The sequence below is a fragment of the Stegastes partitus genome, unplaced genomic scaffold (assembly GCF_000690725.1).
Source record: "Stegastes partitus isolate 25-593 unplaced genomic scaffold, Stegastes_partitus-1.0.2 Scaffold1194, whole genome shotgun sequence".
NCBI classification, from domain to species: domain Eukaryota; kingdom Metazoa; phylum Chordata; class Actinopteri; family Pomacentridae; genus Stegastes; species Stegastes partitus.
The window spans coordinates 74,696-135,643 of record NW_007578925.1 but is presented as its reverse complement, the minus strand read 5'-3'; the positions used below and the strand labels follow the sequence as shown (position 1 = coordinate 135,643).

At 42.0% G+C, this 60,948-nt stretch overlaps 1 protein-coding gene across 2 annotated transcripts; it reads left to right on the top strand.

The window, feature by feature from the left end:
- The first annotated feature begins 1,865 nt into the window (after positions 1–1,865).
- Positions 1,866–39,753, top strand: traf4a (tnf receptor-associated factor 4a). 2 transcript variants are annotated; one of them, XM_008297144.1, is made up of 7 exons: positions 1,866–2,073; positions 29,491–29,542; positions 33,030–33,134; positions 33,250–33,363; positions 34,353–34,514; positions 35,541–35,696; positions 36,781–39,753. In XM_008297144.1, the coding sequence occupies exons 1-7, from the start codon at positions 1,931–1,933 to the stop codon at positions 37,411–37,413; spliced, it is 1,365 nt and encodes a 454-aa protein (XP_008295366.1). In that variant the 5' UTR covers positions 1,866–1,930; the 3' UTR covers positions 37,414–39,753. The 2 variants fall into 2 exon arrangements, with proteins under 2 accessions (XP_008295366.1, XP_008295365.1); XM_008297143.1 differs by having other exon boundaries at positions 33,250–33,411.
- Positions 39,754–60,948: the final 21,195 nt, after the last annotated feature.

Below are 60,948 nucleotides of genomic sequence, written 5' to 3'. Positions count from 1 at the left end.
TTCTAAAAAAATTAAAGATGTATAGAAACAAAACATATATGCTACGCTCAAAGAGATTAAAAAAACATAAAGCATACAGTTTATGAATAATTTGTTACAAGTGAAAAGGCTGCGATCAGTTTTTTCTGAGGCAAAATATGTACAAAATGTATAAAGTATCTGTAACGACGGATGATTAATCCTGAATTAAGTACTGCAGAGTGGGGCTAGTTGAAGTACACACACACACACACACACACATATGCTGCTTGGTAGCATAATCTTTATTAATCTTTTGCAATATATTGACAGATCATCATTTATTAACTGACTATATCCTGTAATAATAATGTCAATGTGTAAACTTGTGACTTTAAAATAGTCTGTTCCTCTATGCGTTGTGCACATGTGCCTTTTTATATTTGAATTTTGCTTCTAATTACTTTTTTTTCTTCTGGGATTAAAAACATACATTTTTTACTTTTACTAAAGATTAAGCGTGACAGGTGCAATGAAGTACTGGTGAGCAGAAAAACATGCAGAAACCTTGACATCAGTTTGGCTGTATGGGTCAATAAGAGAGAATCTGTTACCTGCAAAACACATATTTATGCTGAATAATGTTTCTGATCTTTGCCATGACTGGGAACTAGTAATGCATCTCAGAGTAATGATCTTAAAATGATTAAGTGCCCCTCTCAGTGTCGCCTCCACAGCCCCATTTTCATCCTCACATGATCCTGCATTTCACTCTGTAACAGCATCTGATTAATTAGCAGCTGGAGCCATTATTGTAATTATTAGCACAGATTAAGTCAGTTAAAAAGAAAAAAAAAATCCCTCCCTGAGTGAAAAAGGGGGTCTTGTTGATTCCAGACACCTTTTTTTTTTTTTTTTTGAGGACAGGGCTCAGCTGCCATTGTTGTCCTGTGTGATGATGTAATGGTGATGTAATCCGGTGGCAATACAAGCAGGTGAAAAATGATCCTGATGTGAGGATGCTCGCTTTATCGCGACTGTTTGAAATGATGTGCTCACGTTTGTATGTCATGATTGTGATAATGCAAGCCAGGTGTTGTTGTTTTTTTCAATGTGTTTATAAAAGATTTAACAACAAAAAAACCCCAAAAACAGAGAATAATGTAGATTTTGTGTGTTGCTCCACCACCAGGGGGCGTCTGTCACCTCTGACTGCACTGGATCCTCATTCAGTTCTATTTATGTGATTTAAACCTTCACAGCAGAACCCCTTCTCATGTGTGTTTTTACTAAATGGGGGGTGTAAAAGTGTATTTTTATTTATTTACTTTATGTTTAAATCCACCTGTATATTTCTGTCATTCATTTTAAAGGACTTTTTTGTGGACATCTAAAAATCAAACGTGGACATGCAGAGAGGTGGATCTCATTAGAGGCCACTGCAGCCGGACAAAAGCCTAATTAAAGATCCATAAAGGGGAGATCAGAGGATAAAATGGTGTGAACGGAGCGTTTCAGCTCCTTGACTCCTCCTGCATGGAGGAGGAGGAGGAAGAGGAGGAGGAGGAGGGGGCGGGACTCGGTTGCACCTAAACAGACGGAGGCTTTTTTACATTGTGCTCAGTGTGTCAGTCCTGCATCACCAGAGGAGCCTCACGGTGCAGCTCTGCCGGCCACAATACAGGGGTGGGAAAAAAAGCAGAGCCTTTATTGCAGGAGGGAAGGATCGATTCCTGCAGGATCCGAGCCGTCTTCTTTGTTGGCATCAAGGAGGAGGAAGAAGAAGAAGCCCGATCTGTCGGCGGCGGAAGGGACGTGATATGAGCTCCTCATCGGCTTAGACGGCAGCGCAACAGCCCCGGGTTTTTGTGTTGTTTTTTCCTTGCAAAAGGGGGTGGGGGGGTGGGCTTGCACCGAGGAGGACATTTGTACCTTTAACCTGCAGCTCGAAGGCCCGACAGCAGCAGCAAACATGCCCGGGTTTGATTACAAGTTTCTGGAGAAGCCAAAGAGACGCTTCCAGTGTCCGCTCTGCAGCAAGGCGATGCGGGAGCCGGTCCAAGTGTCCACCTGTGGACACCGCTTCTGTGACACCTGTCTGCAAGAATTTCTAAGGTAAGATCTGTGTGTGTTTGTTTGTGTGTGTGTGTGTGTGCTGCTGCAGAGATCCACCTCTCTCTCTGTCTGCAGCCGATACCGGACACTACAGCTCCGTCTAGTTTCGGTCGAGCAGCAGTAAATAAAGGCTGTGTAGGTGTGTCCTGCTCACCTTTCCTCTGCGGGGCTTTACATTAATTTGTCTTTTGTGGTGCTGCTGCTGCTGCACACAGCAACAACACAATGTGAGGCCTGGTAAACAGCGCCTGATTGGAGACCCCCCTCCCCTCCTCTCTCTCTCTGTCCTCATGGCTTCAGGTGTGTTTGCTCCCTCTGGATGCAAAAAAAAATAAAAATCCCCTCAGATCATTCAGGTTTCCTTCTAACAATGCAATCTTTATGCCTGATTCATTGAACATCCTTGATGCTGTGGTGCTTGTGTCCTGCAGAGGGCCCCTGCCTCCTCATCCTGTCTGTGTTTGTGCCCCAGGCTGCCTCAGTCTGCATGGTGTGTATATCCATGTGTTGTGTTGTGGAGGCAGATCTGAGTCCAGGATTAGACACCCAGGTTCAGAGGTGGCACCGGTGGGGGGGCCACTCGGGGACCTTTTCACTCAGGGGTCAGCAAGTATGACGGCCCTCCTCACCTCCTAATCTGCTCGACACTGAAATCAGTGTCAAGACTGGCACAAAGACAGTCTTTGTTTCATTGTTTTAAAGATGACACCGTCACTAATGGTCACGCTGCACTTTAAGGAGACTCAGGATGCATTAAGTCTCGTTCTACGACTCACCTGCAGGTTTTTTACCTGCCTTTTATTCCCCAGGCTGATCCGCTGCAGTGTTAAACTTCTGCACGTGACTCTTGATTTATGTCTTTATGTGATGTTTAAGGGCAGTAAATCATCTCTGGGGGCAACGGAGCTCCAGTCAGTCTCTGAAGAGGTGGACGCACTAATACTTTGTTGTTACGCTTTTATTGAAGTTGTAAGAAGATCTCCTTCATCTAGAAGCCAGATTGAGTAAATCAGATGTAATAGTGATGATTTACATTATCGATAATCCAAACGAAGTAATAGTCTTGCCTGTAAAATGATCCATCACAATGATATAAAAGACACAAGCAAACAGAATTCCTACTTGAAAAAATCAACTGATAATAATTCATTGAGAATTAAAATAACTGTTGATTAATTTTCTGCTGACTGATTGTTTCAGCTCCATAACAAACTGTGATGATTTATTAGTTACATTACCGATGACCAAGAACTGAAAAGGTGGTTCATAAAGCTCCCCCGATTACTTGATTAATCAATTAAAAAAAAAAATCTGCCACTGTTTTCATATTCAACTAATTGTACAAGTATTTTTTAAGCCTGTTTTTCCTTGATTTTTCATAATTTATTTAACTTTTTAACTGTTATTCGGACAAATTAGACATTATAAAATGTCAGCTGAGGCTTTAAAAGGCATCTCACAGCTATTTTGACGAAGAATAATCAATAAATTCAACCAATAGTCGATATATTACAGCTGCTTTTCATTCAATTTGTCTCTCAAAAGCCTGTTAAATGTGCATTCATCTTGATTTCTTCAGAACAGTTAATGTTTCTGTCACTGATTTGTGACAGTCTGAAGACATGATTGTGGGAGTTTAGTTTGTTGTCATTGTTTTTATTTACTTATTGTTTGAAAATCATCCCGGAGCTCTTTGGATCAGACTCACAGTGTTTTGAAAGTAAAGCTGATTAATTGATTCGTTCGATTGCCAGAAGATGAATAATTTACAGTTATGTTTCAAGGAAAAATGCCAAACGTTTGATGCCTTTCAGATTTGAGGGTTTGCTGCGTTTCTGTGTCACATGACAGAGAACAAAATATATTTAGCTCTGAAAAGAGAAAAAACAAATGCAATTTACAGATGACACTTTAAGCTGGAAGAAACTGTTTGTTGTTTGCTGATGTGTTACAGGCCAAGTTCTTCAGTGAAAAAATCATTAGCTGCAGCTTGTGCTGACTTGATGGAGATTGATGTAGAAATAAAAACTCCCATTCATTGACTCATAAGTTGTGAATGAAAGTGGATCTTCTGTATTCACACACAAAACAAGTGTATTCTTGTTTTTTCTGTAGTGAAGTCTAGATGACATACTGTACAGTGGGACACCAGACATCAGCCGTGTTGATTCAACGCTGAGCTTCAGTGATTCTATGGAAAGATAAATGGAGAACAACAAAACACAAACTTGCTTTTGTTGCAAACAAAGAAGCAGACTGTCTGCAGTTTCCGAAGCCTGAGAGCTGCTGAATGTAGTTAAATGTCACATTTTAATTGTTAGAATTCAGTTTTATGAGTCATATAAATGTGGCAGCTTCATGGGTTGTTGTTGCTTCTATAGAGAAATGTCTCAGTCTGACTGATGTGCAGCCACAAAACTGGTCCTGCTGCTATTTAACTGTAACCAGTGCTGAAAATGATCTTAAAATGTCTTCAGGTTTCCTCGATGAAACATACAGACAAACTGAGGGAGCACATATGCTGTTACCTTCTTTTAAAACTCCACTTGTTTTCAGGAAGGAGCACTACCTTATTTAGTGATTATTCCCTCGACCTTCCTGCCTGAGCTTGACAGCAGGTGGACTGATGCTGTGAATACATTAACGGGTTTGTCGTGAGTTCCTGCTTTGCAGAGTTTTGAGTCATCCAGAAGCCTCCTCTGTTTTACTAAACAGCAGCAAATTGCATCTGGTTTGAAAAGCAGAAAACTGCGATGAACAAAGAGAGCGAGGGAGGAACAGCGTTCCCTGCTGATCAATGAGTTTGGCCCGACGCTTTGTCTGCCTCATCCCGCCCGCCTCCGTCTTCGTCCTCCAGTTTATGCTCTTTAAAAAAAGAGAAAACTCCCACAGACTGACTGAATTTAAGTAAAGTTTCACAACTTATCTAAGTTTTTAGCTGAGTAACTTTGGGCGTCTGTGGTCGGGATGATCAGACGTGACTTATTGACCCAAAGACACGTCAATCATGAAGGAACAGTCCTGCAGGATGTGAGTCCTCCTGCTCTCTCACTGCTTCTGAGCTGTGACTAGTGGCTTTATCATTTACTAATGCTTCACAGGTCAGTTGGAGGACAGTATTAGGAAGAACGTTTGGTGTGACTTGCTGTAAAAAACACTCATTGCATCATTTGACAACTTATTAACTCTTAAAAGTCATTTGTAGCTGCAGCCCAGATGATTGCAAATCTTTATCAATGACTTGTTAATGTTAATAGCTACAACATAGACAACTGAAACTCTTTATCAATGACTTCATAACATCTATACCTGCAGAGTAGGTGATTAAAACTCTATAATAGGGACTTTCTTGGCATTTTGTTACTGCAGAGTTGATGACTGAAGTTTGTTATCAGTGCCTTGTTAACATCTATACCTGCAGACTAAATGATTGGAACACTTTAATATTGATTTCTAACACATGAAAGCAGACGTGAACTTTTAATAATAGATTCTAACTTTTAAAACTACAACACTACTGAATACAAAAAGATAATTTTCTGACCTCGTCAACCCTAAGAGTTGAGTTAAACTTCTTAGAGTGACTCACAACTGATGTTAGAAGCATCATGGAGTGATTAATTAACCACTAATAAGCCCATTAGTTACATTTAATGCCTCCTTACTGAAGACTCGCATATTACAAGGTGGGATCTGAGATTTTAAACCAGCGTTCAAATTAGTATTGTAATCAGGAGCCACCTCGCAGATTCAATAAAGTGTAAATAAACATTTACATGAGCGGTAGATTGAGTTTTTGCAGGCCTCCCGCCCTCACCGGCACTGACAGGCCGACACAGCGGACAGGCTCCATTCTCACCTCTTTAATTAACCAAGTGTGCCAGTCGAGGCCATCGAGCGTGTGCATCTTTTGTGAGCGGAGTTCAAGTTTATTGAGGCTGACAGACGGTAGTTAGCTAATGCTTCGCCCATTGTGCAACTAGGTTGATCCTTTCCCCTGTAATTATTGAGGGCTGTGTCACATCCAGTCCGGACTTGCCAGCCTGGTCTGCCCACTTTCACATGGACGCCTCTGGTGGCGTCTCCGGAGCCCTTTGCTCTGTCGCAACAAGCCGCACGGGAAGGTCTACAGTGGCGGCATTGCTGCGGTGTTACTCATTGTTTCTTAAGAAGTAGCTGTCACTAAACCGCAGTGGTCGCAATTTGCTTTAACTCCCATTATTTAGCATTTATAGGCAGCATTTAAACCTTTTAAATAGTTTGCATTGAAGTAAAATACATCAACATTTTACATTTAAATGCCAACAACTTCCATAAAAAGAAGTTTTCCATTTATTGGTGCATGAATATGCTTATATCAGCTCGTAACTACAATATATTTTGTTATAAATCCTTTGTTAGAGTGTATTTGCTGGATATAAAAACGAAATCGTGGCAGTTAAAGTCTCTTGAAAAGCTTAATCCAGTGTTTTCTCTTCAAAGGGCGACACTATAAAGTGAAACGCCCAGAGAGGCACTCGAGGAAACGCATGAATTGTTCTTGCTTTACCATGTCCGAGTGCCTCTGTTAGCATGTGATGCTAATGGGCTGTGTTTCCGCCCCAGGAGGAATGTGTAAATACAGCAGCAGCAGCAGTCCTGGAGGCTGCCCTCGCTCCCAGGGAGAGTCATGGGGTAAAAGCAGCACTGCCCTGCAGCCTCAACACTCCCCGCAATCAAATAAGAGTCACATGCTTCAGCAGTTCGGTGTGTGCTGACCAGAGCAGGCCTTTGTCTTGGCTGCAGTGCCTCGCTAATAAAGCAGAATCAACACTTAATAGCGGGGCTTACGGCCGCGCCACACATGCCGGGCCTCGTGGCTCGTCGGTGCCGGGTCTCCTGAGCCACCTTGCGATGTGACAGCGGAGCCTCTGTGGGGATGATGCAGTGCCGTGCCACGGCTTTGACAGGGGTGTAATTGGTTTGTTCGGCTCGGGAGCCTCTTCCTGCAGGCCTCCACGCACTCGCACAGTGCAACTGCTGACTTACCCGGAGTCACGAGGAGCTCCAAAGTGGGCTAATGTGGGAATTTTTCACAGCTCGATTATTCACTGTCCGAAAGCCAAGGGAGTGTTTTTTTGGAACGAGCCGTGATTCATTTTAACTTGGACACATCCTCTGTGTGTAGCGCAGCTTTTTCTCTCCTCATTGATGTAGGTGATACTCGCTTCTTCTGCTGCAGCTCTCCCACGCTTCTACAGTGTGAATGCCCCGATGCACCGTCACCGGCGTTATAGGTACCACAGCTCAACGCCTCGTCCCACTTTTTCTCTTCTTCCAACAGCATCTGTCTGTTTTATTTAATATGTGGGCAGTTTAGTGGAAGGAATCTGATAAGTAACCTCTTATGAAGCATTTGTACGGAGTTTATGGATGGTTTCCAAATAGATCGGTTAACTCTTTAGTACATAATGTTTTCTAAATTAAACTCCCACAAAAAAACCCAAAATCACCTCATCAAATGTCTAGCTTTACCAAAAAAACCAAAGATATCACAAGTATAAAGATTTAAAGCAGACAAAAGCAAAAAATGCTCACCTGAGAGAGCCGAGATCGAGCATTTTAGCTTGATGAATAGGTAACAATTAATCAGTTAGCAGCATTGATGTCAGTCGATCGACCAACGGATTATTCAATGAAGTGTTTCGGCTCCGAACCAACAGATCTTTGACCACTTTGTAATAAACCACTTTTGGGTTGTGAAGTTGTGTAAAATCCATCTTTTGTGATCCTCTGCAGCTTTTTCTGGGACTCAAGTGTCTCATTCTAAGGTTTTTTTCTGGTGCATTAAAAGAGCAGTTTGATGCTCTGTTGGAAATACCCTCATTCACCTCTCTGTGTACAGTAAACATAAAACCACAACCAGCAGGCAATTTGTTGAGTTTAACATAAAGACTGGAAGCCTCCTACCAGCACCTCGAAAGCTTAGTGTTGTGTCTGTAAATGTAGAATGTTAAAACAACGGTTTGTGGTTTGAAGAGAAGTTGTTTGTCGGACGATATCTTGAGCTGGTTGTCTGGAAACCTCACGGTGACGACGTGACACAAAACAATGCGTTGATTGGAGCGCTTTGGACTGAGCTAACCTAAACTAACCGGCTGCTAGCAATAATTCAAATTCACATATTTGAAGTGATGCTGACGTTTTCAGTTGTCTGCGAAAAAACTAGTCTTCTAACATGTCAAACAATTCCTTTCAAGAACCGAAAGGAAACATGTCCTGCTAAGGGATTCAAAAGTTGTTTTAATTGTTGCCCTCTTCCTGATCTCGACGGGCTTTAGTTACCACTAAAGCATTGCTAAATTCATTAGAATTAATTGCAAATTGCAAAGTGTTATCAAAACACTGACCAACAGATGTGATCTGAGATGTGTTTGGTTGGTTTAGCGCGCGATAATCCACATTAGTCCCCTTTAAATATGTGACGGATTCACTTCTGTCCATTGTGCATGCAGCTGTGCAGAGGGACGTATAGAGAGGCTCTCTGGACGCTGTGACAGGGCGTTTCTTAAAGGCCTAAATGGAGCTGTGTTGCATTAGTGCTCAATGTTGTGTATAAGTCTGCCACTTGAGGCAGCTGGGGCTTTGTGTCTCAGTGGGTATCTGTATCTGAATGGGAGCGAAGCCACGGATGGCTGATGAATGACTGCGCCTTCATTGCCATTCCCGTCCCTCGGTCCCATCACAGAGACATTCACAGTCCCCCGCAGGTGTCCGAAAGTGCTGCGAAGGCATCCAGGGTCCGGATCCGGAGAGTTCTGGGGGCCACTTCAGTGCCTCCGTCCTCCTCTGACGACAACGGTGGTCAGTGAGCTGCACACAGAGAGATGTTGTGTTTAGCTGAGTGAAAGCCCTCAGGCCTCCGCTCTGCACTTTGGGCTCTGTGAAGGCCTCTCAGAGCCGAGGCCGCTGTCAGCCGATGTACTCGGGGTGACGGAGCTGGAAACGGCCCAGTAAATTTTAACACATCAATGCATAGAAGGAGCTGCTCATCCGGAGAAGTAAAAGACACGTGGAGGGGAAATAAATGCTGCGGGATACAGCGGCACTTGTCTGGGAGAAGAACAGTCTGTGCTCTGTGTACGCCGCATGAATGTACCTGTAAAGTAAAGACAAAACACCAGCTACTGTGAAGCTGAGCCGCCCACACTCTTCTCTTATTCTAGCAGCAGGGAAGCCAGTTAGTCACTAAATGTTCCTGAACTTTGTACGTCATCACTCGACTGCGCTGGACTTTGATACTAATGATCAAATGGGAAGTCACTGATCTCTAAAGATCTTTTTTTTTTCCTGATACACAGAAACCAGCAGCAGCGAGAACACGGACAAAAATAAAAAATATGGACTTATGTAGTTGGGGCTTTATGAACAAGAACTGCAGCTGCCTTTATGTACTACGATGTCAGAAAATAGTGAGGACTGACCGTTCTACTTTCTTTTTCTGTTAGTTTAATTAAAATTTTCAGTTTATAGCGAGAGAAAATCACCACATTCGCACATTTTCTGTTGCCACACTTATCGTTTCAGCTCCCCCTGTAACCAGCGTTGTCTCAACTCGCAAAAGCTGAAAATCTAAGTGCGAGAACGTATTCCAAGCAAACACAGGAAACAACCTCAAATCACAGAGTTTTATGGGTGTAAGGAAATGGATGTTGACATCTCATGACAAGCAATTATCCATGTTTAGACAGGAGAAGGTAAAAAAAAACTATCCAAAACTGCAATTCTCACCACCAACCTGTTTTAAAATTAGGTGTGTTTTCACTCGTTATAAACAGAAGACCGAGTGGGTTACTACAGGCGGGCGAGTAATTTAGTCTTTCTGACTAACTCCACCGCAGCCTACATGTGACTTTTGTTTACATGCCCTACTTCTCTTGTCAACAAACTTTTCCCAGCATGGCTCCAAGTAAAGAAAACGAACAAAGCAAAGCAAGAACGAGGATTGTTTTTTTTTCTATCAAAGAACAAAAAGACATTTGTAGAAGTAAACTTGCTCTTCTTAATACACTTCCCCTTGTTCTCCGGGCAACGTCCGTCGCCCCAGAGACTGACAGATTGATGTTAGCCGGTCCTGTTTCAGGATAAGACGCTCGCCTCCTGGGAGGAAGCTGAGAGGCTTTAGAGATGCAGCTGTGATGATGACATCGCTGAGAGAAAAGCGCCCTGACCATTTCACACAGCTGCAGAGGCCCTCCCGACACACAGAAGATGTCATTAGGAGACTCGTATTGTGACAGCTGTTTGGATGTAAAGAAACGAGGAAGGGGGCACTCAGAAACTCAGAAGATGGAGGGCCCTCTTCAGACTCTTAGGTGGATTTGTTCATCGAGGTGTTTAGCCTCTCGTTGCGACGGGGCGGCTCTCTCGACGCGTCGCTTTCGGGTCGTCTGCCGGCTCGGAGAGTTTATTAGAGGAAGTCGGCTCGGGCAGAACTGCTCGCTTCTGATTTTATTTGATTCAGAAGCAGAGCAGCCGTGATGCATCCTGAATTACCTCTGAGTGCTTATAAAGAGCTCTAAGTTGACTTCTACGTGAACTGTGACTGTCTGACCGCACATAGGGTTGTCTCACTGCAGTTTGTGGTATGCGAACACTGATGAAGGTAATTTGTGGTTTAGAGAAAGTGACTCAGCTTCCACACACCTGAACGACTTGTGATGGTTTGACTTTATGCTACATGACGAGCTGCCAGGTTGTGATGTAATGTATGTTTGTGCAACTAATTGTGGCGTTTTGAACCAATAAATGAGTTTAGATTCAGGCCTTGCACCAGTTGATTCTTTTCAAAATTGGACTTTGGTTATCATAAAACATCACTAACAACTATTTAAAGGTAATGTAAGGCTAGAAATGAAAATCAACAGATTAGTTGGTCAACCGCTACAAGGTAATTCTTACAACAGAAGAAGCAAGATTGTATAGAACTAATTCATTTTGGTCATCTTTAAAGAAAAAATGACAAAAACGTATTTCTCAAATGTTGATATTTACTGTTTTTCTTAACCTTAATGTCAGTAAATTAAATATCTTTTAGGTATAAACTGATTGTCAGATAAAACTGGCGATCAAGATGCGCGATGTTGTTGGTCAAAGCTGAGTCAAGATGATATCAGTGTGGAAAACACTTCACCTTTGTTCAGCCAACTTGGAGATTTGTTTGATACCCGTATGATTGTCAGATAACTTTCTTCTTGTCACTGCCGCACATGACGCTGGTGACAGTGATGTTATGGCGAATTCATGGTGACGAACACGTTGTCATACGTCTGCGGGTGTCAGTCCGAAACCCAGACTTTCTGACCACGTGGCCCTCGTTTAGCTCAGCGTTTAGTGCACCGTCTGTAGATCCTCCACATCCTCAGTCCTGCTCTTGTTATGTTTTTTTTTATAGTGTCCAGCCAAACACAATAAACAAAGCAGCTCTTCTCCTTGTTGCTGTCGGGACACAGAAACCATGAATCGGCCTTTAGCGTAACCCACAGAACGGATGACTGAAGCCGTGAACACAGGATGTTTGAGTGTATATAAGTTCAAGTGCTGCCGCCTCTAAATTAATATCCTTAAACCACAGCAATAATAGAACAGAAGCGTTCACGCAGCCCGTTACAGACATGTCTCGACTTGCCCTCTTCTATACCAGCTCCTTTAAAATGAATCCTGCAGCCTTTTGGGGCCAAACAAAGACGGAAAACATTCCAGCTATGCAGCGAAGCACCTTGCCCCTCACACAGCGAGCATGCTGGGACCGAGCCGCTCAGCCCAGCCCTGCTGCTGGACCGCTGCCAGCTGGCCCAGATCTGAACAGCATGGCTAGTGTGTACACGTGCCTGGGTATGCATGCTATGCGAGGCAGCCCAGATAAAGGTATGTTTATAATAGTGCATACATGCTGGCTGGCCTGTTCCCTCTGCGAGCAGGGGCTTGTGATGACGGCTTGTAGTTGTGGTGCTAATCGCTGATTTTAAGGTTCAGCAGCAGATATTTTCAGGTTTGAGTTTTCACTGCTCGCTCGGCTTACATCTGCTCCCTATTGTACTAATTGACTCAACCCCCCTCCCCTCCCTGCACTTCATCCAGCGTGTTTGTCTCGTGCACAGGTCACTGAACCGACAGACCATGTTTGCATGCTGCAGCACACATGTTCAAACTCCCACGTGAATTATTCCAGCAGGACGCTTTCTTTTTTTTTTTTTTTTTTCTAAATTATTGTCATTATTTTTAAAACTTTGGATAAATCATTCATGCAGGCACCATCAAGCGATTAAAGGGGTTCTCAAGCAACTCTACTGAGCAGAATTATGATGTTTTCTTGCTTCTCTTGTGTCACAGGACAGTTTTGAACTCTTTTCTGACCAAATTTGTGAGAGCTGCAATAAATCAGCTGCTCCATCAATAGCTAAAGTAATAATCAAACAACAAAGCAACACTTTTTTTTTAGCTTCTCAAATGTGATAAATTTCCACTTTTTTGACGGTATCTCGGTTTTACACTGTGGATGAGACACAACAAGCTTTTTGAAGATGCTTTAGTAAATCGTGATAGATGCCATTATTTACTATTTAATAGCGCAAATGATAAATTGGTTAAACAAGAAAACTATTGGCAGATGAATTACATTAATAAAACCATCAAAATAACTGTTAGCTGCAGCCTCACGCCTACGTAAAGTTTCTCAGTTTTGGAACTGCAAGTAGAAACAGTTCTGAGAAATGATTTTGATGATGCAGCAGGTTCTTGAGTTCGCTTCACTTGAGTCTGAGTCAAACCGATGATTGTAATGGAAGTGATGTCTTGTTGTTATTCGTGTAGGAGGTGAAGCTTACACATACTTTCAGGGAACTTGCCATCAAGCGCCGAGCGAGAAAAGTGCTCTAATGCGGCTTCAGAAACCTCATTAACTCCCATCACTCTTTAGCACCTATGTGGAGTTAATGCTCCCGGTTTGTATCGGGGGGCTGCCGCGGTTTCTGAGCTGACAGGAAGGCATGCGAGGAATCCGAGGTCTGAAAGCAGAGCAGCTGGGAGCAGAGAGCGCCGGGAAGCAGGCCGAGGCACCTGTCCTCAGTGAAAGGCTCCTCTGTAGAGCCGAACAGGTGTCAGCAGAGCAGTTAAGTCCTTCACTTGAAGCGAACACGCTCTGAATTATAGTCATTTATCAGCAGGGCCCTCCGACAATGTTAAGGTCATTGCCCAGTTGCCCTCCTTTTTTTTTTTCTTCAGCTACGAGGGCTTCCTTCCTGCCAAGACTCTTCCGTCTTCCTCTCATCAGCTGGTCTGTTTACTGTGGCGGTCCTTTAACCAAACAGCTCAATGACTCCCTTGTGTCGCGCCTCAGGATCTCGCTCGCAGCTCATTTTCAGATACGTCAACACAGCGTTAATGCTGCGACCCTCCTCCTTCCTCCCTCTGAACAGGCCGCCTATAGATCCCATGAAAGGGCCTCGCAGGAAGTCGCCCCGTCAGGTGCGCCTCCAGATGGATCAGTCACCTCGTTCGGGATGAAGGAGCGTTTGTTTTCTAGCCTTTCCCAGTTCACCAGGCGTGGAAATGAGACTGGATCAGCTGGTTGTGGAAGTACATTAACCAATGCAAATGATTTTCTTTCTTAATCAATTCATCGCTGAGAGAAAATCCCTCATTTGTTTTGCCTGAAGAGCTGTCAAAATCCAAAAGATTGTGAGTTTACTATGATAGGAGACTAAGAACACCTGCAACTGCAAAGGTGGAAATATTGAATTTTGGCCATTTTTCCTAAAAGAGAATCAAACTTATTGCACAGCATCACCTGGCCAATCACAGCAGCTCTTCAGGAACACCTCTGCTTTTAACCAACTTGTTGCAGAAAGTGCTGCAAAGACACACAATGTATTAGTCGCCCTGCTGCAGCTGAAGCAGTGCAGCTCATAATTTATCTGACAGACAACAAGAGCATTTATCATCATGAGAAACGGGCGTCATCTCTATTCGTTGCTAATTCCTCTATTTGTTTTTTCTTCTTTTCTTTTTTGTGGGCTCCCCCTGCTCTTTTATGAGCTGTTTGAAAAATCTTGTCATTTATCTCATTGTTGCTCCCGGCAACAGGGGCAGGTTGAAGAATTCACGCTAGACGAACAATGCAGCTGAGGCGTTTTTGAAACAAAGGAGGCAATTTGACGTCAGCACCTCGCCTCGCTGAACAAAGAAACTGCATCCACAAAGCAGAGAAGTGGACAACTGCAGGAGGCGCCGCTCGCAGTCAGCCACCGGAGGCTGGAACACGCTCCACGCTTTGTTTTGGACTTCATCTACATGCAGTCTGCACAGATCGAGACCGATAAGGAAAAACCAGGAGCCACAACACGTCTGAGGTGTGATTACAGCGGCTGATAATAGGAGCAGTGAGCAGGGATCGTTTCCTTTTTGTGAATTAGTGCATGCCTCTGTGTGTGCTCGCCTGTCAGCTACACACACCTAAAAAACCCTCAACTCCCCCCCAGTTACCATGGACACAAAAGCACAGGACCTAAAATTGTCACTGCCAGTGATGTGCACACCTCACAGGCCCGAATCAGCTTACTGACAAATCAGGAAAAGGAGCTTTTCTGCTCACATTTCAATGCAAATTCAAATGAGCCGGAAACAGAGAATCACGTTATGTAACGCTATTTTTCTTCTCGATATCCGAGAGGAAAAAAAGCGACGCATCGGTTTCTGAAGGTGAGCGGCGTGGAGGTAGAAAGTTAAGATGAGGCGGAGGGTTTTTCCATTTTTATGGCTGGAGTGACTCACGACACGTCGTGCTGCGATAACGGTGAATCACGGCGAGGCAGGTCACGGACTCTGACAAGGGAAAGTCCAAATCCCTGCCCTGTCTGTAGTCTGCGCCGTCTTCTGCTCGTCCTGAACTCAGACACCAGCATGTGATCCCGACAACAAACGTGCTTATCAGTTTGACAGTGAGTCATTGTGTCGAAACACATAAAAAGTGCTTTATGTCTTAATGATCCTGCAGGGTTGGACTCCTCCGCCCTCGGGCTCATTAATGCATGTGTCACACAGGGAATTGCACATTTCTCCCCAAAGGTGTTCTTGTGGGATCGGACTGAAAATAACTCCCAACAAAGCTGATAATGGTTTACCCACACCTGTTATCTCAATCACACATAGCAGGTCAGCTCGAGAGATGTGTGTGTGTGTGTGTGTGTGAGGAGTACTTATCTATGAAGGACAGGAAAGAAAAGACAGCTTGTTAATGACGACTCAGCTGCTCTTTCTGCAGTTGAAAGCAACTTCATAGAGTTTAACATTTACCTGCTGAGAGGAAACAAAGGTGGATGCTCATTTTATTTACACAAGTGAGTTTTCTGCTTCACATTTAGTGTAAATGATAATGCAGGTGATGCTGCTAATTCCTTAATAAGTTGCTGCAGAAGAGGAGAGAAATGCGCCATTTTTTTTTTAATGCATGATTTGTAAATGTGGCTAAGAACAGGTGGATGGAAACCTTGTTAAACGGCAGTATTGTAGAGGTGATTACAGGTTGTTTCATTTCCTTTTCCGGTGCGCAGGGTGAACAGGTGCAGGTTAATTAACTGATCTGTTGTCCATAAGTTGTTACTCGTCGGCGGGATTATCTGCTGCCCACCTGCTGCGTTCGCTCGCAGGAGACATGATACAGAAATTAGGTGACATAATCTGCCCGTCAGTCACTTTGCTTTTGGACCTGCGACAGAAGTTTCTGAGGTCTGGCTGCAGACAAAGTGTTGTTTTTTTTCTCCCCCCTCCTCCTCTCAGCTTGTTTACAGCTTACGTTGCTCTACATATTTTCAAAGGAGTGTCAGTCAGTCTGCAGTAAAAGAAGAGTTTTTAATTGAAGAGTGATGAGAGCTGTTTCTCTGAGGCTCTTTCTTTCCCCCGAGGCCATACAGCAGATCTGCACGCATTAAAAACAAGTCGTCTTTGTCTGCTGCGGGCTTTGGCATCGAGAGTCGACTCCATAAATGAGCGAGTCGAAGTGCTCTTCTTACGAATCGCTATAAAACGTGATTGAGAGCACGCAAAGCAGCAGCAGCAGCAGCTCGCCGTCCCTTCCTGTCCTGCCATGAGCTCCTGTGTCTATAGGCGCTAAACAGTGAAACTTTAGCTCTAAGTGGCCTCTGATTGATGCCGAGCCTCTGGTGGCCAAGCCCGGAGTAAATTCCCTTTAAAGTTAAACTGTCCCTCTTGGCTTCTGGTCTGGGTGAAACCGATCTTGCTGGTTTTTAAAGTCATAAAACAAACCCCGCAGAGAGCTAAAGCAGGTCGTTATGCAGGAATAATGTGCTGTGAGGACCAGCTAACAAATCACCGCCATATTCCTCTTCGGTCTCCCACAGGAGTTCCGATTTTCAGGACTAAAATGGCATTTTGATGCTGAAATCCACTCTGCTTAATTTAGAGGAAAAGTATCTGACCTCATAGGCTTAATTGCTTAAAGAAGCATTAAACCTCTGTATGTGAAATCCCTTTTTTTCTTTTTTTAAAAAATTAATAGCTTTTAAACACCTTGTGGGACTTTTTTTTTTTTTATCTTTGCTGCTGTGAGGGGGGATCACAGAGACGCTCCATTAAAGCTCGATCCAGTCACAGGGTTTCTTATTTCACCGCCCGTCTCGATGCTTGAGCAGGAACTGTCCCGGCATTTAAATCTTGAGTTAATCCACTATTTATGTGAAGGACCGCTTTCACGTCTGGTATCCTAACTAATCAGAGAAAGTGTGTTCAAAGTGAAGTGCTTTATCGTACAGAATATGCTTATCTCTGGATTTACTTGGCATTAACCTCCTAACCTCCCTGTCAAGCATCTGCCAGATGTTCTGACCATCAACAATGTGTAAGCTCGGGCTGACGTCTGTAAGAAGATTTTAAATAGCTGCTGGAACTTAAAGAAATAATGGCAGAGTTAGACAAGCAGACTTGATAGCATTTTAGGTAAATACGAAGCTAAGATTATAGCTAGTAGCTTAGTTTACTGAATGGGGACATAAATTGCTAGCTTGGTTTGGTTTTTAAAAAAACAAGATATAAAGTAGTTAAAGTGGACTTTAGATGTGTTTGTAAGCAGATTTTGAACATTTAATAGACAAATATGTGTGTGCTCCCCAAAATATTTAACTGTTTCTTTGAATATGAAACTAGTGGTTGGTTATGCTAATTAGCATGAAGACTGGAAATAGGGAAAAATTGCTAACCTAGCATTGCCCAAACAACAATCTCCACCTACTGGCACATCTACATCACTGACAAAATAAAGTCGTTGCTTGTATCCTTAATCCGTACAGAAACCTTCGGACAGAAGCAGGTCGGCTGCTTCCTCGGTCTCCAGTCTTGGTGCTAAATTATGCTAAGCTAAGCTAGCTGCCAGCTGATTGTAGCTTCATATTTAGTGCACAGGCCCAACTGTTAAGCTACTGTTTGGAAATTGCGTAAATCCAAGCTGAGAAATGACCTCAAACCAGCCACCTGCACATGAACAAGTTTCTCTTTTCTGAGCGCGACACCTTATTATCGCAGACTTTGCGCGCTGATTGGAAATGCATAGCATCCCTTCGCTCTTATTTTGACAGACAGCTTGTACAATAGCTCGAAGCGCGCTGCTGCTTCCACACTTAATCTGCATTAGTGCTGCGATTTCATGCTGTGCTTCTCCATGATTGTGACTCCAATAGCTGATTCATTAATGCTGTTTGAGGGGGGGGGAAAGACTGAGGCGACTGTGTCTGTTGCTGCTCGTCCGACGCCATATGCATACAGTTGGCAGGGAGCTGTCCCTTCAATAGGCCGGGCAATGCCTTGGCAGTTTCAGAGCCCCTCCGTCCGGTGCAGCCGTTTTACCAGATTAGTGTGGCAGCGCCGCAGCTCCTCGAAGCCAGTCGCTGCAGATCGCTCTTTTGAGGAGAAATCTGCCCTCTGAAGCTGAGCTAAAATTAGACCATCCATCTGTGATTATAACAGCTAAAATTCACACGCGTCTGGAGAAATTTAGAGTAACTGCTTCCATTTGTTGCAGAATAACAGTTGATGACTCTCTCGCAGCGCTCGAGTCTTCACCAACGTGTGACGGCGGCTAGTAAAATGGAGAGTGGGGTGTTTCGCACCTATTGCAACCTTGACAGCAGCTTTTAGCGCTTCTTCACAGACCAGTAGGTCCTTCTCACATGTGCGACATGTTAAAGCTCAGGACTTTCATTGATCTCCAGATGCAGTCCTCCACCCACCCCGCCTCCAAAAAAACCGCCCTTCAACCAGATCAAACGTGAAGCATCTCCTTTCAAGCTCTCCTTTCCTTTCATGTATGCTGTGCAGGCCCTCGTTGGTGTGGGTACGCCTCCGTTATGGTGGTCTTTCTCTCTCCGTTTTTTTTTTTTTTTTTTTTTTGCTGTGTGCTGCGTGGGTGAGGGTGACTGCACTCATGCATGCATGAGCTCAGCTCCCGCTACAATTGATGGGACTTCTGTCTCCACCCCCCCTCCACCCTGCTCCCAGATCAGCAGCAGTTAATGAAAGTGGATTGATTTTCCTGTACCTCCTGCATTCAGCGTATAATCTGGGGGATGAAATTGAGCAGGAAAACAAAAGATCCTACAGCATGCTATTACATTTGCCGATTTATTTATTTGATTGCCTGCCAAGCACAGTAGAAACGGTCTGTGTAGATATGAAACTGCATAACTGAGACTGAAATTCATATGATTTGGGGAAATAAGCTTATTGGCTTTAAAGTCCAGAATTAGATCAGAAGATTGATACTATAGCCCGACTGATCCTGGATTTGGGACCAATACTGATTTTAGGAGTTAAGAAATTCTGATGTTGATAATCAGCTGAGATATATATGTAATTTTCGAATTATATTGAAAGAGGAGTATTGTTATTGTTTACTAAACCTGCATACCATATACTTCAGGTAGTGCTGAGTCTATTGAAACCAATGAGGTTGGAGTCGCTCTGCTATGTGATGACTCCATTTTTAAATTAGCCTTGGGATCTCATTCTGTATTATGTTCTGTAAAAGGACGTTTTCATAACGATGCACACATGTCACCGTCAAATATTGACCAACTGATGTATCTACTGCACTAATTTTATGATTAATACACATTAGCACCTGCTTAGCTTAGCTTTGCACAGCACACGCTGCAGAGGGAAATAACAAGTCCAGCTTTATTTGAATCAAACAAATCAACTGTTTGGTTTAGTCTGTCCAACAGCTTAGGTGTAAAAACAAAGGGTTTTGTGACCAAAAATATTTTTTAAAACAAAAAATATTTGTTTTACCTTTTGGACTGGCAGGCTATCAGTGTTTTTGCTAAGCTAACCAGACACTACAGGCATTACAATGGTGTTAATATTTTCAATTAGTCTCTTGTCAAGAAAGCAAATAATTGAGCAACAGATCTTTTCCCCTCAACATACAATGTCAAAGTTTTGATCTAAAGCCCTGAAAATATGAGGCGATAACCTGTCGCCAAGCTTAGCACAAAGGCTAGTAACGGGGCGGGAATGGCTTTGATGGCTTTGCCTTCAGCTAGCAAAACACCTCTAAGCCTTACTGATTAGAAATGTAATGTCTGTTTTGTTTAATTTGTTCAAGAATGTAGGTGTATAACAAAGTTTTAAAAAAAAAGACGTGGTGGTAGGTAAATTTTGTTACCTTTTCAAACAGGGAAGCTAGCTTAATCTCCCTGTCTTAAGCTAAGCTAAGCTACTACAGACATGAGAGTGGTATTAATCTTCACATCTAGCAAGAAAGCTAATAAGCACGTCTCCCAAAACTTTTCCTCTAAACTTGTAATATCACAGATGTGAGTGACAAGAAAATCCTAAAATTCCTAAATACGAAGCTACAACCTGTAGCCAGTTAGCTTAGCACAGTGACTGCACACAGGGGATCCATGCTAGCCTGGCTGTGTTTAAAGTTCAACTATCACTAAAGTTCAACTATCATGCAGCTAGTTTCATTTTTACCACACAGACGGGGGAGTACCAGTCTTTCTGTCTAACTCCCACATTTCCCATATTGTTTAACAACCTATGATTTTATATCCCAGGTGTGAGTCTGGAGTTTATGATGACTGTAAATTCATAACGTCAGCGGAAACAAGCTGGAGAAGCTGGATTTGCATTTCGTGTTATAGCCCTGTCCTCTCTGATAAAGACTCCCTGTCAGAGCCCGATCACTCTGATGGAAGGAGACAGTGCGAGGGGATTATAACTACTTGTAGGCGCTGCCTCCCCTCCTCACACACTTAAAGATGGATTATGGCATCTCACAGGCTGCCTTCAGCCTGCAGATGGCTGCTCCTCCTCCTCCTCCTCTGACCCTCCATATCCATCCATCCATCCCTCCCTCCTTCCTCTCCTCTTGCTGGATTTTTGGGTTTTCAGCTTGTCCTCTGGCAGGTGGCTTTCTCCCGTACAGTTCGTTATCGAGGCTGTGCGTCAAAGCTGCACCTCTGGCAATATGATGAGTCATCGGCGTCTAATTGCTCACAAATTTAAAACCGACTGTCTGATTTCACCTCTCGAGCTTCCCAGTGCTACTTGTGTAATCACATGAGCGAGTATTTCTGTCCAGGAAATGTAGGTTTGTTTTCAGTAAACAAGTGTGATAAAAACATGAAGGGAAGTAACTGTGTTTGGCCAAGCCTTTAATCGTTAATCATCAATGGAAGAGTGTGATGTCAACAGGATTATCACCCTGCTACCTGTAAATTATGTAAACCAAAAGTTAATTTATTGATCATTTCAGTTGTGTGCTTGGCTATTTTTTTTAATGGATAATTCAAAATGTACATTATTTTAGCCTCATTCTGTTACATACATCCTGTGCCAGAAGATCATCCAGGATTTTTCCAATTTAAATGAGCAATATTTTTGCCCTGATGAAGAAATTTAAAGGACAAGCCTAGAAAATGTTGGGGGTTATCGTTGGGTCAGAATTTAAATAAGTTCACTGGGAGTCCTGAAGTATAGAGTACACAGTAATATTCATGTTTATCTGCTGCCAGTGCTACTGCAAAGCTGACATTTAAGGAAAACAAACAGAGATTTTGTTAACCTTTGGATGCTTTCTAGCTGCGTGAACTCGCTCACAGATGGCTCGTGCTCACAAATGTCAGCTTGATGAGGTGAACTGCATGGAGAAAGGAATATCATTACATAAGCGATGACGCCATGAGCAGGGATGGCCCCAGGTGTCCTGATCCACACTGTTTGTGTGGTCAGAAAATTATCTCTGCGTAGGCACGAAACCAAAATCCCACTGGCATCAAAATCCACTTTCGGGTTTTGTAGGTGGTGTCGGTGTAGCTCATAGTAAAACCTTCTTTTAGTGGTTCGTCTATCTTGGTCCACATTTGGTCTCAGTGAGTGTGTTGCATGGGGTGCAGGAGATGAAGCCAGGGAAAGAGGCCAGACATCCACCCACACACACACTCTCTCTCCTGTAGTAGTGCCTTTCTTCCACTTGCATCATTTTTTTTTTGCCCTGCTTTGGCAAAGCAACACAACAAAAATAGTCCTTTTCTCGACAAGGAAGCATAAAACGGGGAGCTTACACTGCAACAAAAGTTTAATGTACATGAATCTATGCTGTGAACCGTTGGAAATGGTTTAATTTTCCGCCTGTCTTTTTAGCGTTGTCTGACACCGAGTCAGATGTAATTTATTTCTGTCTTGCTGATGACCATGACCTGCACACTGTCAGCCATTGTTACTTCATATGAAACAGCTGCCAGTGGCTGTTAGTGACCAGCAGAGGAAGTCAGATAGGATTTTACAGGTGTCATATTCTGCACCGACGCGCACTTCAGGCTCCTGCTAAACCCAACAAAAAGGATCCGTCAAAAGCAGTGCTGTAAAAAATATTTTTAAGAATCTATTCCACCTCTTCTGTGCTTTTTAGGGCATTCGTATAATAAAGAAACTCTGCTTCACTAAAATTCACTGTCTGATGACTCTTTAGCCAAAGTACTAAATTTCACAGGACTAATATTCATCAGATGACCCCCATGTTTGGTGAAATATGATCTGCAATAATGATCAAATTGGTACTTTAAAGTAATGACAGAGCAGATGGGGACATGATTAAATGCACATACCATGTCGATAAAAATTAAACGAGATCAGGAGGCCATACCAGTCTCATAAAACTGGAAGGAAGATGCTCCCACTAAGAATTAAAGTATCAGCCACTTAACTGGCTGAAAGGCTTTGCTAGGTGTTGGAAGGACAATAATAAGCCAAACAGCAAGAAGTCTGTTATCCTGCAAGACAACTAGCTCGATGGGGACGGTTGCAAAAGTTACCTCGCATGGTTAATAGGAAACCTTTTCTAGTATTTGTGTATCATGTTAGAATAGTTTTTCTGCCAAACATATTCAGTCTAGGGCAGCATTTGATGATTGTTTCCGATCTTCAACATAAGTTTTTATCATCACTCAACCTATGTAACATAAAAAAAAACCAAGAAAACATCATCAGATGGCAGTAAATCATTAAAAAATCTATTTACTACAATGTACAGAGAAGAAATTGGTATTTTTTCCCACTTTCACTGATCAAAGAATCGTCTCAGCTCTTCTCTTTAGACAGCAGCTGCCTAACGTTACCAAACATACTTTCCTCTCCAGCATTATCATGTGCAAGTTATCTGCACCAACATTTTAACAGGTCTAAAGTTAGCTACTCTCAGAGATGACCAACTGACCTAGTTCAGTGTCAAACAAACACTTGTAATCTTAAGTCCATTGTTTAATGTGGCTGAGCTTGCACGTAGATATCAGCCCTTCCCTCCTGCTACAGGTGGCACCACAAAGACTTTACAGAGAATATAGTCTCCAGCAAACCACAGGTATGGACAGCTTATCTTGTAGGTATTAAATCCCACACAAGGAGCTGTCACGGCACCATTCAGTGGACGTCCCACACAGAAAGCCTGTAACGGAGCCGTCGGTCGGCCTGTGGGCGGGCGTGTCATCAACTCTGTGAAAGTAGGAGCTGCGCCTCCTTTTTTCAGACAGATGAGAGGGCTGCAAAAGCCAAATAAGCCGTGGGCAAAGTCTATCAGGTTCCACAGGTGGAAACACCACCCAGCTTCACCGCCGTCACTCCAGCTTATTCCAGCTAATCCCGAGGGTCTGCAGGTCGACTGTCCTACTGACAGGGCATTGTTTCTAGGAAGGAGGGTTAGTCAGATAGACAGTCTATAGAGGCCATTAGCAAAGTTTTACATAATAATTTGGAGTTTTGCGTCTGTGGCGTGCAGTAGAAGCTTTAAATATGTCAGTAAAGGCTTTAAATATGGTTGATTTTGAACCGTGCTCTTGATCTTATTGTCCCAAAATGCTGCGTTCAGCAGAAATGCTGCCTGTAAGTAGCTCCTTTACTTTCATTTGGAAGAAATTAAAACAAATTGTGGTTTTGTGGCCAGACAGCTTCAGAGACAGCTCCAACGACATAAAAATAAACTGTTTGGAAAAACATTTAGCTTTCTCTTTGTGAAGTTTCCATAATTAAAGTGTTTTGTCGCTGTCCAAAGTCACACATCATGTTCAAGTCACACTGGCTTGTTTTATACCTAAACTTTCAAAACATCTGTTAAGAGATTCAATTTAAACATCATTTACTTACTTGTTCATGTAGAAACGTATGTCCCGGTGGTCAACTCAAGTACTCAAGTGAAGCACTTGAATAGATGAGAAACTTTACATCCACCACTGCCATGTTGTAATGCAGTGGTTGGGATCACTGTTAAAGACTAAAGGAAACGGGTCAACATTGTGGTAAACTGACTTTTTTGCTTCCTTACTGAGATTCAGATGATGAAGCCACTCTCATGTCTTTGCACTAAATAGCTTCTTAGCTTAGCAGAAAGACTTGAAACAGCCAGCCTGCCTTGAAAGTAACACAATCTTCCAGAAAACGTCTGTAAAGCTCATTAATTAACATATCTAACATTTTTTCAAACTAAAACTTACGAAGCAATGAGCATTTTTAATTTTTTTAAGTTTCAGTGATGGAGGGCTGCAACTAATAAATGTTTTCATTGGTGGTTAAGCTGTTGCTTATTTTCTTAATAAATCAGTTGAATAGTTTGTTCAGTAGAAACATCAGATGAAAGTAATAAATTCTGTAAATGCTCTGTGAAGGTTAACTTTGAGCGAAATTCTAGCTTTGGTTTGTTTACATTCTCATGAGGATAAAGTTAACAAGCTTATGTTTAGCTAGCAGGAGATGTTTTCTATGTTGACCAACTTAGTTTAGCATGTTAGCAAGCTATCGTTAGCATATTTAGAGCCACACCGCTAGAATGTTAATATACTCAATGTCAACATGACAAAACCAGTGTGCTGATATGATGAACAGGTATAATGTTGACTGTTTTTGCTTGACTGTAGCATTTTAACATGCTAACTTTACTATTAGCCTCGCTTAGCCTTAATATTTAAGCTTGTTCAAATATGGTAAATTTGGTAAATTCCCAAACTTAGTCTTATTTTTCTACGAAGCGCTTTGGCTCAAAGCTGTAGTTTTAAATATCCCCTATAAGAAACACCGACTTGATTTAACCTTCTCAAAAATGATGCAACTTATTTAAACTTATAACATAAACCAAGGAAAAGCAGCCACTCAATTATCAATCCGTTCAGTTTTTTTTTTTGTTTTTTTAATCATCTGTCTTAAGCAGCAACAAAACCACAGATACATGAAAGAATAGCAGCAAAACTGTATAATGTCTCTATGAAATCTGCACTCGTTATTGTTTAAAACGGGAGGCTCAGCCGAAGGAAGTCCCGACTTCTTACACACATAAACCCAAAACCAGATGGATTTGGGGGATTATAGTAACTGTATCTGAGATAAAACAAAAGTCTTGTTTTCTCCCAACTTCCTGAAAGGAAACGGAGAGTTTGGGTTTCAGCTGGGAGACCTAAAGCCTACACTGAGGGCACTGCTGGAATTTAAGGTTTTGTTTGTGTATATAAAAGTTAATGCTGGCTATAACTTGAAAAGACAAAAGGGTTTAGCGCGAGGATGAACATGAAAGCCGGCAGTGAGCTCCAGCGGGAGATAAGTGGGAAGTTCAGTCGAGGCTCCTCGATGCTATCTGAGTCAATGACACAAGTCTGTTTAGAGTGTTAATGTGCCGCAGACTTGTGCTCTCCGAAGCCTTCGTGCTTTTGATTTCGTTTGTTTAGCGCGTCTCCACAGCCTTGCCCGCCGCAACGGCAAACACAGGGAGGTTTGTTTAGGAGTCTCTCTGTTAGTCGATACGGAGCAGGTTTCAAGGTTACCCCGTGGTCCTGGTTCGTGAGGCCGACTGTCACCCATGTGTCCTCGCTGTGTGGCCCGCAGGCTGGTCGCTGTCGCCTGAAAAACACCCCTCCGCTCTGCACGGTGAGATTAAACCTGAGGGATTTGTACTTCTCACCGTCTGCCTGTCAGGAGCTGTGCGCAGAGTGACGAAGCATGTTGTGACGGCTGTCCTCGTGGTATCAGCTGGATGAATGGACGGCTGTTTAATCTGCGCCTGAAAAGGAGATTTGAGGACAGGGAAGAGAGAGGGCAATTAGAGGGGAGAGGGATTTAGGGTCACTGATGACTGTCACCTGTAGAGGGGCGAACATGTTTTCAGACACAGTGTGATGATGTTGTCTGGCAGTAAAATTTGAGGTGATTTGAGCGCGATCATGAGCAGCCGAACAGACAGAAGGAGGCGATGAAATTTTAATGAAGGGGATTGTATTATACTGTATGCGTTCCAGTCTTAAGCTGCTCCCCTGCGACATCCCAACACGACACGGAAACACTGTTTATCTGCATCTCACCCTGGATGTTCATTGACTGGGCTGTGAACTGTGGTCAGAGAGCTGTTAGACACAAACACTCCTGACAAACTTGTTTTTAAAGAGGTTTGTGAGTAGCAAGTTCCCACAGGCAGGATGAGCAGGAACGAGTTTAGGCTTTGTGTGGGATTAATATTTATCCTTAAGTAGCTAAAAAATTAACGCCCACTGATTACCCTTGGTTATTTTTACAATTATTAGTAAGAGGAAAATGGCGCTGGATGTATCACCAGCTATTTAGATAGTCGATTAGTTTGACCAGTTTTTTAAAGGAAATTCTCAAATTCATGCTGAATATTTTCTAGTTTCTTTCCTCCTTAATGCCATTAAATTGAATATCTTTGAGATGTGGACAAAACAACATGTTAAAGCATGTCATCTTGGACTTCAGGAATCAGTGATTGACATTTTTCACCACTTTCTAACATTTTATGGACCAAGCAACCCATCGATTATTTGAGAAAATAATCAACAGATTTACTACAATCATGGTGCTCAAATACCAACAAAATGTTCTGGCTTAATATCTCGATGTACAACGTTGAGGCTCTGTGTATTATCTGGCATCATATCCTCAAATTGGGATACTTCATACATGTTTAGTTGCAGTTTAAATACAAAATGTCAGAAGGTAGTGAAAAAAATCCAGATTGATTTAGTCTGATTCAATCCTCAAACCTCCTAACTGTTTGTTTGTCATCATAATCAAATCCACACATCTGGAAACAGCAAACTGATCGATCAATTAGTTGGCAGAAGCAGAATTAATTGATAAAAAATGTCCAACCAATCAGGCGTTACATGAAACAACAAAACAAATGGCAACAACAGCCTACAGCCACGCTAGCAGCTCTGTAAGGGTTTCGTTCGAGCTAAATGCTAACATTTGCATGCTAATGTGCTCACAGTGACAAGCTGATGATTAATTAGCAGGGAATGCTAATTAATTAGTAATTAGCTAAGTAATTAGCTAATGCTTCTCATTGACTACCATCGTGGTGCTCATACACCAACAATTTTTCTGCTCGAATGTTTGCTTTAGCTTGGTTTAGCATGCTAACATTAATTAGCTCCAGTTAGCATTTAATCTAGAGCTTCTCAGTGACAGTATTAGCATGCTGATGTTTAGCGGGTATGCCGGTGGTGTGGCTAAAAACGACAAACATTGACAGCTTCTCAAATGTGATCATTTACTGCTTTTAGTAACGACTGGAAACTGAATTTCTAACATTGATATTTTTGACTGGGGTCCTGGAATCATTTTTGCTATTTTCTGACATTTTATTAAACTGTTAAATAAAAGCATCCTGGCAGTATATTAATCACTAATGTGCTCGTAACCCTATTTGTTATATTTAATCTCTTCTACAAAGTCCTCACTGGTCAGAGGAATTGTCAGGCGGGGGAGATGGATGGAATTGAACCCGAGCGGTGTTACACAGCGGCCCTACCTTTCACCGCGAATGTGCTGTCACAAAGCGGCAGCGAGCTCGAGTCGAGAGCGACCAAGAGAGCTGAGCGGTATTATCACTAGTGGGGCTGAGCGCATGAATGTGTGGCTGCGGGAGCTTCTCCGCGACCGGGGGAGGAATCATCCTGACAGTCTGTGACTCGGCTCTTTTCGCCTGTCTGCCTCCCTGTGTGTCAGATCAGGGCCCGAGCTGGACGGGGCCTCTGGCTGTCCCCTGCCTGCTTCACCCCTGTCCAGAGCGGAGGGCCTGTCGCTTCCCATCTCCTCTCGCTTCACGGCGGTGGGACAGGCAGCGCTCTCTATACTGATTCCTGGGTGATGGCGATGAGCGCTGCGAATGATTTCACACTGCGCATGAGATGCTGACTGGGCTCCCCCAGCCTCTAATCGATTGACCCTCTTTTACAGTCCGTTGTGGCTTGTTAATTGGTCTCCAGCTCCCTGCTGACACAGTGACCCTAATGGAGGAGAATTACTGCTGTCTCGTCATGCATTAACCTCCCTCCTCCTCCTCCTCCTCCGCCCCCCTTTTCATCAGTGCTGCCTCCCTGTCAGGCCTAACCTCTGCTCCCATCCCCACCCCCTCAGCTCGCTCTGGTTTCACAGCAGCTGGGTAGACGGGGTGAAGTGCACATGCTCTCCCGTCCTGTCACATGTCCCCGACCGCCTCTGGGAGCCGCAGTCAGGTGACATTGCCAACTAAATTAAACCAGCAAAAGACAAACACTTACTGTTTGCACACTGTTGCCCCTTAATTAGGTTAGGCATAATTTAGGCATGGCCGGAGTGAGGAAAATCCTCTGCACGCGAGGTCAGCTGGAGCTTCAGGCTTTGTGAATTTTGAACAAAACAGGCTCCTGTGCATCTTTTGTTGTCTGTAGTTGAGGAATTATGTGCGGAAATATTCCGAGCACATATCGCAGGTTTGTAAAAATCCTAAGGTGACATCTTTAAATGTCACTTTTTTCCTGTCAGTGGGAGCACACGTGATTCAGAAACAGCCAGGAGGCTCCAGACAATCCTTAGCGCTGCTGACGTCTCAGGAGATCAGCCACCGATTGCCTTTTCTGTGTTTTTTTTAAGTAACCTTTGTGTGTCTGGATGTGTTTGCTGTGCAGCTGTGAGCCTCGATGCCGTGTAGCAGCTCACCCCTCGTGGCTGCTGCCTCCATTATTTACAAGTGTGAATATTTCATGATGACATCAGGGTTGGGACTCTGGGAGAGGGCTGCCCTAACGAGCCGTGGCACTCGCTCATTTGGCCCTACGACGGGTTGGAGAGTGCTCCTCCGTGGCGCCACAAAAACTGCACCGGGGGGGCCTGTAGTAAAACAAGAGTTCAAGTCTTGTTTGGGGGTTTGGAGAAAAGTGCGGAAAGGAACAAAAAACTTATCTCACTGTTGCACTAGCAGACCAGCAAATGGTCTGTTTTTAACCCGAGGAAGAGCCTCGAGCATAAAGGTGATGTTTTCTCTGGTTTGTTCAGACATAAACAGACACCTGTTTAAAAAGCATCTCGTTATTTAGGCTGTGATACGAGGGAAGAAAATTAATCACTATATGCCACGGGAGAAATGGTAAAAAGAGCTAATAAGGGGAGTCCACAATTATCCCTTTGTGTATTATAGATAAACAAACCCGGCTCCAATTTGTAGTTTTGTCTGCGGCAGTAGTATAAATCAGTGCAGACATATCCTCTGAGGGGAAGAAGATAGAAGAGTCAGTGTCTTTATAGTCAGCGGCTCACAGATCAGACTTCATTGTGCATGTGAGTGTGTGTTTGTAAGTCATCCAGTGTGATGAGTCAAAGAACTTCTCAGATTAAGAGTGCGTTTGAAGAGACAAAGTAAAACTCAAAGCAGTGCAGCGCTGCTGTCAAAGAAGAGCTTTTTAGCTCTGGCTGAGGGTCAGAGTCAGTAATCTCACTCAACGCAATTTCAAAATGACTGATTGTCCTTGTTGAGATGCTTCTGAACTTGTTTTGTCCCCAGTCGAATGATTCCAATCATAACAAATCTGTTGTTCTGTTTTCTTGCAGTGAGGGCGTCTTCAAGTGTCCAGAGGATCAGCTGCCGTTAGACTATGCCAAGGTACGACTAACACTCTGTCACAGCACACTTTGAGCCACACCTGAGGCCTGCGCTCAAAGCCAGTTCAACATATCCAGGATATCTCATTGTTATCTGGCTTCACTAAACCTAACAAATGCTGTTAAGCTGAGCAGTGAGTTTGAAAATATGATGCAGGCTTCAAACAAAACAGCTGTTGCAGCCAAAGGAAGGAAAGCTGGTGATAAGCTGCAAACTTTAAATGCATAACTCAATAGTCTTATCAACATCAGTGCCCCATTATTAAGACACATGTGGATCTGACAATAATTACAAGTGTTTAATTAGTTGATGTTTGCCATGTTGTGTCCACCTTAATTTAGCATGTTAGCAGGCTGATTTTAAGCACACGGTAAAGATCACTTTCTATTATTTAGCGTCGTAGCATGCTAACGCAAAGTACAGACTGTTGAGAATGTGTAGTCATCTGGTCATCGCCACAGTAAATATATATCACTAAAAACGTTAATATAGTCGAAATACCAGAACACTTAGTAGAACAGAATATATTAGTCATCCAGTGAGGAGCATGAAAAAAAGCAGAATGGGTTAAAACGTAACACAAAGTGTGATTTACATTTTTTTCATATTGGACAGAAATGAAAGAAAAATACTTGAATCCAGGTCTTGGAAAATATAAGTAAACCTGCGTGCACTGGTCCATCTAGGAAAAAATGTGAATCAGAGCAGAGCTAAGTGGCTGCATTTGATCTAGATACAGTTCAGTTAAAGGATGCAAATTGTCAGAAAAACAAAGGCAGCGGATTTCTGGAAAACACAAAGGCAGTAATCCTCGTCTTAACCCAAAGTCAGAGGTTGCATTTCATTTCATTACAGTGGATAAATTGTTAAAGCCACTATGTTTTTTTCCCCCTAAATAAATCTGTCCGCCCGTCCAGAAGAAGAAAGATATTTCAGCTGAACTCTAAATGCAGTTAATCAGATTGTGCTCAGGGGAGTGGGGGGGAGGCAGGGAGGGAGATAATGACTAACTGTATTCAGAGTCCGAGGATGTCGCTCTCGCACGTGATCCCTCAGTGCAAAGTGAGAGACTGCAACAGAAGGATAACGGACAAGAAAGAATCATCTCTTCTTTCTGTGCAGCTTTTGCCTTCTATTGCAAGCACATATGTGTATTTCTCTCATGCAGTTTGTTAGCTTTGGCCTGCTTCAGCCATTAAAATATAACGAGCAGCGGCCGGCTGCAGGGTCAGTCATTATAGACTTGTGGAGACCTTGTTCAAACATACAGAAAAAATAAAGGTTTGGACAAAGATGAGGCTCTGTAAACGCTTGCGTAATCGTCATATAGATTTAATGAAGCGTTAGAACAAGCCGGCGCTGACGGACAGCGAGGAGTAAGACGATTTTAACAACCTTAAAGCTACTTAAAGGGAAAGGAAAGGGGGGAAACGTGTACGTTCAGGGGTTAACCTCAGAGCTGCAGCAGGATCAGCAGGGCAGCAGTGCAGGTCTGCATGCTGTGCTGCGAGCGATGGAGGCGCCTGTAATAGCAGGGACTCCCCATGGGAAGGATGTGCTCATGGCACACCTGTCAGACGCTGTTATTTACCAAGGCTCCCAGTCGCCTGCAAATTACCCCATCCTGGTGGTCTCCTGTCAGGGTTATTGTAATGCTCGCAGCACAGTGTCCTTCGGAAAAACGTGCACAAACACAACCTTGCTCGCGCAGAACAACAGTGTTGCAGTCATTAAAGGATTGTGCTGCTGCGGCTGTAGCAGTACTATGAGGCCAACAATTGCTGCAGCAGACAGAATAAACCCCCAAGTTGGAGCTCCAAAGAGCTTAACCCCACTGATCTGCCTGGGACTAAGTTATTAAAAGGTCATTATTGCCGTCGCCCTGCAGATTCCAAGACTGGAACAATGAGAGAGTTTTTTTCAGTTTGCTTTAGAGGATTTTTTTTCTTCTTTGTTTCTCCTCAGAGAATGTGATTATGGCAGCGAAATACCATCTGCTGCGTCTGTATAAGTGGAGAGCAGCACTTTCCCTCACACCATTACAGCATATTTAGCAGACATACATTTATTTAGTCTGATAGGGCTTCTGTCTTCTAGCAAAGTGGCAACAAACCCTGAGTGAGATAAGTGGAGGAGTTGTATTGTAGATGATGGCTCCCGTGATTCTGTGCAGTCATTTGTTTGGAGGGCTGTTGTGACATTTTGAGGAAGTGCCTTTTCTTGTCTGACCAGTGCTCTGCTCGTGTGACAGCGTGGTGGGGGATGGAGATGCAGAGCAGAGCTGTAAATCCTCAGGACAGCGTACTGTAGGGAAGGATTTGGGGTGTTTGGGCAGAAAACTGACTCATCCTTATCGCTCAATGACCGAGGATAAATAAATCTTTTCCTCTGCTCCACGTCTCTCTCCCTCTGTCTCTCTCAAAGGTCCCATAAACCCATAAACTTAGTCATAATCACTGTAGAGGCAGACTCGACTCACTGTGCTGCGGTTTCATGAGGGCTTTTTCCTGTCGCTGAACATTTAGCTCTTTGGAAAATATGCTTATTTGCATTTCTTTCCATATTGGTTTTTTAGCTCTGCGTGACTGGAAACAGCTAAAACATCATTTTAAAGCAGTAATTGACTTATTTACATGATGTATCTGATGTATTGGAGGTGTTTCTTAACACAAGTATTCATATAAATCTATAAGAGGCTGTATTATTGACATCTGATATCACTCAGTCACCACCATACGGAAGCAGAGAATTGGAAACTAATATAATGTAATATAATAATACTATACTTCTCTGTGGAAGTTCATCAAATATTCCACCTGTCTGTGGCTAACGGCTCACAAATATAGAATTTCTTCTTTTAAAAATGATTAAATTCCTAGAACAGCTGGCTGCTGTAGTTTTTAGCAAACATTCCTCAAACAGGAACAAACGATGCATTTAATGGACTGTTTCTAGCTGCGGATTGATACACATTTTGTGCCGTAGTCGGTATTTACAGCAGCAGATCAGTGTACGTGGGCTTCATCAAATTAGCGACAGTGCCCATGTTTATTAAAAAACAATGAATGTGTCATTCAGTGGCTTTATTAGTTTTTAAATAGTTAGAAAAATGTGGGTTTTTGGTGCTGCAGTGAGCTAAATTAGACTCTGGCTGCACACTGGTGTTATTGGTTTTGTCTCTGTGATAATAAGAAAAATAACAAACATCACTGAGCTGATCCTTTAAACATTTCTTTATTTAGTAGAGTATTTATGTACTGCAATTCCCCAGTAGGGCTGGTTTAGCAGTGAAGCGTATTAAACCAGTTTGCAAATGCTGACAGCTACAGATGACCCTGTTATGCAGTCTCATGGGTGTTAAAGGAGAACAGTTTTAGGCTTCATAACTGCATTTTTCACATAATCTAATGCAGATCTGAAAAGACTTCAGCTTATCTGCCACTTTCCCTGTTTCTGCTGCACTGACCTCCTCCTGCTTCTCTTTCAGATCTACCCGGACCCTGAGCTGGAGCAGCAGATCCTGGCGCTGCCCATCCGCTGCATCCACAGCGAGGAGGGCTGCCGCTGGACCGGCCAGATGAAGCAGCTGCAGGTGAGAAGCCGTCGTGTCTCCTGTCGTACCTGTCGCCTCCCTCCTCTCGCCCCCCTCACCTGGCTCTGAGCCCGACGCGTGGGTGAGTCTTGACATTTCGTTGTGTCTCCCTCAGGGCCACTTTTCCACCTGCGCCTTCAACGTGATCCCCTGCCCCAATCGCTGCTCCGTCAAGCTGACGCGCCGCGACTTGCCCGACCACCTGCAGCACGACTGCCCCAAGCGCAAGGTGAAGTGTGAATTTTGTGGCAGCGAATTCACCGGTGAAGCCTACGAGGTAAACACTCCAAACCTGTTTCTTTTTCCTGCTACAACCCAGCGGGAGCTTGACGTAAACAAGCCGGTGTAACGACTCATGATTTCCGTGGTTATATGAAAGGCGTCTTTGAGAAAAAGCAGCAGGAAAATCTACTGCACACGCGTGTCAGCGCCTTCAGAGAGTGTTTTTAAAATGACACGTGTGCTGGCAGAAGGAAAGAACTTTTTGACTGCGTCTTTCATACTCACAGTGTTTTCCTCAGTGAGCGAGCTTAAGGTACCTCAGGCTCCTCACTAACACCTCTGTCATTCCTGCCAGCCTGCCCCTCCTCTGTTTACTCTGCTCTCCCCTCTGCACACACTAACAGCTGCATTAATCCACCTTTTCACATTATGTTTGTCTTGATTCATTCGTAAGAAGTCTGTTTGCTGAAACTGGCTTTGGGCTGGTTAGCTTGTGTGTGTGACTGAGTTTAACTTCCCAGCACTCTGACGATTCATTTATTCAAACCTGGATTAAATTTAAATTGTTTAAAGTCATTTAGGCCTTGAAATAACAAACCAAACTAAACACACTACATCATTTAACTCGGGTTAATGATTAATATGTAAATAAAACTCAAAAGGTCGAACATCCCGTGCTAGATACCTTTACATATAATCAGTAAATATATCATTACGAGATGTTTGAGCAGCAGTCGACAAAAATAATCTCACCTCAAGGCCCCTTTAGTAGCTAGAGAGCTCCAGAACAGCTATTAAATGGACCTTAAGGTGAGATTGTAAGATGCAGATGTGTTCTTTCCTTCTGTGTATATTCAGCAAAGCCCTGCTTGACAAACAGAGGCATCATTTTTTAAAATTAAAATGTAGTTTTGATAATCCTACGTAGCTGTAACATACATCAACTGCACTCAAATTGTTCTAAACTGTAAACTTGTGTTTCCCTGTCCATCCCAGAACCACCAGGGCGTGTGTCCTCAGGAGAGCGTTTACTGTGAGAACAAGTGTGGAGCGAGGATGATGCGTCGCCTGCTGTCCCAGCACAGCATGGCCGAGTGTCCCAAACGCACGCAGCCCTGCAAGTACTGCGGCAAGGAGTTCGTCTTCGACACAATCCAGGTCCGTTTATAATCAGCAGCTCTCATTTTCTCCCAGAAGTCCTTGTTATAAGTAAAAACAGCCCCGTTATATTCGGCATGATGACCGACGCTCGTCCTCCACAGTTTCCAGCCTCAGCAGAGCAGGACGGCGTGAAGAAAACCTGCCGTAGCTGTAGGATGTTTCTGTTCATGGTGTCTCTGTCTTGTGGCAGCTGGATGTGAGAGTGAGCTGCTGTTTAGCTGTCTGGGATTTTATATGAAGGCACCTGCTGCTGCACACATCTGGCCAGAGGCTGAGCAGTCAGTGTCGCCCTCCCCTCCCCCATAGTTTGAATCAAGATGTAATAACCCAACCTCGGTCACGGCACAAACAGCAGCTGCAGAGCTTCTCTTACAGTTGCTCCTTGTACGATGTTTCTTAACATGTAGCTGGGTTTATTCAGCCTTTGTGGCCATTTTTTCAAAAACTACTGTAAATTTTTTCATATTTGGATAACTATTTAAGTAATTTTTCAAGCGAAAATGCAAAAGAATTGCTGTTTTCAAGTCCTCAAGTATGAAGAACATCTGCTTTCCCGTGTTACTTTTAGGTTTTATGCTGTCCCATGAACAAAATAGTACATTTTTAATACATAATCTATTGATTTATTAAGAAAAGAAAAGAAAAACAAACATTGTGCTGTCTGTAAAACCTCAAAAATGGATAAAAATGCCCAACACAATTTCCCAGACTCCTGGTGACCTCTTAAAATAGCTACGTTTGTTCAGACTGTGGCCAACAACCGAAGATTTTCATTTTACTATAAGACAAAAATAAGCTACAAACCCTTCCATTTGAGAGGCAACAATGATTAGAAATGACTTCTTTTCTCTGGCTTCAGGACACACAATTATTTGTCATTTATTTTTCTGGTCTATTTCTGCAGCCTCATTTTTTTTAAACCTGCATGTTTTGAACTTTCAAGGACGTTTTTCCCAGTACGGCCATTAATTTGCAGCCCCGCTGTTTGGTCTGTGCTCTTATCACTCGTGCTCTTCTCCACAGAACCACCAGTACCACTGCCCTCGCTTCCCTGTCCAGTGCCCAAACCAGTGCGGCACGCCCAACATCGCCCGAGAGGACCTGGCCAACCACGTGAAGGACAACTGTGGCAGCGCTCTCGTTCTCTGTCCCTTCAAAGACGCCGGCTGCAAACACAGGGTACGACTGACCTGCATTATTAAACAATAAAGGATCATTTCTGCTTCTGAAGGAGTTTACTTGTTGACTACAGATCATTTGCCAAGTTTGTTCGTCTTTGTGGTTCAAACTGTTTATTTATTTAATCATACCGTCTCCTCGTCCTTGGTCCTTGGTCACTCTGTCCAAACTTGTGATTTCCCTCTCTTCAGCGTACAGTGTCGTGTCTGTAGGGCCTGTTTTAATGAGAGCAACACTTCTACATTCCCACAGCACATTTCTGTCTATTTTTAAAGCTCGCATCAATTTGTGGAAATGCGGACACGCTCGAGGAAGAGCAACAGATGAGCATCAAACTCTGTGCTGTCTGTCGGCTCGGCGCTCTGTTCAGACTTACAGAGCGTCTGAGAAGCTTGATGTGTAGTATTTACAGATGGCCTCATGGAAAGCAAAAACATGTTTCAACAACAGCAGTGACGATTCATTTTAACAGTCCAGGTGTCCACATATTCATCACCTTCAGTGTTGATTATTTAAATACTGACTGAGGTGCATGTATGAGCTAAAACATTCATATGTGGACAGTTTTTCAACGCCTGAATTTCTCTTTTTTCATAGATCCTTCAAAACAACTTTATTTTCATCTGTACTTTTACTAACAGCATGCGCAACCATGTTTTGAAACTATGCTATAAGTTCAAACTAATGGTTTTGTTTGTTTTGTTTTTTTAATCAATTTTCTAAATTTCTATCAGAAAACCCAAAAACTCCAAAGTTGTATGGACCTACTGTTCCCTTTTATTTGAGGATGGGTTCAAATACAGATCATGTTGGGTTTTTTGTTTTTTTTTCTTTTGGTTCATCAAGGTTGTTTTTGTTTTGTTGGGAGCTAAATGAAGTAAAAAATGGTAGTCGAAAACAGTTTTAACACCAAAATGAAGCAATATAGATGTGAAAGGGTGTAAATCCTAATTCAGAAAGTTTTTTGGAATATTCAGTTTGTATCTTTGTGTTACTTCATACAACAAATCTGTATGTGTAGCACATCTTCGTCCTCACCCACTGTGCAGAATCTTACCTAATTTATCTCGGCTGCTCTCTGCAGTGCCCCAAACTGGCCATCGGCCGCCACCTGGAAGACACCACCAAGTCCCACCTGACTATGATGTGTAACCTGGTGGGTCGCCAGCGGCAGGAGATCCTGGAGCTGCGGAGGGAGATGGAGGAGCTGTCCGTCAGCCACGACGGCGTCCTCATCTGGAAGCTCAGCGACTACTCCCGCAAGCTCCAGGAGGCCAAACTCCGAAGCAACCACGAGTTCTTCAGCCCGCCCTTCTACACTCACCGCTACGGCTACAAGCTGCAGGTGTCGGCCTTCCTGAACGGCAACGGCAGCGGCGAAGGCTCCCACCTGTCCGTCTACATCCGCGTGCTGCCCGGCGAGTACGACAACCTGCTGGAATGGCCCTTCTCCTACAAGGTGACCTTCTCCATCCTGGACCAGAGCGACCCGTCGCTTTCCAAACCGCAGCACATCACGGAGACCTTCAACCCCGACCCCAACTGGAAGAACTTCCAGAAGCCCTGCAGCAGCCGCAACTCGCTGGACGAGAGCACCCTGGGCTTCGGCTACCCCAAGTTCATCTCGCACGAGGAGATCAAGAAGAGGAACTACATCCGAGACAACTGCATCTTCATCAAGGCTTCTATAGAGATTCCCCAGAAGATAATGGCTTAAGATCCGACCTTTGTTTTGTGTTTATGAAGGAGACAGATGGGTTAAAGACTGGAACTGAAAACTTAACCTTGAAAACTTCGACACACTTACCCTTTAGATATTTTCTGCCCTTACAGCCTCTCCACCATGGAGCTTGAAGTGAGTCTGTTTGGCAGTGCGAGCTGACTCGGAGGACCTTGATGCATCACAGAGGAGAAAGTGTTTGGTCTGCAGAACCATCACTCTCTGGTGTTTCTTTTTATTAATTTTTTCTATCTGTTTGTTGACCTTTTATCACAGTCTACAACAAAAAGCCTTTGAAATCAAACAGTGCCTAGAGAGTTTATCTTAAGTTATACTTTTGTTGTTGTTTCCGCAGTACAGATGTTAAAGATTATGGAAAAGATATAAAAAATAGGGGTGAAGGGCTTCACTAAGCCGCTGCACTTAGAGTAGAGGGAAAGAAAGTTAGAAGCTGTTCGGAGACGTCCCGCTTTATCTGGGGTGATCTAAAGAAGAGGGAGCTCAGCAGACTCAAGCTCAAGCCCGACTGCCTTTTGTTTACATGCTCATACAGTATACTGATCCCTGAACAAACACACAATCCCCAGTAAGACCCACACGTGAGGTTTGTGTACACAACAACAAACAAATCAGTGTTTACAGGTGAGAAACTAGCAGCTCAAATATTGGTCATTTTCATGTTTTAATGGAAGAGATTGATTTTTGTTGAGAGAATAACCCACCCTGGTTTTACCAAATATGAAACTACAGTGAACTGTTTGTTAGCTTAGCTTAGCATAAAGGTAGCAGAATCCTCCAAGCAGTAGCTGTAAAGCTCATTAAATAATCATTATACATGTTTGTATTTTACTGGTTCAATCGATACAAAAATCCTCGAACAGAGCCATGCCAGCTGTTTCCTTTGGTTTCCAGTTTCTATGCTACGCTAACTAGCTACTAGGTGTAGCTTTAAACGAATCTGCAAGATGTGAAAGTGCTATAGTGGTAAGTCCGATAACTTATTGACTTTTAAAACCACAGAAATCTGTCACGCTAAACCAAGGCTGCTTTTTCAAAAAAAGTTTTTCACCTGCCAACATTGAAGTTACGTGTTACGTTACGTTATGTGTGTGTGTTTGTCGGTAGGTTAACCTGGTGGTAAATTAGCTTCGGGAGCGCTGCGATGTACCAAACACACTTCATAGTGACCCTAAGAGGCTTCATATCTACTGTGGAGTCCACCAATAAGTTCAAATAAAGCACCTTTTGTTGGTCTTCGGATGAGCAGAGCAGACAAAGAGGCCAGTTGTCGGAGGAAACGTGCATTTAATAGTGAAGGAAAAGCCATGTGGCCTTTTTATAACAGTATGTCTTCGCATGAGGGTTTTAGGGGAGAGCAGGGCAACATAAACACATGCATGCTTCATGTTCTACCACCTGGATCACATTTTTTTGTACTGTAACCTGTATTCTTGAAATCCTCTCCCGTTGATGGCTGTTTTTGTCCTTTTTTTTTGTCTTTTTTTTTTTTGGACCATTTGAAAGTTGACAAATTGTCATAAGAATTTTTTTTTTTTTTAAGTTTTGTTTTTCTATACAGAAAATGTGAACGCTGTCGGTAATCTAACCTATAAAGACAATGAACACTTGGCTGTGAAGTGTATTACGTAGCCTGGGCCTGGATGGAGGGTGCACGGAGGCCGTTTGGAAAAGATGGTTTAATGACACATATGTGGGTGTCTCGGGACTGACTGCACACTTGTTACCATGGTCACCGGTGTCTATCTTCAGCTCGACACACAAAGCGGCGACGAGGAGCAGCCCAACGCTACACACCTGTCTCCATCGCAGCACCATCGGAGGGGCGGAGGACTTTGATGATACAGTACGCTCATGATGTATGTGAATACTAATGTAAAAATGCAGAAGCACATTCTGTCTTTTTATTATTATACATGGAAAAACTCCTGATTTCCTGTCATAATACCAGCTGATATTTTACAGTGATTTAAAGAAACGAGAAGATTAAAAAAAAAAAAAAACAAAAAAAAAACTTTTTTGTAAGATTCTGTATTTTTAAAAATACTTAGCTGTTTTATACAAAAAAAAAATCACTTTTCGTTGGAGAGTCGGGGTTGACTTTGGGAATTTTCAGACCCTTTCGTCTCTTGGACATTTGGATAATTTGTTTGTCCGTGTGGTTTGAGCCTCACATATTCTGTCTGTATTATTTCCTCTTAAAAGTATTTATTTTAAGGAGCCGTCATGTGAGTTTGCACAGACGGCGCAAATGTTTTAATATGTTGATTGATGAGTGCTTGTCAATTTCTTAACTGAAATAAAATACCATATATTATAGTCGTTTTACCTGTTGGCGGTTTGTGCGGCACCAACTCTGAAGAAGCAAACTGTTGATCACTTTTACTCACTTAAATAAATCCTTCCTCCTCCATCTGATAGGATTCGTATCGTCATAGCAGCAGTTTTATGTTTGTAAAAGCGACAGTTAAAACAATTTAAAAGGATAAACAATGTGGGTAAATGGCATCTAATAAGAACAGCTAACAATCAAGAAAAAAGGTGTAGTGATCCTTTAAATAATATCAAAATACATCCTGGAATGAGCTGTCAAAAGGCAAACAATTCTGTTATCTTTTTAAGAACTTTGTTTTAATTGTCAACTCTGGTTTGCACTTTAAAAAACACTTTACGTCTGATGAGGCATCGTGTCCATTAAGTGCTTGTTGTTTGATGCATAATACATGACTCAGCAGGATCTGATAACATCATGCTGTAGTCTTGTGTGTATTAAAGCTGTACTAAAGCAGTTTACTGATGCACTTCTGGGAAGTTTTGGATCTTTTGAGAGACACCTTTACAAAAAACAAAAGTGAAAATCTGCTTCTTTGTCCCCTCTGTTAGCTCGACAGTGGAAAACCAACAAAGACTGAGGTGGATAGTGTTTGCTTTTCAATCCTGTTCATCCGTTTAGTCACCTAATAGATAGAAAATGGAGCAGAATTAGTGCCTTGCATTTGCATTAAGTTGTAGTTCATGTCCAGACTTGACCTCTGACCTTTTGGCTACAAAACATTATCACTTCATCCTTTTATCAAACTAGGCATTTGTGTGAAGTTGTGTCATCCTGAGCGTGTAAATTGTTGGGTTGTGGCCAAAGACATGCATCATGAGATCATAGTTTCCTTCGCTGAAAAAATCGAATGGGTCCAAGGGTGTGATGGACCAGCAGTGATGTTACCTAACCATGTGTAAATCCTGGATGCGGCTCGGCCTCGGTGATTTTAAAGTGGCTTGTCTACTAATAGCAAGGTTGCCGGATCAATCCCTGGAGCCCAAGTGTGTCCCTGGACAAAACACTGAGCTCCAAGTTGTTCACGAGTTAAAGGGTGAACGAGAAACACACTATAAAGCGTTTTGTAGAAGACGAATATAAGTGCAGACCGTCTACCATTTAGTACGATTTTGTACTTTAAACAGTTCCCCTGACTTGGACACTGACCACCGGTTCATTTAAAATGTGCATGTGCTTAAAACACCAGCTGAATTATTGATGAAATATATTATCTTTATTAATATTTAATGACGGTAAAAGGCTATAAAGCTCATCTCTGCGTTCACATTTAGCGTACTCTCCATCTGTCCTGTTTCATCTGGTCTTAAAAGTTTAAACCTGGCTGCAATCAGAGGGCTTGTTTCTTGGCATCGCTACTTTACAGAAAAAAAAAAAAAACTCTACTCAGTTTTCTGTTTTACTGGAGCAAACCGTGGCTGACCTCCACTCCAAACCGAGCCACTCCTTCTATTCTGGATGTGATTTCTCTCCCTCTGCACCCACCCAGCGATGTAGGTCAGGGGTCAGCGTAGTTTCTCTCCCGTATTTCTTTAGGTTTTAAACGCTGCTGGAGATGGAGGGAAGCGAAGGAGCAGAGGAACGAGGGCGGAGGAAGTGCGGCAGACACCAGCCCCGCTTTGAAGCCGTGCCAGGAGTTTGCATTAGCTCGCAGTTTGGATGATGTTCAGTGCAGCGGGATTTAGGGAAGAGGAAAATGAGCTTTTAACGTCAAAGTCACTGAGCGGGTCCCCCAGGGAGGACGGCCGCCGCTCTCCACGTTCTATACAATAGCTGGCAAACGCCTCCACCAAACCTATAATCTCCACATTTTTCTCTCTTAAAAAGGAAAACAACATCTGTTTTAGGAACTCAGAATGACTTTTTCTTTGCTTCTCTGCCTTTTGAGGATATTGTAGATATCCTTGGAAACTAAAAAACAACTTCTGAGTGAGCTTCTCCATCTAGGTTTGTAAGTGAGAGGGGTCGTTCGTTTCAGGGAGGAGGGCCACTCCTTAACAATACAGAAAGTTAATAGATAGAAGGGTCTAAAAAATCAACAGCCGTATGACAGTCTCAGACTTTCCTGGCAAAAGCTGCACAACCAGCAGCCCTGTGCAGCTTCAGAATCAAAATAGTAGCTGCTAATTACACGTTAGAGCGCTCCATGTTTCCCATGAAGAGCCGAGTCACGTGCAGCTCAGCGTACAGCGCTGCCCTTTGGCTTTCCTCGAGCTCAAATCGCCCTTGGCTCACTCCGTAAATGATTTCTAGGTGCAGTCACGTTCTCATTCACATCGATGTCGTTCCCGCCCGGTGAGCTCAGCAAACCTTTGGTCAACATATGTTAAAAGCGAGATGCCAGCTGGGTTAAAGGAGGAGGAGGTGGTGGTGAAGGCGGGGAAGAGCCCAGCCCATGAGGCTTTCCTCTCCCTTAAAAAAACAACACATCAAAGCTCAGCTGCGGTTTGTGAAGCGGTGCCATGCTGTCGTGCCTCGTACCGAAGTTAAACAATCGAAGCCTCACAGCGCAGGAACCGAGTCGGGGTGGTGCAGGAGTGGGATGGTGTCCTACAGCAGCCGACAAACTCACAGGAGGAGTAAACATCTGAGGCGCTCAGCAGGAGTTTCCTCATGAGTCGGACAAACCGTCTGACAAGGAGCTCAGTGTCTGAGCAGGAGGGTTCCTGAACTGGAAAAAGGAGTTTGACAAATAATCTTGAGTTGCTCATCCACTTAAGAAGACTAATGTGGTATTAAAACAGCCAAAAAAAGGACGATGAGTTTACCTTAGGTTTAAGATTTTCATCATTTGTGGGTCAATCTAGACGCTACAATAATATTGTAGCGTCTGAACCTTAATGTTTAACTTCAGCAAATAATTGTGTTCAAACTTGTTGGCTAAATTTGTTGTGGCAGTTTATTTTCTCTACTGTAGAGCACCATGACTTGTTGCTTTCCTGACATAATGTGTTTTGCATTTTTGTGTCTCTTTTCGTCTTCCTCTAACTTTATCTTTGGTAATTTGTGTTGTCTGTCAAAGCACTTCGTAAACCTGTGTTTTTAAAATTGCTATATAAATATATTTAGTTACAGCACTGTTGTCTCGCAGCAAGAACGTCGCCGGTTGTGCCAATTGTGTGTTATCGTTTGGTACTGACTTTCTGGAACATTCTGCTCTGGAAGCAGGCTAATTAGCTGTTTAGCTGGATGTGCTAACGACTGTAGCTCATGTTAGCGGACCTGCTAGCGTACAGTGAACATTTTGTTACAACCTTTTCTCTCGTGTCTTTAGTTTTGACAAGTGTTAAGAGGACACCACAAAACATTCGTACAGTATGTCATAGTTCTGAATGAATTTGAACGTTTACAGATCCAACATACTCCAAGGGTCGATTTTAAACTTCCTGACAATCCTGAGCTAACGTGTGTGGCTTTATGAGGAAAATTCACCTAATCAGAACTTAAAATTGTGATATTTCATCAGCATCTCTTTATTCCATGCCTCATTTAGAAATGGGCAAAAATAAAACTTCTGTATTAACCATCCATCCATCCATTATCTATACACCGCTTAATCCTCACTAGGGTCACAGGGGGCTGGAGTCTATCCCAGCCGATTTAGGGTGAAGGCAGGGGACACCCTGGACAGGTCACCAGTCCATCACAGGGCTACACTTAGAGACAGATAACCAAGTACACTCACATTCACACCTGCGGACAATTTAGAATCACCAATTAACTTCAACATGTTTTTGGACTGTGTGGGAGGAAGCCGGAGAACCCGGAGAGAACCCACACTGCACGGGGAGAACATGCAAACTCCACGCAGAAAGATTCCGGTGCCCCCCACCGGGACGCAAACCGGCGACCTTCTTGCTGCCACCCTGCAGCCCCTGCATTAACCAAATTCTGTAAAAAACTAAAATAAAATACTGGAGTCCTCAGCACCACCGTGAAGCCATTAGTGACTGAAGTGTGACCAACAGTTAAGTGATGAACATTCAGAGACTTCTGGCTGAACTGCAGACAGTGTTTACACCGAGCAGACGGGAGACACGTACGGACATGAATAAAAAATGTAAGTAGTAAAACTTCTGTAGTATTTTCAGTGTCGGCAACACCTGTGAGCACTTGGAAACATGTTGTCCAAGTTTTCTCAGTTCTTGTGAAACGAATACATGAAACAAATTTTTTTGGCGTTATAAGTGTCATCGTGACGTTTTTGAGTTTTCTCTTTTCTACTCCAGAGATGTTTGTGCTGTTTCCACACAGATGCAGGAGTTTATATTGGAGGGAAAAATGAGGCCACAGTGAAGAGTTCAGCGGGTTAACCAGATAACTGTGGGCCGGGTTACCGACTCAAAATAACAAAATAGTTGATTTACTGAGTATAACCTAAAAAAAATGTTCATATCACACTCAGCTCTCCAGCTGTTTGTTTGACCTTGTGGCACGTTCCTTCTGTCATTATCTGCAATATAATCTTGTGTTACTCAGAGGCGGCTCCACCCCGCCGAACCCTCAGTGAGTCACCGATATAATCCCACTTATCTTTAACAAACACCTGCAAAGGTGCGAAACCGTGACATGAGCCGAGTACATAGCGAACACATATCTCATACGCAAACCATAAAAAAAAGAAAAACATCTGACATACTGAGCTGGGACTCTGATCACATATGAGTCATCTAATTTAATGAGAGGTCGGCATGACGCTCTCGCCGCGCATCCGCTGCCGCTCTGGACTCTATTTTTAAGTGCGGCTTAATGTCCGAATCAAATTAGCAGCTTGTAAGACTGTAGATGTTGAGATCCTGAAGTTTCTCCATAAAAATCAAAGTGTGTCCAGCTGCTTCTTGGTTTATCGGTGTGGGTGACTTATCGGACTGCTCTGATAAGGTTGGGCTGATTATGACCAGCTGGATGTTTTATTACGGCCAAGGAGGAAGACGGATCGCCTCTCCTGCATATTGATTTATGCGTTCCCTCTGATGTATTTCCATCCAGTGAGTGATTGACGGATTTCATCTCTTTTAAAAGCCAGTCGGGCGCGACCAGAAGCAGTGACCCGAGGCCAAAGGTCAGTCAGACCCACCGTGGCCGCCTGCCAGCTCTGCTCCTCTGCCAGGCCTGGATCAATTACTGGCCTGGATTTCCTGGAAAGCCACACACGGGCCTTTGGGGGAGGAACCTGGAGGCGTTCACAGGCTGTATGCTCACCCACACATGTCAATGAGATCTCTGATTGATGTGCTGCAGCGTACAGCTGTGTGCAGCACAGAGCGAGAAGAATCGCATGTTTCATTTGGTATGTTTGTGGTTTTCACACAAACACAGGGATCAGAAAAAACTTCCTACGACCCTTTGTTGCAGGCGAACACATGCTCTGTTATTTTCATTGTTATTTTCCTGGAAAATCTTGCAACATCCGGTTAATTAGAATCATTCATGCATTTTTTTTTTCTTTTGCACGATGTTTAGGATTCAATGCAGCTATAATCAGCATTCTTTTAATGACTAAATACTCGTCATAATGAACAATAGATGGACACAGTTAAGACTTGATCGTCCACATTGACGCGTACTTGTTGCGTTTCTAGTCCGGATGTTACTCAGAACTGTTCACAACTTGTTCTAACTGCTTTCAAGAGGACAAAAACATTAGTTGCTCATATTGTAAAACAGGTTTACATATTTCTGGTTTGTTTCTGCTCTTTATTCATATTGGAAGCTACTTTTGAAACATATTCCATACAAACAGATGGTGCTTGACACCTCTGTGAGACCTTATAGCTCTGATGTAAACATCCAGAGCGTCTGTCGAACGCTGTTTACAAACCGTGAGGGAGGAAAGTGTGACTCTGACATGTAAGTTTTCGATACTTGTACTTTACTTGAGTATTTATTTTCTTTTACTCCACTATATTTGTCTGACAGCCTTGAGCTACCAGCTACTTTACAAACTAAATAAAACTGCAAAGAAAACACATAAAGATCTTATAAAATATGATGCTATTGAGTGAACCACACAACAGTGAACACAAGTAAAGCTGAAACTATTCGTCAAATCAGCTGTTTTTCTTTTTTTCATTTTAAAATACCAAATATTTCATGGTTATAGTTTTTACAATCTGGGGATTTCTGCTTTTTTGGTAAATTATTTTATATATTTTGATTTGTTTTTTAATAGTTTAAAGATTTATTTATTTATTTATTTATTTTACTGTTGTTTGGACAAAATAATTATTATGACTCACTCTTTTTAAAAAAAAATATTGCTAACCAAACAATCAATTAATTGAGAAAACAATGAACAGAATAATTAAATATATGCATATATAAAAATAATCAAATGTTTTGCTTCATGTAGTTTGATGTTGTCAAGATGAGAAATGACTCAATTATAAATAAATACAGAAATAAAGAAATGAATGCACTATCATAAATAAATAAATAAAAAAAATATATTTCAGTAAAGACAAATGATATAATTAAATTATTTTATTAGTTTGTTTTGACATTTCCATACATTAACTTTTTCAGGCTGTTTCTATATTCTTCATTTAATATATCGTTCATTTTTATAGTGTTAAACAAAGTCCACAACAAATAAGTCATTTATTTTTTATGTCTTCATTTTTAAAAGTATTTCTACTGTTATGGATATCTGTATTTCCACATTGATTTGTTTATTTCTATGTTTATACTTTTCACCATTCATTTATTCATGTTTTTTTGTATCCATGTTTGTAATGTAAGATGTCTTAACCTCACTCCAAACCGTTGCGTGTCTTTAATAGAAGGTTAGTATCGCTAAGATTTGATATAAGTTGTTTACTTCTGTCTGTTTTGCCGGGTTAAGCTTCACACCAAGGTCCTTCGGCGTTTATTAAATTCAGTCTTTCTCACTCGGAACACGATCGCTCTCACACCGACATCAACAAAACTACTGAAAGAGCCGTTTTCTCTTCACCTTGGGTATGACTGAAATTGAAGATTCAGCCTTTGCAGCCGTAAAACTGTGAGACGGACTAAAGGTTTCCGTGGACGATCGGGAAGCCTCCAGAGGTTCACACGCTGCTGAGATGATTTGTCTTCATGAATGTCGACTCGTGTAAACAGCTGCAGTCGCCGGAGTCTTTCAGGTTCACCGCCTCCAACCACAAACCCTCTGCATGCACACTTTAGCCTGACCATGAAGGTGGAAGGTGCTTATTAAAGTGTCAGAGTTATGTTCTCAGAAATAAAAAGACAAAAATAGCTCAAAAGAGATCAGAGGCTGCTTCAAAGTCATCGCTGGTGACTCAGGACAAAATCTCTGACCTCTGTCCTGCATGATTGTGCCATTATTGCAGAAGTTTTTAGTCTTGCTTAAATACATGACACAATAGAGGATTACAGCTGGACATCAGGGCTAAAAAAATCCTTCTCATGAAATGATGCAAAACCACAAATTCATGATAAATGACAGTAGAGGAAGAAACAGCTGTACAGGCTGGTTGCAAAACGTTTCCAGCTTTGCTTTAAATTTGACTTTTACAGACGTCACATGACTTCTTTGTCCAAGTTTAAAACGGAGTCGCCATTATATCGAGTCACATATCACTGGAGTTTTCATTTTAGTTAGGACACTGTGAAAGTGGACCCCCTGACTTAACAACGGACTTTTAGCTTATTGTTTAGCTGTTCAAAACATGTTTAGTTCACTTTCACAGCCCTAGAGTGTCGTTTCTAGCCACAGGAGGCTACAAATTAAAGATTTATACTTAGATTTAGCAACTAAAGGCCCAAACAAATTTCTCGGGAGGTGGTGGTGACCAAAAATAGAGCAAAACGAGACTTAACTTTAGTGGATAACCAGAAACTTACTCAAATGAATGTGAGCGTTGAAGTATTGACGGATAATCATCTTTTAGATTGATATAGCAATACTTCAAATCAGGGGTGTCCAATCCTGGTCCTCGAGAGCCCCCATCCAGCATGTTTTAGATGTTTCCCTCTTCCAACACACCTGATTCAAATGATCAGCTCATCATCAAGCTCTGCAGAAGCCTGATAACGATCCTGATCTTGTGAATCAGGTGTGTTGGAAGAGGGAAGCATCTAAAACATGCTGGATAGGGGCTCTCCAGGACCAGGATTGGGCACCCCTGCTTCAAATGTTTGTTTAACCTGCAGTAGCCGACTTTTTAGGAGCAGCGTAAACGAGTATTTTCACAAAAAAAAACAAAATAGTCGTTGTCTTGACCTACATTTTTCACTAAACCAGATATATGTGTATGCTGGTAGAAAATCTTAAGTTTATTGTGAATTTTTCAACATAAAAACAACATTATGTTAACGCATTAGTGTTAAAGTCCCGGCTAGCCTTAACAAGTATAAGCAGGAGATTGCTTTTAGTCAAAAAAGCTGAAACAAGCGACAACAAAAAAAGCAAATACTGAGCATCCTATTTGTATTTCCTCTTTTCTGAGAAGAGCTGCTTCTAATAATCACCACTGCTGCGTCACGTATCAGCGTCTTTTGGTTTTTCCGTTGTCCCTTGGTCAGTGTGGTCAAGTGATTTAATTATATATTCTCAAACACACATTTCCACAGAAATTCAACCAAAAATGCTCATCGTCCAGAATTAGCCTAATCTTGGATTTAACCGTTGCCACCCCGGAATCCTCTCGCTGCTCAACACACTGTTGTGTTGTGCTTGTGGAAACAAATCTCTTTGGCCTGCAGGCCTGCCGATAATCTTAACTCCAGCCTTTAGCTCCTAAGTAATGGCTTTCTGCGGCTGCAACCGTGCAACCCGTAATCTGGCCGTATGCTAAAAGGCCACATGGCAGATACATGAGCAGAGAAAAGACCTTAAGATCCTCGAGTCGTGACTGAAATATAAATTTTATGGTTTCTGCCCTATTTTTATCTCTCATTTTCTGGAGCTCAGCTGCACATTTTTTAAAGGATAACTAGCAGGTATCACGTAGCTATAAGTGATGTGTAGTTATTTCTGAACATGATGAAGCTGTTTTCTTACACATCCATTCATCCTGAAAACCTCTTTCTCGACAGACGAAGCATCGGTCCGACCGGACGTTTAAACTCACAGATCGTTCTGCCAATACCAGAGCCGATGTTTTCCGATATGTGTTTACATGTGTGTTTGTGCTGGACATTGATTTTCAGTAACAACAGAGATGTTTGTCGGGAGAATGAGACATGCAATGTGGCTATTTGAAGTTTTTGACCTAATTTTAATGAGATGTTGCTAAAACAGCAAAGCAGTCAGTGTTTTTACTGATTTATCTTTATCTGAACTAAAACAGAAGGCACCTCTCAGATTTAAGACAAAAAATAAATAAAATCTTGAGTAGCAGGAAGATAAAAGTCCATGACAATAAGTAACAATAAGTAAATTAAATTACTATATAGGGACTACAAGTTGTCAGAACTGATAATAATTCCAAATATGAAGGAAAAGAGGGAAAAACTATGAGAAATATTTTCTTAAAAGTGACATAATTTATCAAATATGACACATTAACAGAATCACACCAGCATCTTTTGGCTTTTTTAAGCACGTTTACTGCAAATTACAGCAAACCTCGAACTATTTGAAAGCATGTAATTGGCCTCCATTCATGTGCATATAGTATAAAAATCTATTAGTGGGCTAAACTCTAAATATTGTTTTGTTTTGTGTGATCTCAGAGAAGATTTTTGATCCACTTAACTATAGTTAAGTAAAAAACCTAGTTGTGGAAAACTGCAAAACACAACATCAAGCATAAAAAAGGTACTAAACTGCATATACAGACTTAAATAATTAAGATTCACAGTTCTGTTCATTTATTTGCTCTTTAATTTTGCTGGTGTTTTACCATTTATTAACCCTCTTGTCTTTTCAGGTGCAGCCACTTGTCCTGATTTCTCCCCTGATCATGTCCTCCTCTTCACTCACCTGTTTACACTCACCTCATCACCTCCATGGCTATAAATACCAGCAGGTAACACCCACTCTTCTGTTTGTGTGTTTGCCATAGATTGCAATGTTAGTCTTTTACCTTCCCAGATGTTTTCTCCTGTTTTTATTTGTCTGTTTTGTGCCATTCATTTGAAATTTTACTCTCATCCATCTGTGTGCACATTTAACAAAACAAATAAGTGAGGAAACAAGCTAGTCATGTTGATATTTAAATCCAAAATACGTTCTGAAATCAGTGTGACTGCATTCTCACCAAACAATAATGTGAAAACGGCTGGATTTTTTAATGGACTTGTCTAATATTAGCAAGTTTCAGAACTGTTAGTTGAGTTTTAAACAGCACATATGTGATTAGAAAGCAACATGTGCCTTGAAAGTACTGGAAAAAACACAACTATGCAACCAGTATGAAAAATAATGTACATATAAGTGTGTAATTTGTATTTAAACAGCAAATGTAATGCAACTTATTTGATTGCATACTCTTTATTATATCTTGATTATTTGTATCCAGCTGCTGTAACATGTAAATTCCCCAGTGAGGGATCAATAAAGTTCTTCTCATCTTATTTAAATGTGAATTTAGTAAGTGTCACGTGATGTTACACTTTTGTCCAAATTTATGATACGGTACCACCCACTGAAGTTTAAATGTCTTTTAAAGTTTATTGTAAACGGTGTGTAAATGGAAAAGTGGCTCCCTCGACTTTATAAAGGAGTTTCAGCTCATTGTTTAGCTGTCTGGTACAAAACTTCAGTTTTTGTTCACTTTTGCAGCTTCCACAATGATGTTTTTGGCCAATGAAGGCAGCTGTTTTAAGAACAAAGCTTTTTATGTTTATTAAGCAGCAAAAAATAAATAAAAAAATCATTTTTCATGGGAGCTGGTAGAGACCAAAAACAGAGCAAAAAGAATGAGACTTACTCTTAATAGATGGCCAGACCCATGCTCAAATTTGACCTTTGCAGACCTTTTTTTTTCTTGTTTTTTTCATGTCTGGCCTGGACCTTATGGTGAAGCTACTACCATCAACAGTTAAATCTCAAATATGTTATTATTCTTTGAAGGCAATTAATTCTCACATCAGTCCATTATCACACAACAATTATGTAATGATGGCTGGATTTTGAACAAGAACGAGAGTTTTTCAGGAGCATGTGTGAATAGAAAAACGATGGCGCCAATATGAAAAATGTGCACCATTTAGCAACTCAAATATCAATATAATAACATTTATTTTGTCATGACTGTTTTTTTTTTTAAAGTTTATTTGGCCAAATTCCCTTTTTAAAGGACACAAACAGATTTTTTTATTTTATTTTTTTTATAACATTTGAGCCGCACAATGCAAACAGTGAGCTACGTTCCATCCCACTAGCAGTGATGTAGTTATGGAGCAGTGCCCTGTAGTAGCGATGTCACACTCCTGTCAAGCCCAGTTTAATCCTATTACAACCACTTTCATCATCACCAAGATATCTAGATTAAATTTCCTGTGTCAACAGCGATTATACTGGGGGGGGTTATGGGATTGCCGAAGCATCCAGATGGGCAGATAGAACTGGAAGTGATCAGTAATAGTATAAGTATAGATTATATAGTTCACCGCCGGCCTGGGACGCTGGTGCCAGCAAACGTCGTTCAATTACCCATTTGAAGGAGTAAATCAAACCCATGAGGCTTCTTACACCAAAAAAAAAGAGACTATTTTCTGTCCTTCTCATGGGAAAAAAAAGTGGAAATCAGAACTACAGAGAAAATCTTGACCAGATGGTCCGGCCAAGATTATCCTCTAAACATGCCTCTCTGAGCTGCTCGTGGCATCGCTGTGGATTCAAAGATGTGGAGGAGTAAACAGTGGAGCAGGTCTCCGCTGGGGGTCCGAGTGTTTGCTGTGTGTTTGTTTCCCGTGTACAGATGTGCGGTCAGGGAGGGGTTACTCAAACAAGTGTGGTCTGTCTCCTGAACCCAGCTGCCTTTAAAACACACAGCACCACCCACACTTGTCTCCAGCTGAATTCCCACATCTGTGCCGTGGCTCAAATATCACCGCTTTTTTTTTTCTCTCCCCCCACGAGCATCTGCTGCAGGCGGACGATGCAGCCCTGCACCGACTCCCAGATTGTCTCACGTCTTACTCATTTTGGAGTCACCACCCTGAAGCTCGGAGATAACCTCCCCTCTGACATGTCCACCCCTCGAGCTGCAGCTCGCTGGTGAAAAAGCAGAATTTTTACCTCGTCCCGAGCTGCAGGAAAAGGCCAGTTTCAGTGTTATTTTGGCCGTCTGACGGAGACAGAGAGGACGCTGTGAGGACTGTCAGTGAGCAGAGGTAGAGCGGCGCGGTTGCCACGGCGAACGTGCTCCATTCCACCAAGCCAGCCTCTGATTGGCCAGAGCCGCGACTGAGGGAAGGAGATTCTGCCAATTGGAAACAATTGATGTTTTGTTGCCGGGCCAAGCGCTCCCGACACAAAGCTGATGTTTATTGGCAATGAGATTTTGCTCTTCAGGTTTGAAAAGGTGGCACTTTTAACGAATGTGGTCATGTGTGCTGCACTTTGGATAAACATGAATAAACTGTCTCATGTCACAGGTGGAAGAAGTATCGCTGAAGGAAAAGTTTCAGCAGCACTGTGTAAACACGCTCACCAGAAATGTGCAAATCATGCAGAATTATTTGAACAATGTGTACGTAGGATTTTAATTTGCTAAATGGGGAACAAATAGTGACTCTTAGGTCAAATCCGGCACTTTTAATACAATACTTGGAGAAAGCGTCCACTTCCAAAGTTAAATAAATCCTCATAATCATGCCCGAAGTAATAACCTTACCTGTATTGTGCTGTTTTGCTTTTTAAATTCCAAATATGGTTCTAAACTTCAGCCGATAAACATTATTCATAAAAACCACAGATAAATAATATCACCATGCATTTAGTTTATTTATTTAGATTACCTTTTTTTGCCTTTTTTTAATCAGTCATTGCAGAGAGAGAGAGGGTTCTGACCATAAACTGTATAAAAAGACGGAGGTACCTCCTTGGTTTTAACTCCTGGCTAATCAAAAACTGAGCAAAGGTGGTGCCATGCAAACTGTTTTGGGCTGTGGATTGTCCCGTGACACCACTCACCTGATATTTGAAGCCGCCATTCCCTTAATTATGCAGAACTTTAATCCCCAATACAATTTAAATGGGTCACCTATATAAAAATTCCCTCCCCATACAGTTTACATGAATGGCAGAATTAGCTATCGAGACCAAAACTGTTTTTAGTGCCATGCTGTAAATGTGTTTATTTCAGCTTTAAAGTTTGTCATTTTAACATGAGGGTCTATAGGGATTGAGTCTGATTGGAGTCAGCCTCAAGTGGCTGTTCAGGGAACTGCAGAAACTGCAAGAAAAAAAAGTTGCTTTGGCATGACATGTAAACCATGGATGCTGCAATAATGTGATACATTGTTTTCTTCTATGTCGACGACATTGCAGTTACTGGTTTTAAACATTTCCAGTGTTTTCTCTCGGTTACTTGTTTTTTCTTTCTTTTTTTAAATGTACATTCTGCTTTACTTCTTCACATTTGACCAGAAAACATAAAACATCTCCCACTGAATCATGAAACTTTCCTGAACCAAAGTCGTGACCTCCAGTAAAGGCAGGAGGAAAGAGCTGCCAACTGTTAGTAAAATTATTTAAATGTTAAGTTCAACCGGTAGAGCCAGTAGAAAATAAAACTACTAAAACTGCAGCAGTTGTAGGAGACCACCAGCTGAACTGCTCACGTCTATAAATATGAACCAAGTTACTGATTACTGAAGATTCCCTGTAGCACATAAAAAATCATACTTGAGCTCCATCTGTCCCTCATCGATAAGCAACTAATGCTTGAATGAAGCACAAATGTTATAAAGATCTGAACATTTCTTTATTAAAATGACAGATCTACACACAGTGCATTTTAGGTCTGCAATATGTGAGATACAGGATTTTATTTTTTTTTTTTTTACATGTTATTAAATCTGGGCTGTTCATACAAACAGATCCTCCCTGTTTTTAATAAAATCCCGTCCCTCTGTGAATTCAGGCTGTTTGAAGCTGTGGGACGTCAACTTTGTGCAAAAACATAACAGTGAGCTCAGTATTCTCGGTGGAGGTTTCTGTTTCTTCTATCTGTACTTTTTTATCACGGCCTTTATAAGTCGGGTGTGAGCAGGAAACGTATTTCTCTGTGTGTGAAGCTGTAAAGTTAATAATAAAAGCCCTCTGGATGTAAACATTAAAGCTTTCTGTTCTCGTTTATTGGATCGTGTTGCACGTTCAAGAGGACAAATTATGAAACTTCAAAGCAAATGTGAATCTTCTCCTTAATTTTCTCTCTTTTTTTTTTTTTTTTTCTTGCTGACATGAACAAGATTTCTCCATTTGTTAGCTAAAAAGGAACCTGGTGTTATTCTGATGACTGTGTGAATCGGTCGAGCAGTAATGCAAGGTGGCAGCGTGTCCCGATGTCATTCATTAGTCGTGCATCTCAAACAGCCAGACAGTAATTGTCAGCTGCACACGAGTAATTGAACGGGGCGGCTGTGCTTAAACAATTGGCTCTAATTGCATTACTCTTTTGGACCATGACAACCACTGTCAGGCGGAGTTTTGCCCCTTCAGCGCTGCTAATTGCGTATGTAAATCAGCAATATTTGGCCCCTAACAAGAGGGGAGAGTTAATGTGATAAAGGAATTCGTCCACTGTTGATTCACAGCAGACCTGGCAGGCGTCCACTGGTGGAGCCTGAAGCAGACAACAGGGAATCCATTGGAGTGCGTTTCATGACTGCAAACATCAGCGTATCAATCGGATGAGATGATTTCACCGACTCTGATTTAGGGGCTTATTAGATCAGTATGTTGCAAATGCGAACTAATTGGGCCGTAAACTGAAGGATTGAGTGAAATATTAGGTTTAACCTGACGAATGTGGAGGTATTATCTCTAATCAAGAGTGTGGTCTTTTAATTTGAAAGCATTATGTCTTAATTTTATGAGCAGAATTTGAGCGTCTGTTCCTCCTGTGTTTTTTTCTTCTAATACACCATGTTCAGGTACAAATCTGCTCTGCTGCTACACAAATGTTCTGTGCTTCAGTTTTTCAAAATGTCTGCTCAGATTTGTACTCTCGCTCTCAGATCTTTGTTAAACTCTGTCAAAAATCATCACCACCGAATAGAACAACAGCTCCGATCAATAAAATCCCTCCTTGCAGGTGGCTCAATTTACTGCTTCCTGTGTAACCAGGTTCATCACTTCCTGCCACGCAGGTCTTATTGTAGAAACGTAGCTTGTTTTCTTGTGTTTTGTAGTAAACACATGCACCACACTGTAATAAATTACTATAAAGTAGAACCAAATTCTAACAGCAGTGTTCTGTTTTTCCAAAATTTGTTTTTTTTTTGTTTTTTGGGCCCAAAACAAATATGAGTGTTCACAAAAGGCTATAATTCACTTGCAACATAGAGTAGTTTGGATATTTTCTCAGTTTTCCAGTTTCATTTAAATGAGTGGGTGCCATCGTAGCATCCAGTTGTCTTTAATGTATACATGGGAAAGTCATTGATTCACTAGGGTTCATCCTCTGGGGGCTAAGAATGTTTGGAAAAAATTTAAAGGCAATCCATCCAGTAGTTGTTGAGATCCTTCAGTCTGGATTAGAATGGTTACAAAAGCGTATTTCTGCTTTGAGCTGTTGTTTTCCTTCTTCTTGTCTTCATGCCCGACTTTTTCCTGCCCTTATACGTTTAATTTTAAATCTCACAAAGCAGCAGAGGTTTGGACAGACGCTGCTGCTGAGTGATGGATTCCCATGAAAGTGTGAGACTGCAGTTAAGGATTTGGATCTAAATATTTCCGCCCCCCGCAAAACGGAGCAATCAGCCAATTGTGTGCCTCCTTCTCCACAGACATAATTACCCAGCTGTATTATTTTCATTCAGCTGGGTAAATCAGCAATAATCACAACTCTGAGCATGACTGAGACGTTTCAGTCGGCCAATCAAGACAATAGTTTTGGATCCCGCAAACCCAGAAAAATGCACCTCGGATGCCTCCCTCAGCATCTCTCGTCCCACGAGTCTTAATCAGAAGCAGGCAGCCTGGATCAGGTCCCACATGTGCACGACTGGATTAGAAAAGCTGTGAACAATTAACGTGCACGAGGGCCTGCCTCAATGAGAAAGGAACGGTATCTGCTTATGTTAATTTCTCAGGATTAATTTAAGAAGCTTTTAAGGGCGCTTCAGTGGGAGGGATTTTTTTGGGGGAAGTAGACTGACTCTTTGGCTGCATTGTTGAGCCGAGTGTTTCCACGCAAAAATGAGAACGTACATCCAGCATGTCAGACCTCCCGTTTGTTCAAATGACGGGCGAGAAGCAAACTCTCATGGCAGCGTTTTGGGACACGCAGGGACGAGTGTGTGTGTTCCTGAGTGTGTGTTTGTGGTGTTGGCTTGGATCTGGGCTGGCGCCGGGTTTGGCCTCACGACTGCAGCTCCAGATGTGCTCCGTCTCTCACTGTGAAGGACTGTTGAGCACACTGAGAGAGGAGGAAGCCGCTGCAGCAGCACTGAGAGGGAGGAGGAGGAGGAGGAGGAGGGACGCTGTAGGAAACGTGACCTCCTCGTCCTCCTCGTCCTCCGCCCTGTGACACATAAGTCACTCTGAGACGTCTCAGCTTTAAGGGACTGTAGGAAAATTATTCTGCTCTTTTGTTTCACTTTTCTAAAGGAAGTCGGGCATTATGGATGTTTTCTTTGGACTAGCTCACTGTAAAAACCTGCAGCATATCAAAATTATATCTCCGAGATAAACTGCAACCATTCATTCAACCCTCTGAACCCCAAAACCTTCCACTTTGAAGAGCATGTTGTCCATTAAAAAAAAGTGCCAAAATTACACCAGAAACCGTAAAAACAGCAGAATCATCAGAATTTCTACTTTTCGATGAGCCATGAAGTACTCATCTGTGAATCATGGTTCCATCAGGAAAATGAAATCTTACCTTGTAATCGTGCTATTCCATCAAAATCACTTTGTTCTACTTGTCTTTTGAAAAAAAAAAAAAAAAAAAACTTACAACTCTAAACAGATGTAAAAAAAATTTAAAAAAGAAAGAAATATTGCACTTCTTGTTGCAACTGTGAAGCCATTAGAAACTCAGCTGCAACCAACAGTCATGTACCAACATTTCTGGGAGTTTTTGACTGAACAGGCTGTGTTCATAAAAGACAAGGAGACAGGTATGGAAACAAATTAAAAATGCAAGTCCTGGAATATCTACAGCATATAGAGCCACCATTTCCGTTCCAGTATTAGTAACAGCTGTAGACCTTTGGAAAAACATTGTGTTGATTCCATGTCTTTGTTTTTTAAAAAATGAAATACATAATGAAGAAAATTCAACTTTAGTTTCTTCTTTTTTGGATTTCTAGACTTATAATTGCCCAGCCTTTTTTTTTTTTTTGTTCAAAAAAACGTGAGAATGTTCTGCTAATGTTTTCAGTGGGAAGTTTACTTTTAGTTCCCAGAATGTTCTTTAATTTCAGTTAATTTAATACTGTTTGCTGACAACATTGTTAGATCGTTGTTCCCTAACATCCCCAAAACTTAATATTACCCTGAAAACGTTCCTCCCTTGTTATCCTGTAACACTGTGGAACATTGTGGGAACGTTTTATAGATTCTACAACGTGTTCCCTCAACAACCTCCCCTTAATGTCTCCAGAACATTGCAGGCAGAAGGTTCCACCTCTGTTAATATATCACACAAACTTCTTAGAAATAACATACTGCCGTCTGAGGTCTTAATAACATCTTTAAAACGTTTTCTGAATGTTGCATTGAGAACATCACTCCCTTGTTTTCATTGGGTTATAGAAGAACGTTCTATACTGTGTTCCCTTAACAAAAAGGCCTCAATAACATCTGGAAAGCATTTTTTTGAATGTTGATTTGTGAACATTCCTGCCTTGTTATCATGGAACATTATGAGAATGTTTTATGACATAACTTTCCATAATGTGTTCCCTCAAAAACATCCCCAAAACATCCTCAGAACATTGCAGGCAGAATGTTCCATCTTTGTTAATACATCATACTACCAGAAAGTTTTATATAAATCATCTCATGTCTCGATAACATCTGGAAAACATTTTTTGAATGTTGCTCTGAGAACGTTTCTCTTTTTCTTCTGTTCTTTTTGTGTTGACATTTTTTTTTTCCTAAAACTTTCTTTGAACATTTGTTGAAAACGTTTTCTATAGAAACATATTAGAACTTGCAGGTAGTGTTGTCTAACATTGTTGAAACGTTTCCTGCCAGCTGGGTGTGTCACACTGCACTAAAGACATTTGTTAGGTCTCTGCACTTGTAGCCTTTGTTGTGCTGTTTCCATTGAGGCGCAGGACTTTAAACTGCAGTGAAAAATGAGCCACTTCAAAGCACAACACAGGCTGCTGACCACCTGACTGAACTCAATACGTCTGTAAGATCTAAATGTGGGACAATCAGTCTGCATAAGTCGACACGTATGGACTGCAATGTTGCAAGAATCTGATAAATCTTGAGACAATAACCAAAAAAACACAACAGACTCTTCCCCTAACCATTTGAACTGGGAAACAAAATCAGCAATTTAGATGTTGAGTGGAAAGAATAAGTAAAAAAGGCAAGTCAGGCGTGAAAAAGAACCAAATTGAAGCAGGGAAAGAGGTTGTGATCTCACCCCATTTACAATGTCTTGTGATCAGATTACTGAAGGTTCACACTTTGGTCACATGATGAAATCTGAGCCAACTTGATCCATTGAACTGAAGACTGTGAGATGGAGTAGAAGCTACACAAAAGGAGAGGCTGCACAAAAGCAATTACGTTGGTGTTATTTAACCATTATTTTAAGTTAATTTTATTAACATGCAATATATATTTTGAAGAAATAATCAAAGTTAATGTGCCAGGAAAAACCTTGACACTCAGGAGTTTAACACAACTGTAGCCCAATTATGCTAGAAATGATGCAAAACAAGTGTGTGACATTTTTTGACAAAGCCAGAAAAGTGAAAGGATGAAAACTAACAAGAAAAAACTGAAATCTTATTGTTGAAATGAACAAAATTTGTAAAAAAAAAAAAATAAGGCAGCTGAATTTTCGTGATCTACTGATGCGTCTGGCTGCATCCTGGCTGCTGGTTTTAGGGCTGGAGGATGATAAATATGGCTGATGGCTCACTGGGGACTCTTCCATCACCTGAAGCTCCGTCTGTCCTGTTGTGCCTCTACTCTCAGTCGGTGTGTCGGGTTTCCAGCACATGGAGCGCATTAACCGGCCCGCATGGGGCATTTCACCGAGGCGACGTCCGCCACACCCCGACCAGCCAGTCACCGGCCTGTTAGGAGGTCCTGCTTTGTTTTCTCTGCAAACACAATGTACATTTAAGACTTGTTGTTGCAGGATGGTGCCCGTTTACTGCGGCCGCTGTTGTAAAGCCGTCTGAGGAATGTTGCTGGAATTTGGCCGCCATTGTAGAGCAGAAGGCTGGTTTCACTGGAGGGCAAACTGCAGCTTATATGTTGAAGGTTAATGTCGTTTTTTTTCTTTCTGGAGCAGCTATTCACAGGTTCTATGCACTGCACATTAAAGCAGATTAAATAATTAACGTATTACCACCTTCTAATCCCGATGTTACAAACTTGTTAGCAAACAGTCGCTCATTCACGCAAACAGATCAACATTAGCGTCTATTTACAGCCAAAGTGACCAAAGTTCAGTGTTTGCTCCAGTGTTGACTCTACACGAGGTTTGCAGGTGAAAAGGGTCATTTGCAGACTCAAACTCAAAGCAGTGGACTTTCACACAATTCTACACAAACTGCAATCAGGGGGAATGCGTACGTAAAAGACATTTCACTCATGCACACGAGAAAACAAGAAGAAGAGCTGCTTTGTTTATCGTGTTTGTCTGGAAAGCATAAAACCAGTGTGAGCAGCTGCTTATAAAGAATAAAACCAAAGATGTGGAACAAATAAAATGACAAATATATCATGTAATTACAAGATATAATCGTTTTCTTAAGAGGCGACAGGTTAATATTGAGGCTACCAAGATGACGGACTCATCTTTGAGAAATCCAACATATATATAACTTTAATTAAATCAGAAGACATTTTTGATTTACTTGGAAGCAAATATATCAGACAACAACATTTACATCAATACGATCCTTCCAGTTAAAAATGATTTCACAATTTTCTGTCTACAAAGAAAATCTGGATCAATATTGCATCTTTTCGTTTGTGTTGTTTTTGTGTTTTGGAGAAATGTTCATGTGATTTCTGTGAGGCTGCACATCATACATCAGATTTTTAATGCCACTTGGGCAGATTCCTTAAATATCAATCAGCTGATGAGGTTTATCAAAGACTTTTTCTTTTCTAGAAAGACAAACAGAAATAAGTTTGATTTTTGTTTGTTAGTTTTTTGTTGTAAAGCCTGGAAATCCATTAATATCATGTTTCAGATTTTGTTTTTAAGCTTAAATATATCCCGAGTGTGTTATGTTGGAGAGAATATGTTTGTTTTGATGTGACATTTACTATCTGTTTTGTTGGTTTGTCATTTAAATATACAAAGAAACAAAATCACACTTCAGCATACATACGGTGCACAAGAAAGGCATCTCATTTACCTCTCTGTGCAGTTGTGAACCAGGACAGCAAAAGAATTGTCAATGGGAGCTTTAACATTGTTTGTGGCTTTTACACTGCGCATACTTATTTTACCCATTATTGCCAATAACTATTAATATAAAAGTACTGCTTTAACGACAAGTTTCTATAATCTGTGGACCCATATCATCTATGTTTCAGTATCAATCTATTATTCATAGTCACTTTACTACTTCTTCTAAAATCGTAAAAGCTTCTAAATGTCCTTATATGAGGTCCTTTTTCCTCCACAGAGATCAAACTTGGTGTCAGGGCTCCAGGACTATGTGTCTTTTGCTCAAAGGCACTTCAGAAATCCCGTCACTGAGCTCATATGAAAGTCGCAAACCGGCCCTCAAGTTTGGACTGAGCTCTGCACTCTCGCTTTTTTAACACACTGCAGCGACTCCGGCGTCCTTTGTGTCACCGTCAGAGCCACTCGGCGTGATTCACACATTCCATTCATACAGAC

What these genes read in the sequence shown, in the direction of transcription:
- traf4a (XM_008297143.1), top strand. Translation starts at nt 1,931, where the DNA reads ATGCCCGGGTTTGATTACAAGTTTCTGGAGAAGCCAAAGAGACGCTTC. An exon ending in TGCCGTTAGACTATGCCAAG is followed by an intron (nt 29,543 to 33,029) that starts GTACGACTAACA and finishes CTTCTCTTTCAG; the next exon opens with ATCTACCCGGACCCTGAGCT. An exon ending in TCGTCTTCGACACAATCCAG is followed by an intron (nt 34,515 to 35,540) that starts GTCCGTTTATAA and finishes TCTTCTCCACAG; the next exon opens with AACCACCAGTACCACTGCCC.